This window comes from Panthera leo, chromosome C1 (genome assembly GCF_018350215.1).
Source record: "Panthera leo isolate Ple1 chromosome C1, P.leo_Ple1_pat1.1, whole genome shotgun sequence".
Lineage (NCBI taxonomy): Eukaryota > Metazoa > Chordata > Mammalia > Carnivora > Felidae > Panthera > Panthera leo.
The window spans coordinates 188,831,440-188,903,528 of NC_056686.1; the positions used below are offsets into that span (position 1 = coordinate 188,831,440).

At 41.4% G+C, this 72,089-nt stretch overlaps 1 long non-coding RNA gene across 1 annotated transcript; it reads right to left on the reverse strand.

Annotated features, from left to right (window-relative positions):
• Nucleotides 1-22,913: 22,913 nt before the first annotated feature.
• Nucleotides 22,914-45,847, reverse strand: LOC122228172. Its single transcript, XR_006206458.1, has 3 exons — nucleotides 45,763-45,847; nucleotides 26,165-26,407; nucleotides 22,914-23,104 (listed from the first exon to the last, which is right to left on the reverse strand). It is a non-coding gene; the product is annotated as an uncharacterized LOC122228172 (long non-coding RNA).
• Between the last annotated feature and the right edge of the window lie 26,242 nt (nucleotides 45,848-72,089).

Genomic DNA, 72,089 nt, shown 5'->3' on the forward strand with positions numbered 1-72,089 from the left:
TCTGTATATGAAAAAAATGCACTTTGATAAACTTCATTAAAACTTCAATATATTTCTGTTCTGTACTGGCTTTTCTGTGTCTTCTCTCTTTTGCCTCTCTATTTTACCTTTTCTCCAATTTCCTCAATAGAAGGGAAGTTTTCAATACTCAGAATCTGCCCTACACTCTTTATCTCCTGTATTTTCAAGCGGTTACCACACACACACACACACACACACACACACACACAACATATATATATATGCAATTAAATGGTGAATCCCCAGAAGACACAAGACTGTCACATCTTAGGATTCGGATGAAGCAATCACAGGAAAAATGGCATTTCCCGCAGTCATTCCTGCCTGTTTTGTCAGAGAGGGAGAGAGAGAGAGAGAGAGAGAGCAATTTTGCCAGCAGACAGGAGGAGGCATTGAGAGAAATGAGTGACAATGGCTCCACTCTTCACCTCAGTCTGGGCCCCTGAAAATGAGGCTGCAAGCAAATTGGCAGGGACTTCCAGAAAGATAGACACAAATTTACTTTCTCACAGCCCTCTCTTCTCTTCACTCACTCCCATGAAAAATAAAAAGTAATAACACTTCTAGTTTCCATGATAATCTCTTTATCTAGAAAATGATCCTATGTAAAGAAAACAGTATTTAGTGCCATTTTACATGTACTTTTCTGATTATATTCTTGATACACAAGTTAAAATATTAGGGAATGCAGGGAAAAATCACTTTAACCACAATATCTAATTTTTTCTAACATTTATTTATTTTTGAGAGACAGAGACAGAGTATGAGCAGGGGAGGGGCAGAGAGAGGGGGATACACAGAATCCGAAGCAGGCTCCAGGCTCTGAGTTGTCAGCACAGAGCCCAACGTGGGGCTCGAACTCACAAACCGGGAGATCATTACCTGAGCCGAAGTTGGACGCTTAAAAGACTGAGCCACCCAGGTGCCCCTAACCACAATATCTAGAATCAGTTGTTTACTTCAAAAAATTTTTTCATGCTTATTTTTGGGAGAGAAAGAGAGTGGAGGAGGGGCAGAGAGAGAGGGAAACACAGAATCTGAAGCAGGCTCCAGGGTCTGAGCTGTCAGCACAGAGCCCAACGTGGGGCTTGAACATATTAACCGCGAGATCATGACCTGAGCCAGTCAGATGCTTAACGGACTGAGCCACCCAGGCGCCCCAGTTGTTGTTTACTTTGATATATATCCTTATGTGTTGTGTGTGCATGTGTATACACACACGTGTGTATTTTGCATTAACTTGAATTTGTTTAAATTCTCACTTTAATATGAACAAATGAGGAAACAGCTTGAAATTACATTGCCATTTTCTCCCTAATACTCCTAACTGTGCTTAAGAGAAACATTTTTATAAACTGGATGCAAAGTGAGGTTTGAAGGCATATTTTCAGAGAATTAGTAATTTTGGAGTTTCTAACAGCCAGATTTTTTGAATGGTAAAAACCAAAAAAAAAGAAAAAAGAAAAAAGAAAAAAAAAGAACACACAGAAGGCAGCAAAGGGTAGAGAAAATGGTTGAATAATCAGCTGTGTTGTTGAAGTGGGTGGAGGGAAGAAAGAGTCAGCCTATCACATCTAAGCGCTATTCAAAGGAAAGTGTGCTCCACTTGATGGGCAGGATGCCAGGACGCAGTAATAAAGGAGCTATGTAGGACTGCAACATGGTACTCTAGAAATACATTTTCCAATTAGTCATAAGTGTTTATTCATCAAGGCATACCACAATGCTTTTGGTAACTGAGTTGTACAAGCAGCTGTAATTGGCAATTGAGAAGCATCATCGCAAATGTTTTGATGTCTAATCCCGAAATTGTTCACGCTCCACACTTCCACTGAATGGTCCCTCTGTCTGGGAGTGGTGGTGTCGATGGTGTGCCTGTGACTGCAGGTTTAGGTCCTTTATAATCATCCAGCATTACATTAGGTCCACCTCACCCGTATTGTCCATGTTTCCTTGAGGAAAAAGGAAGAGACATTGAAGCAGATTAAAAAAGTCTCCTTTTAGCAAGGTTGCTGGATATTTTCAGTGCAAAGGGAAGCTGATAGGATGGTCAACTTAAAAGTATTTTTCCAGAGCATCAGAGTACAAGCGTCCACACGTCAGAAGCCCTTACTTCCCACAAGTCCCAGCAGGATCAGCTGGATGGGGCTGCAGATCAGCGTGGAGAGCTGGAGAGCCCGGATGACATTCACATCATATCACATTTGCTTTCTGGCCATTAATCTAGAACAATTTTTAAGCTAGATTAAAAGCTCCAATGAAAAGAAGTCCACAGGATGTTGCCTGACCTTTAAAAAGAAAATCATCAGGACTGACAGGCTTTTGAATTTAAAAAAAAAAAAAGTTTTTTTTTCTTTCTTTTTTTTTTTTTTTTTTGCACTTATTAGTAGCACAGAGCTGCAAATATTACTTAAAAGAGTCTCCTCCCTTTACTCTCCAGTTTTCAGGTACTTAGTATGAGAAGCTTGTGACAATGAAATCAATTTCCACTGGAGTCCCCAGAGGTGGGGCTCACCCCAGCTTTCTCAAGGAGACTTCTTGCACTAATAAGGAGCCAGCAATTTACCGGGGAGGATGCAGCAAAGTAGAAAAATGAAATTTCAGGTCAAAGAAAAACTTTGTAGCAGAATTACCACTTCTTACAGACTGAAGATCAAGCTTCTACTAGAGTCTTATATATAATGGGAAGAAGAGGGTAGCCAGATTTAGGCCTTGAAAATAGCTTTCTGATAACACTGTTTGACTCACGCAACAAGAGCTGTTATTAAAACAATGTTTTACTTCCCCCTTGCTCCAAGTTTAAAATGTACTTTTCATTTCCAGAGGTGAAAAAGGAGCCCACTGATTTGGGTGCATATGGAGAGTTATAGATACAATAATAGCCTGAGCATTCATTTCACAATTATGGAAGCAAAAGCTAAATAAAACACCACCCCAATGCCCTTTGCCTGTGTTCAATCCTGGTAATTAGAATATGAAGCTGCTCTGAGACCACAGACCATCGTCCTCCTCTTCCTCTCTTTACTGTTCAAGCACAGCCGGACCAAGGACCCCCATGCCCAACCTCTTCATCACCAGGCATCCTAATCTGCAGGTACAGCCGTCCAATACCTTCTCACCAGCACTACCGGCCACCTTTGATGTGTTCAGCACATGCTGTAGAACCAACAGGCAAAGGATTAAGAGGTGGGGTGGACCTTCCTCCTGGGCCACCTGGCCTTGGAGCTTATCAGAAAGCGTCAGAGCCACCTGCCCAGCTTGCCAGGCTGCCTTCCCGTGAAGCAGCGGGGGCCCTGCACTGGACAGTATAAGCAGATGGTGAGAGAGAGCACGCATCAGAGGCGGTCTGAATATCTAAGGTAAAAGGGCAAGCCTGGGCTGTGGCGAGAAAGAGCTTGAGAAAGCTGAGGTCCTGGCAGCCAGGGAAGGTTCTCAGAGACTGTTACCCTGAGCACTCTTGGAAATCTCCCGAGGCCTCCAGAGTCAACACATTCTGGCCCAGTGACTAGGTTAGCACTGCTCTGTATCACTACCTCCGCTGGGTTAGGGCCCTCATCAGCTCAGGCCAGTCACTTGCAGAACGTCTGCTGTTAGGGTTACGTTTTTGTTTGTTTGCATGCACTGGGATACGAACCACCTGGAGACTCCAAGCAGGGCTGGCCGTGTGGGTATGCGACCTGTGCATTCTCATGGGGGCCCCATGCTCAGAGAGGCTTGCTCTTGCTCTAATGCTCTGCTGTTGCCATCTGGAAGTTCTTAATCATTTTCATACAAGGGGACTTACATTTTCACTTGGCACTGGGCCTGTAAATTAGGTAGCCAGTCCTAACTGTAAGCCTGTGTCCCAGGCTGCCACTTGATCTGCTCTACCTAGAGGTTGGCTACAACCTGCTCAGGAGAGGGAAACTGCTGGATTTAAAGCAGCACAGAAGCTCTCCTTGAAATAGAGTAGCCATCAAAAACTGGTGTAGAGTTTTCATGAGATGTGCCCAGGCCTCTCATGCAGAACAAGAGAAACAAAGAAAGGCTGCTCATCAAGATAATTGGGATCCATTGATTCAAAGGTCAAGACAGCCTTGCTAATTAATTGGGTAAATGTTGTTTTTCTTTACCCCTCCATATGGATTTAGATTTCACTCTCAGAGGAAAAATCAAGATTTGTCCTTGGGAGTTGAGATTGCTTTAATAGGTTGACTAAATAAGCGGCCAGTAGGCCTAGAGCTCAAGGGAATGTTAGAAAGGATTTGAGGGTGTACAGAGAGCTCGACCTCCAGAACAGGAGCCTTTTCCCATGGCCACAAGACTGGAATACAAGAGCAGCAAAGCCACAAGAATAACCCCAGGGCACCACTCAGGACAGAAATGGTCACAGACTTAGGACATTGTTCAGGGGGTAGGACCTAGTGGTTGAGAGCTTTTAAAAGGTGGCTTCCCTGAGGTTGGAAAGCAAGTGCAAGTTAGTTGAAATGTCATCCTTTATCATTTCTTCTAGAACCACCCTGGCTCTTCAGTAGAAGTTTGTCGAAGCATGCAGTGTCTGCTCTATAGTTACAGGGAGGCTGATGGGTCGTGCGCGCGGTAGGGAAGGGGTTGGGCTGACGGGGCGGTCTAACCTCATCTCTTTCTGACCTGCGAGACAGCGTGTTCACTCATCCAGGGACCTATGGCTCTAAGCTCCAAGAGATTGTGGTGGACTTGGAGATTCTGTTAGTGCTCCATGAGCTGGAGGTCAATTCCAAAGAGGACTTACACAAAAGAAACAGTAAAACAAATCATCACCACTCCTGTATATCAGCTGGAGAATACTGTTCCCCAAAAGGGGAAGAGGAATCCTGGTGAATGCCTGGATTATACAATCTATCTAGAAGGACTAAAGATCCCTCACCAAAGCTCTTCCTCATTTGTATAACTTGTAAGTCAAAAGCTTCACTATGTGTAAAGCACGAAATGCTATGTGCTATCGATATAACGTTTATAGCTATATAAGAGTCATAGGTGTTGGACATACCTTGGAATAATGGAGTGAACTCAATAAAACAAGGTGATGTTTTGCTATTTAATAACATTTATAATTGTTATCGTACTGAGTGTTGATTAGGGCCTGATAGCAAGTGGCTCACATATGACTGAAATTAATGTTTCTTTTACAAAGTCAAATCCAGTTTTCAGTTTTTCTTCTTCCACCCGGCTCATTAATATTATTAACAAAAGGCACTGGGTTTGCTCATTGGTCCCCAGATTTGCCCATCTCTGTCCTTCTCTTGACTCTGAGTCTGGCCCCTGTGGGCTCCATCTTTGGTGCTCCCTTGCAGGCCAGCTTCTGGTTGGATCTGGACAATGACGGGCACCAGTGAATCAGAGGGCAGGAAGAGAGAGGCTAGGGGTTCTCCGGCTTGTTCAACCCCATCTTCCTCATCCCCTTCTCTCTGTCAGAAGCTGGATCTTTTGGTGAGCACAGTGCCGACCAAGGCTCTGTTTTCAGGGGGCTCTGGTTGCCCGAATTCCTTCCTCTGTCCTTTCAACCCTGGGTCTTAATGTCCTTTTAGCCCCAGGTCAGCTGCTGGTAGCCTCCTCTTGGTGCACTCCCTTCACGTTACCTGCACCCCTGCAATTGTCCTTTCCTAAATCCTCTTCTTCTGAGCCCAGGTGCACTTTGCCCGACCCTAGGAAGGCACAGATGCATGAGTCACACAGGCTTATCCTCTTCTGTCTCACTCCCTTGGTTGAATGCACACAAAGTTCTCGAATCCACTCTGCGACACCTGGGATCCTATCTGACCAGTCCCACACCCTCCCTCACCACCATCTCACGTGCACAGACTGCTGAGGTTTCCCGAGAGTTTTCTCCCACCTCCGGATCTTTCCCCTTCCATCCTATCCCAGTTCTAACCTTCACACTTCACCATTATCTGTGCAGCAAATTCCCAGAGCCAATGATGGCACGCGGGACTGAGTGTGAAGTAAGGAGCTGTGTGCTCATGGGCTACGTCTGGCAGAGAGTAGCGATGCCATCGCTCCAGGGGTTCACACTCTCTCACCTCCTAGCGACAGGTCTCCAGAACCTACCCCTAGAACAACCTTGTAACCTCCTCCAGGGAGGAAGCCCGAAGGTGGGAAAAGAGGAGGGCAGAGCCTATGGTTTGCCTCGCCCCGGGTGCTCTGCACAGACTTATTTCTCCCATCTCCACCTTTGCAATTATTACAGCTTTTGTGGACCTTGGTCACTCCTGTCATCAAGGGACCTTCTTTGGCATATGTGTCCCGCATCCCGTCTCTGTATCCCCAGGATCCAGCAGCAGTACTTGGCTCACGACGCTTGCTGCGTTAACTGTTAAAACACGTATTCTGTCAAGGCTTTTAATGATTCATTTGGGAGAAGAGACGTTGCCATATTCCTCATAAAGGAGGAAGTCAACACTGAAGATGAACAACGAAAAGGGAGGAACCTGGGATCGTCAAACCCAACCCGCTTCATTGTTTTGTTTACTTACCTCTGACTCATCAAAGCAGAGAAGGGTAGCGAATTATTGTGGATTTTGAATAGGTCTACATTTGTGTGTCATGGAGGGAATACTGTAGACCATGTGTGCTTGAGCCTTTCGTAAAGCTGGAGATCTATGGGCAGTGCTATGGTGTCGCTGCAGGAGAAGTACAAAGACCAGGCAACAGGTCAGCAACCCTGGGTCCGGCGTCTGGTCCTGCCACCCCCCAGCCATCTGACTTGGAAAAACATCACCCAACTTTTATCTACCTTTCGCTTTGAAGCTGTACAATAGAGATTATAATATCTACTCTGCATCCTTCCTCCTACTATTGGGAGAGTCATGAGATAACGCAGGAGAGTTTCTCCGACTGAACAGCGTGAGACAAAGGTGAAGCCCCAGAATCCGTATCTACGCCCCGATTTGCTGAAGCCTGGAGAGGCTCAGGCCACGAGATGCACTATCCCCAGAAGTGTGTGTGCACCGAGGAGCAGGCAGGTGTGCTGATCTCATTCCAGCAGTTAATTGCACGCACTCTGGAGGCCCCTGACCGTTTCCAGCCTCACTTTGGAGGCAGTAGATTACTAGGGAATTGTGTTCCTGCCCTGCCCATGCAGATTCCTTCTTGCTCCCCAGAGCTGTTCTTCTCTGTTTTCCCCTCAGTGTGATTACTCACTAATCCCTTTCCCTTCTCACATTTACTTTTGACCAGACCCATGTGTTTGACTCCAGAATGACTCCTGTGGATGCAGGTTTGGACTCAAAACATTTGGTTGGAAAGTCACTCCAGGCTTCTGCCATGAGGGATTCTTGTAGTTTCCAAGAACATTCTCTTGTAACCATCAAAATGTCTTAGGTCAGAACGTTTTCATACTGTGGCTGTGTGTGTGTGTGTGTGTCCACATACTGGTTGTACTTAGTGGAAAGAAGGCTCATGGGCCAAAAACCTATTTGGGTTTGTTTGGATGAGTAAGAAATGATGGGAATTCAGAGTGTATAAGATTATAAATATTACAGAGGTTATTCAAAATCTCATTTACTTTAGTCTGACTGCCTCTTTACTCTACATATTTAAATTCCATTTGCAGCCACCGACCCTGATACTCTTAAAGAAAATAACAACAAACAAGCTACTGCTAAGGGAAATGGATATTGGTTTGTTTGCTTCTTCACACTCCTGGGCAGTGAAAACACAAGCAATTGTTATTCTGAGGGTCTCATTGAATATACAAAATCTTTGTCTTTCTTAGGAGTTGCTTTAAAGGTTAACCACTTTCTAAAGAGTTCTTTGTGTCTAGAAACCAATTTTGGGCTCCTTTTGTCCAGCTACAAAGTTCTTATAAACTTGTGAAAGTTTCCTACACAAACACATTTGCACTCATTTAGAAAATGGAGAAAACAGTTGGCCTTGGGAAAATCTGTTTGTTCCTCTTTGACATTTACAAAGTCTTCATAGGGTATTGGGAGCTGCTTCAGCTTCTAGAAGCCCACTGCCACTGGAGGTATGTTTGAGGGGACAGGGGGTCAGAATTCTGAGACATGGATACCCTGGTCCTGGCCTGGAACTTGTGCACACACAGCAGTGATCATGCCTGTGGGAATCTGTGCTCAAGATGTGAACTCTATGCTCATCCCACCGAATTTCCAGGTCCCAAGCCCCTTCCTTCCTGGATAATTCTTTTCTAGCAGTGCATTTCATGCGCTCAGAAATGTCTCTTCTCATGTGAATTCCTACTCAATTTCTATTCACTTTTTACTATAATGATGGTGTACAAGCCAAGACGGTATGCTTGGGCTGCCCTCAAAGAGAGATGTATAATGCCCACGGTCCCCGATCTAAGTTGGGGCCATAAATGAGCAATATCTTGGCAGTGTGGATGTCTTCCACCTTTCCCCTGGATGAGAAAATATCACGTCTAAAATCCAAAAGCTTAAACTACCAAAAAATTTAATATTTTCATACATATGATCCCTAGTTTCAAAAAAGTTTCTTTTAAATATGGGATCAGTCATTGGACATTTAAAATGTCCATTGAGGGGCACATGGGTGGCTCAGTCGGCAAGGTGTCCAATTCTTGATTTCAGCTCAGGTCCTGATCTCACAGTCGTGAGTTTGAGCCCTACATTGGGATCCACAATGGGCATGGAGCCTGCTTAGGATTGTTTCTCTCCCTTTCTTTCTGCCCCTCACCCATGTGCATGTGCATGTGTGCACACACACTCTTTCTCAAAAAAAAAAAAAGAAAAGAAAATGGGATTTGATGTATAGACATTTCATTCAACAATGTGTGAAGGGAGGAACACCTACACTGCGATATTTCAATTTAGAGACAAGGCTCATACTAAGTAGTTACCAACCACTTGCCAACCACCAACAATGGTCAATTGCTTGAAGTTGGATTTGCCTTTTTGTAAAATGTTTTCTCAACAATTCAAAAGGAATCCTCTTCTGCCCTGCCTCCCAATATGGAGACTCTTTCTATTTAGTCATAATACAGGCACTTTCTCTTGCCTGAATGATTCATCAAAAATTTTTTTAAAGGTCTAAAATGCAGGTATTTGGGCTTCCTGCCTATTTTTCTATTGTGTTTGTTCTTAATCTCTCACAACTCAATGATACAGACTGCAATTGTAAGTCTAGCCCATATAGGCTGTAATTGTTCAACAAAGGGGGACCTCGGTGAGGTCACAACAGTATTTGAAAACCATTACAGCAAAGCAGGTTGGGCTGGTGCAGCACTAGTCCTACACTGCCCTGCTAATTGGGAGGCACAGATGTGGGTACAGAACGAGAAGCTTCCTTGGACCGAGCGAAAAGCAAGCTGGTCTAATTAGCTGGGGGCTTGTGAAGAACAGACAGGGCTGGTGCTGGAGCACCCATGGTCCACGGCCGAAAAGATGGCCTGAGGTCAGCCGCTGGCTATGCCATGATCCTTGGTTCCATCTGGACTTAAAAGAAAAAAGTCCTAAGTGTGAAAACCCAGCTAAGGCTTGGAGCCTCGGCAACCTGAATTTGCTCTCTCAAAGAAAGGTAAGTATGCATGACGAATAGCACATCTCCAATGTAGCCGCCGAAAGATAAACTTGCAACTGCACAATTCATTAAAGTCAATATGCATAACCATGACACTATCCTAACTGTGTCAGAAATGATACACGTGGCTTCTTTCTAATTCTCTTAGAACCACAATTCTAAGCATCAAATCCTCATGTGATCGTGTTCAAAGGCAAGAAGAAAGGGGTGTGGGACACCAACTTCTCCCTACCCCCACCCCATCTCAGTGGCTAGAATTGCATCAGATTCCTACCCCTAAACCAACCACTGGGAAAGGGGAAGGACGCACAGGAGAGGCTGAGATCAGCCACTGTTCATGTGGGGAGGCAGGAGCAGGGCAGAGGGGATCCACTTTTCTGGAAAACATCGCCAATGCTATCTGACTGTAATTAGGGTTCTAAGTTTTATCCAGTCCCCACAGGATACAAAAGAACAATCACAAGCTACTGAAAACAGAGCCTCCTAAACTAAATGGAAGCAATATAGCTTGGGAGATAAATGCTAAATTGGAGAGCTGTTGCTTTGGGTTGCTTTGTCAAATGACTCACTCCCTGCTATGTGTCCTTGGGCAGCTCTCAATGGATCCAAGCCCCAGTATGTGCTTCTATCAAAGGAGAATAGTATCATTTACCACCTTCTAGTCTCACAGTTGGGTTGTATGATGATTAAAAGGAGCCTCATAAGGCCTATGAATTTCTCAGATTAAAGTATAAAGTGCCGAGTTTTCTAGGGATGACACAAATGTCAAGTCACTGAGCACAAAACCAACATCAGCTTGCCTCTCTAAGTGGCTTGGAAGCCATACCACCTAAAGATGGGCTCCCCTTTGACAACTCTGATCTGAATCCCTCTGGCTATTAGCCTCCTTTCTCAGCTCTTCTCTGGGACACTTGTGCTATCATTTTTGCCCCATATCCTACATCCCCCAAAGCTAGGAAACCAAGGGAATGAGTAATGGGTCAGGGTTAAGAGGAGGAGTGTGGTGGGTATTGTAAGAAGAGGGAAAAGAGGGGAGCTAAGCAGATATACTCTGGTTTCAATTCACAAATTTCAAACCCTACTCAAGTCCACTGTTTTACTATTTAAACTAGACACTTAAATGCTTTCATGAGGTCTAAGACTGACATGTTCTGGTCACTTGATGGTAGGGCCCCTTATATTGAGGGTTTCGAGCCAGTCTGCAGTGGTTTCCAAAGGGCTATGTCCAAATGGAGAAGACAGTGCACAGATAAGCTTGTCCTGTGCATCTTACACATATCAGTCCTCAGTGTTTTAAGACAGTCCTGTTAAAGATGCAAATAGAGAAAACACATTGTTGCTATATTTATTTTCACCTCTTCCCCAAAACAAATGGAAGTGGCTTACATTTTAAGATATAGGAAGTATTTTTTTTTTTTTAAACGAGAGCTTGGAAATGATTTAGAGCAAAGACCCATCAGATGGTGATTCTAAAATGAAGTAGATAAGTACAAAACTCCACAGCTTAAGACAAAGGAAAACCTGATGGGTTATAGAATTCTCTGTATCTAATTTGTTACTGTCTTTCATTTGGTCCCCTTTCTCTCACTCTGTTTCTGGGTGTTTCTGAAAAACAACCTTTTGCCTGGATAGTTAAACTGAGAGTTGTCATTCAATTCTAAAAGGATTGAATCCTGTATCTTAAATTATTCTTGGAATTAAGTATAGCACTTGTTGATTTATTAGCTAGTCAATTATGCTGTTGCTTACAGAAGGGATATCTTGGAATGACAAAGAAGACAATACATTTCACCCTGGCTTTGCAGAAGATGCAATGATGTTTTCCATGTTAGTGTTTCTTAAGAAAAACATGTTTTTGAAAAAGCAGATGGTATATCACTGAAGGAAAATATTTCCATGGGACGCTAAGAGAAAGAACCAACTATTAAATGTATAAATTACATTTCAGCTTGCATCTCTATGCCTAAAGCTTATTGTCCATCTGTAAAAGTTCCCAGTCTGCCTTTGGACATCGTGTTTTTCAGTTAGCCAAAGCTGGCACCTCTTCTCTCGTTGGTAAATAATGCTTCTCAGGCTGATTATGGTAGCGAGCCGTCTCTTCACTCACAGAGGTGATCTGGCTTATTGGAAAGAATGGAAGCTCTAGACCTAGGTGGGCATGGGTTCAAATCTTACCACTGAGGAGCAGGAACCTTAGGAGGTTACTTTGTTGTTCTTATCCTCAGTTCCGTCTTAGGTGAAACCGGGATAGTGTCACTTATTGGATATTTTGTGGCCTCCTCTCCCTCAGCCACCAAGCCAGGCCCTTTACTGGTGGTTCGTCAGTGGCCATACACCTGCCTTCCTCTTGCCACTCCTTCAGCCCCGCTTTGCCTCTCCCTCAACTGTACACAGCCTTCCCTCTGATCTCCCCGCTCCTAGTTTTATCCTCCTCCATTTCATCCTCCAAACGAACTTGCTCAAACGCAAACTGTCTCGTGTCACTACTAAATATGCTTTCCAATTTGACATTGTCCTGGGACAAACCCCTTTTCGTACACCGTAAGGCCCTTCTTAACCTAGCCCCGACTAGACTCTCTTGCCTCTCTCACCAATCCCAGTTGGTTCCACGTTTTGGCCACAGTGAACTGTCTCCTATTCAGGGAGCCCATCAGGCTCTGTCTCCTCTTTGAACCTTGGTGCTGATTTCTCGCTCAGCTTACAGCACCCCTCCTCCTTGGCCTCTGCTGGGCTCTCACTGTTCAGAGGCCCTGTTCAGACGTCCCCTCGGCTTCCCCTTCCCCAAGCCCAGCACTGCCTCTAAGTCCAATGAGAAAGTTTTTCTTCTGTGAGCTTCCTTAGCTCCCTGCCCTGTCATGAGTCTATCTGCTTCTTGTCTCTCCCACTGGCCATGCGTTCCGGGTGAGGAGGCCACATTTTCCCATCACGATATCTTCAGGGTACACGTCACTGCCTTGTAGAAGTTGCTTAATAAATAGAAGTGAAAATGTGAACTAATGAATATCTTTCAGGGTTTTTGTGTGGATTAAATGGGATACAATGGGAAAGGGCCTGGAAACATCTCAAGCACTCAGTAAACGGTAATCATATTGTTATTATTGCTACCAATACCACAACCACTTGGGGCTGTACTAATTTTAGAAATGATTGCAGGAGCGCCTGGGTGGCTCAGTCAGTTAAGTGTCTGACTTTGGCTCAGGTCACGATCTCGCGGTATGTGGGTTTGAGCCCCGCGTCGGGCTCTGTGCTGACAGCTCAAAGCCTGGAGTTTGCTTCGGATTCTGTGTCTCCGTCTCTCTCTGCCCCCCCCCCCCACTTGTGCTCTCTCTTTCTCAAAAATAAATATTAAAAAGAAGAGAAAGGACTGTGTCCTTTGCCTATGGAAGCCCATGTGCAAACGTCTCAAGGGCTTTTGACATTTGCAACTCCAGAAATATGATGAAAATCTACCACAGCAGTAGTTTTGTTGGGTCTTTGTAAAAATGTGCCCCTACCTGCACCTCCGTTATTTTCTGGTTCGAGTGCCTCTTGCAACCTTTCACAAATAAGTGGGTTTAGTCATTGGAACATGCACTTTTGCCAGGTGGCTCACTTCTCTGTAACCCCTTGTGTCCCTGCTCAACAGAGGCTAGTAATTACCATAGCAACTGCAGCATGTGGTGCCTACGCGCGCTCTCAGAAACAAAGCGTTTGCCTGAAAAAAATTGTGCACACACATTAATCTGTAACATGAAATTCCATTTCATGGTATTTATGAAGGGAAATCATGCCTGCAAATGAGCAGACTATCTTCCTCACTGGCCTGGGGACTCCCACCCCTGTCCTCCTGTTTGCCCCACCCCCATGGCACTCCCCAGGCACATATTGATTCATTTTAAAAGTGAAATTTTTGTGCAATGGGGGAAAAAAAAAGATGGGAAGGATTTGGTTTCAGTGGGAAGGTACAAAGGTCAGAGAGAGAGTGCAGAGCTCCATATAGCAGTTGTTCCTGTCTGAGTGATGATTAGACTACCAAGGGGATTTATTAAAATGGAGCCCATTGCTGCTATGCTGAATGAGGCTCTCCATAAATTCTGTGTGAGCCTGTCCGTGGCTAAGCCCGTATGTAATGCTTAAATACAGAGCCTGCATTTGCGTGCTGGTCTGTGCAGCCCGGCCGGTGTGCACCCCCCACCCCTCACAAGGCACTGGGTGCACTTACCTACATGCTCCAGCCCAATCTAGAACCCGGGCTTGGAAATGAAACGCTGTGCGTGCGTCCCCAGCAAATGGAGAATTCCCATTCTCATCCAGGGTGTGTGTGTGTGTGTGTGTGTGTGTGTGTGTGTGTGTGTTTCCAGCACATTATCAGTGTGGCGGAATCAGACGTGATAGAACCACGTGTTCTGGCTCTCCATCTTCTGGGGAATGGGAAGGGGAAGGACAGTTTGGCTAAAGCAATTTAGGCCTGTGTGGCTCCATGACCTCCGTCCCCTGTCCTTTTAAAAACCAGAAGGAGGGGAATATGGGCAAGGGCATGTTCAATGCACAGAGAGCTCTCAATGTCATTAGTCATAATCAAAGGGCAGGCAACAGAGGGTGATCTCTTTCCGGCCTGCCTCTTCAAGTCACCTGAAGAGAGAGGAAAACCTGGGGAGAGACTCCACTGCAACTAGACCTTTGGTCAGTTGTTTAAACCTAGTCAGTTGGAAGCCTCTTTATGAGTTCTCTGGTTGAAACTCTGACTTTTTTATTTTTTAAATTGCTTTGGTCTGAGGAAAAACTAATACATTCCAGGCAAAGGCTTGCCGGGGCCCAGAACAATCTAAACCCTTCACTGTGTTAGGCAGGAATTCGGTTAGACAGCCTTCTCTAATAACATGGGCACGTCCTCTCAGCAAATGGAGCCCCAGAAGAACCGAGGGCAGGGCCAGAGGGCAAGAGGGAGGGTGGGTGTTTGGGGGTGAGGGGTGGGCAGACATAGGCTCATCCGCTTTAAGCAAGTATTCGATGACATGCTCTAAATGTACTCTTTACATGGGAATTTACAAGTAGGTACTGACACAGGCACAAGATCACCGCCAGTCCTTTATCAACAAGTCGGAGAAGTCCGCGGAAGACAGGCAGCTGCCTGGGACGCCGCTGCCTTGGGCTTCCTGGCCCGAGGTGTCCGGAGACAGGCGAGGGATGAGACTCCCCTTTGTTCGGCGCCCGGAGCCGCTCGCCCCTCCCGAGGCCGCACCCGAGGCGCCACTAGAGGGCGCCTTCCTCCCAGCCGCAGCCGGCTCCGAGCGGCCAACCTGCCTCTGAAGGAGAGCGCCGGCCTCCGAAGTGAGAAGCGTGGGGGGGGGGGGGAATCAGTGACGTGGGGAATTATTATGCGCAGTTCATTTCCTTGTAATTTAACTCTCAGAGTAACAAAAGCATAATGTATAGCCTAGTTTTCGGGTCTGATTTACAACAACTTAAACTAAAAGATGATTTCTGCCTCGCCCCACCCCCTTTCTGGTCCCTTCTGCTGATATCAGCAGCTGAGAATTTTGTATTGCATCATGCCACCACATCCTCCCTACAGCACAGATCCAGGAAGGGAAAAATATGGAACAGGGTCCCCGCGAACAGACCCGGATGCAAATTGTCACTTTTTTGTTTCAAATCCCGTTGGAGCCTTATTGTCTGTTTTTAAAACTTCATGTTCTTATTACGATGGTTTGGTTAGCATCCTCCACTGCTTTTAAACATTGTGAAGTCTAAATGGGGCAAAGGGCTTCTGTCCCGAAAGGGTCGCAGTGTCAGGTTCAAACCCAGAGGTGAAAGGAGCGAGCTCCAGGTGCTGGGTTCCCGGCTGACTCACTCCTCCACCCTCCCTGAGACGCCAGGCTGCTTGATCTATCCTTCCTCAGGCTCCTTGAGCACTTACTGACTCTAGCAGCAATTTAGCGTTTTGTAGCTATTGTCTTGTTCTCTAATTGCTTCATATGTGCACTATTTTTCTCCCTAAGGAAGCGGAAATAACATTTTTTTGAGTGCCTACTTTGTCTAAAGCTCTTTGCTAAGGGTTTTCCATGTAATTTCCTTTAGTCCTTGTAATAACTCTGTGGCTTAGATGCAATTGATTTCTTTTTACAGATGACGAAACTGAGTCAGAGAGGTTGAGTAACTTACCCAAGGTACTGGAAATAAGAGGGGGGGATTCAGACACAGGTATATCTTTCTGTTATGTCATTCTCAGGCCACACTGATTGTAAACTGACTGTCTCACTCTTACACAATTGTAACACCAAGTGTAGTGGTGCTGTTCTCTCTCTCTCTCTCTCTCTCTCTCTCTCCTGTTTATTACAGTCCCATTTCTTTGAATATGTGCTATTGTTATTCCTTAGCTGGACCTTTTAGTCCAAGGGAAGGAGGGGACTACATGTTAGTCCAGAGACTGATTGTGAAATGTCAGCGCTGGAGATTATCTGATGGGGTCCAACCAGCTATCAAAGCAGAGAATAAGTGGAGTAATGTGAACCTGGGTCTCACTCCAGCTCGGTGTTTTCTCCATGCCATTGTCTTGTTTCCCCTTTGTGCTGCCTGATTTGGGTTAGTTTGGTTTTATCTTAGATTTGAGTGATTTCAGACTCCAACTCTACCCCCACCCCAAATATTGGAGGGAAGTTCAGTTAGGAGGAAGAAAAATAGACTTGGTTGTGGAAAAAGAATAGATTGACTAAGGATAGGGGGAAATCAATGGATCTTAAAGCCCTTAAGGCGTGTGCCACGTTCGATGTATTTGGGAACAGCAAGTAGTTGATGAAGGGGCCTGAGTCAAAGTGTGTGTGCTGATATAAAAGAAAAATTCTTTCCATCTGTTGATTGGGATCGGCAAGTGAGTAATAAACTGGCACCCATAAAGTAATAAGAGCTTTTTAATAACTATCTGGCACCTTCCAGAACTCTCAGAGCACTGGACCACTACAAAACAACCCAAGCAAGTTAATAAGATAAAGGCATCGAATAAAGTCATTGAGGAGGTGGTCTCTAAAGACCCAGTGGAACCTACAAACCAGGAGGCTCTGGTGGATTCCGGCCTTCAGGAAGGGAACTTGGGGGACAGAGGAATGCTGATTTCTAACCTCCGAGACCACATTAGTAAAACATATGGAACCAATCAGAGAATTATGGTCCCTATAGGGCGGTTTTAAGAACTCAGAATTTTACCACATTTTAGGGCTAAAGATACAAAAAAGGAAACCTCTTGCACGTCTTGGGGGTTTGAATGTTAAGTTCACCAAGAGGGAAATTCTGCCATGTGTGACATGGATGGATCTGGAGGGCATTATGCTAAGAGAAATAAGCCAGTCACAGAAAAACAAATACTGCCCAGCTCCGCTTACACGAGGTATCTAAAGTAGTTAAATGTATAGAATCCACAGTGGAACGTGTTCACCAGGGGCTGCTGGGAGGGGGAAATGGGGAGCTACTGGCCAATGGGCATGAAGTTTCCGTGAAATAAGATGGATAAGCTCTAAAGGTGTGATGTGCCACATTGTGCGTCTAGTTAATAATACTGTATTGTACACTTAAAGATTCACTAAGGGGGAGCCCCTGGGGGGCTCAGTTGGTTGAGTGTCCGACTCTTGATTTCGGCTCAGGTCTTGATCTCACATGTCGTGAGATTGAGCCCTGTGTTGGGCTCCCCGCTGACAGTGTGGAGCCTGCTTGGAATTCTTTCTCTCTCCGTCTTTCTCTGCCCCTCCCCTACTTATACTCTCTCTCCAAATAAATAAATAAACTTAAAAAATGTTGCTTCATGGGTAGGTCTCATGCTAAGTGTTCTTAGCACAATAAAATACTTTTTTTTTTTTTTAAAGAAAGAAGAGAAGGGTGCCTGGGTGGCTCAGTCGGTTAAGTGTCTGACTTCAGTTCAGGTCATGATCTCATGGTTCATGGGTTCAAGCCCCACATCAGGCTCTGTGCTGACAGCTTAGATTCTGTGTCTCCCTCTCTCTCTCTCTGCCCCTCCTCTGCTCACGCTTTGTCTCTGTCTCTCAAAAATGAATAAACGTTAAAAAAATTTTAAAAAGAATGAAGAGACAATTATATGTGAAGTTCATGAGCTACTGTGCATGTTCTCCTGACTTACTTGGTGTTTTAAGAACCTCTGAGGGGGAGGTAGCTCAAAAGGTTTCTGGGACCAGGATGCCAACCTATAGGAGCTTGTCTAGTTGACTGGGAGGTATGGCATAGGGATGAGAGGCTCACAGAAATCAAACTGTAAGCTGGGGATGGTGTGCAGGGTGTGGGCTCTGGGGGTTCCAGACAGAATTTATTTTAAGGGAAGAAAAGGTTGGAATCTGGAAGGGACCTGAAGGTTGGAGAGGTGTGCTGATTTCAAGAACAGCTTGAATGGATGCTCCTGAGCCTGCTCCGATCCACTCATTCTAAGGAAAAATGGACATCCTTAGGAGGATATTGTCCGGTGTCACCAGGCTCGTGAGATTTGAGCACAGCTCCAATCAGGCTCAAGCAGAAAGGCCTACCTCCCTTCATGCTGGACTGCTGATGCTGGGGACTGAGGACAGGCAGGCTGCCTCAGCCCCCATGCCCAGCAGCCAGTGAGCTGCAGCAGCAGCCAGACAAATGACTGGCAGGTGGCAGTGAGGGTGTAGGGGAGCGGTGAGGAGGGCATTCCGGCAGCAGAGGGCAGCTGTGGCTGCGCTGATGCCTGAGTGCATAAGGTGACACTCCCAGGGCCCCAGCAATACTTGCTTGGCAGGAGGAGGAGACCTTGGACGTGGGAGTCCTATGTATGCTGGTAGGGGCAAGGAAGCAGACAGCTGCGAGTGCTCGGGTCCGTGGGATCTGCTTCGTGTTCTCAAACTGCTGAAGGCTTGGGGGCCTCCAAGGAACCTTTTCAACATCTAGGGCAGACTTAATATGAAATGACTGTGAGATTTCTTCCATTTCTTTCTCGTCTCTAGAAGGCTTATGTATGGGGACCTTATCCTAATTCGTCGGTGAAGTATTAAGGCTCAATCTACCATCCTGTTTTAAAACAAGTTTCGCTAAAGCAAAAGTAGAGTCATTTACACGTTAAAAAAAAAATTCCCCGAGGGGTTGATTTAAAAAAAAAAATGCTTTCTTCCCAGAGCTATTTCCCTCACCTCCGCTCTAAGCCACTATGAATCCAACCTGATGAAGTTGTGGAAATTTTGCCCTCACTGTCCTACCGTAGGGCTCTTGCACCTGCTATGCCCTCATCCAGGGAGAGAACGATCCAGGTAGTCCGAATGTCTGGTTGTCTTGGGATCATTGCTCAAAGGTCACTTTCTTAGTGAGATCTTCCTAGCATTCATCACCCCAATACACGTTTTGCTTATAATTTGTTTATTGTCTGTCTCCGGTACTAGAAGGACAGAGACATTTTTCAGTCCTGTTCACTGGTATTATCTGCGGAGCCGTGGAGGATTGCCTGGCACAGAATAGGTCCTTACATATTTGTGTGAACATATATTAAAATGTCACACTTTTCATTAATATTTCTGCCACTCAACAGTGCTGGGCTTGAAAGAGGCATTTTATTTTCTCAGCCTCTGTCTTACTATATCTAAGAATTCTTTCTTGCTATATTTAACTCTGGGTAAAGAAAAAAAGGATGCCTAAAGGAATAAGAAACATGCCTTATCAAAAAGCAAATGAAGGCACACAAAGCCAGCGAGGCAACAAAAGCAAAGAAAGATAATTCGGTCCTGGGAAGCTAAAGTGATAATATAACAATAACAATAATAACAGTAATAGTGATAGCTGTTAGCGGGCACCACCTGCAGGCTTGGGCTTCATTTCCCAGACATGTAATTAGTATCACAGAATTGTCTTTCAGGAGCTTAGAATTCCTGTGACCTTATTGGGGCAGGGGGTGGGGAACCATGAAGAAACTGACAGGGTGATACAGAATAACAGGAAGTAGGAGTAGCAACAGGGAAGGAGGTGGGGAAAGAGGAGGCAAGTAGAAGGAGCCGGGCCAACATCCGGGCTGCTCCCCACCCCAGCCCAGGCAGCCGCCCCCGAAACATTCCCTTTGCAACCACCGCAGCTTCTGCCCTCTGTTCCAGGATCAATCAGGGCTCAGGTAGGTTTCTCTTCCCTCCCCGTGTCAAGCGTTTATACAATCACCTGCTACCCCTCCCTGGGAAATTAATGACGAATAAGGCATTTTTGAAAATTGCTCCAGACACCATGTTATAATGCTTTAAAATTGCGAGGATCCCGGGTTAAGCACAGTTTGCAAAGCTTCTGAACGCCACAGCATCAGGGAGATACTGGAATCCTCCACGCTTGGAGGAAAGGATGCATCAACAGGTTAGGAAATTTGGCTGTAAGCTTCCTGCGGGAAGGTGAGTGGGGATTTGGAGGGAGAGTGAATCCGTAACTCTACCTCGGCAGTTGGTGACACACGTGAGCTCAGAGAGGCATCCCAACGTTCTTTTGGCACATTGTGCAAAACTAAAACCATCTAGTTGGAGAAATATACCAGGACTCTAGGCACAACTAAAATACAGCCCTGCTCATTTTCAATCCAAATGAAACAATGGCCAGGATTCGAAGCTGAGAAACCACAGTGATAAATCCAAGTGAGGAAGGGGAGAGTCACAGCTTCCATTTGTGAAGGGTTTCTCCCCAGCAGGAGCGGAGTGGCATAGACGAGTGCCATCGGTCCCCTTTCAGATAGAGAAATTATGCCAGAGGTGAGGTTGCTGTGATAGGCTTCATATCGCACAGGTGGAGCAGAGTCTTAATAATTACTGGCTGACAGCAGCTGTGGTTTTGATGCCATGGCAACAATCAACTTCTGGTTTATTCTGAGTGGATAAAATTATCCAGGCCACAAAGACATTATTAAAAACAAAATAAACCCCAAATATCTGTTCCACAGCTTAAAGGCGGTGCTTCTCAAAATTTATTGTGCTTTGGTATCGATGCTGCCCGATAAAAGACCAGGTTCCTCAATTTCTCCTCTGATATTGCTCATTATAGTTTTTGAGGGTGAGGTCCCAAGAATCTTTCTTGCTAATAAGCTTCCCTAAGTGAGCTGGACACAGGCATTTCCTGAACCCCACTTTGACAGACGCCGCATTAGATGATGCCTACCAGTTGTTAGTTCAAGCCCCAGCTCGAGAGTTCTCTCGAAGCAGCACTCTAGCCCCTTTACTGTCTAATGCGAAAGCCACCAGCCGCGTGTGTCCACTTGAACACGAAAAATGTCGCTAGTCCAAACTGAGATGTGCTCTAAGTGTAAAACTTAGATTTCAGAACTGGATTTCAGGAACAGTATATATAGTAAAGACAAGAGAAGACATCTCATTGAAAATTTCTATCTTGGAGCGCCTGGGTGGCTCAGTCGGTTGAAAGTCTGACTTTGGCTCAGTTCATGATCTCGCAATTCACGAGTCTGAGCTCCGTGTGGGGCTCTGTGCTGACTGCTTGGAGCCCGGAGCCTGCTTCAGATTCTGTCTCTCCCTCTCTCTCTCTCTGCCCCACCCCTGCTTGTGTGCTATCTCTCTCTCTCTGTCTCTTTCAAGAATAAGCGTTTAAAAAAGAAAAATTTTATATTGATTATATGTTGAAAAGATGTGCTTAATAAAATATATTCTTTTCTTGATTTCAAGTTTTTATTTAAATTAGAGTCATTTAGCATATATGGTAAAATTGGTTTCCAGTGCAGAATTTAGTGATTCATCACTTACATTTAATACCCAGTGCTCATGACAGGTCCCTCCTTAATGCCCATCACCCCTTTAGCCCATCAATAAAATCTATTCTTAAAGTTAACTTTACCTGTACCTTTTTACTTTTTTTGATGTAACTACCAGAAGGTTTGAAGTTATATATGCGACTCACATTGTATTTTTAGAGCCACGCTGGACACAGGAGTTCCAGATCACAGAACAAATCGTAGAAACTTTCCAGAAAAGGAGGAAGTATTTCCAGTTTTCTTCTCCTTCATTTTCTCTACACCCTTACAAAGAAATGGAAGCAACTGAAGCTGGTCTAGCTTGTATAGCAGAGGTTAAAAGCAGGTAGCATTGCACCCCAAACCCAAGTGAAACCCATCTAGGTATCCTGGTTCACCCGGCAAATGTTGGCCCACCCCATGTTTTCCAAAAAATATAATGTCACTGACATAAAAATAGTTTAATATGTATTTTTATTTTTGTACGTATTATAAAATCTGAAGATCCAGAAACACTGAGCTCACCATCCCAAATGAAAACAATCCTGCTGGCCCCATACAGGACCTGTTTCATGGGGAGCAGGGCTCATGCTTTTCCATTTGCCTGACATTCCTTATTTCCTCCCGACACTGAAACCAGAGGGTCATTGCCATTTTCATTTTCCTTGTGTTGTTGTTTTTCTCATAGGAAATGTTTATCTTTCCTCTTTATTTTATCCATATTTCTATTGAAAGTGGGAACGTAAAAGTTAGACCACATCTGCCACAAATAATGAGGAAAACACGTAGCCCACTTTACAGATTTACATTACCGGCTCAGTTTCACGTAGGCATTTGAGTTTGTAACCCTTGCTCAAGAATCATCCTAAAACAAGAGCTCAATGCCTGCCTGCCCTTTCTTTAACTTTTGGCTTATCATTGTGATTTCTCAGCCCCTTCTGGAGCAGCCCTTGTGCTACAGGGATCGCTGATCTGCCTTCTTCAGACCAGAGAATGTCCCGATGCCATCTATGTTTCTCTCTCAGTGACAGCTGAGTATTCACTGGTAGGAATTCTGTAAGGTCTTACCCTTAAAGAGACTCCTCTCCAGCCTGGGGCTGGCCAGTTTGGGTCTTAGTGGTGCGAAGATGGCAAGATTCTGGATGTGTCACAGAGCTACCGATCTCCGCAGCAGTGACCGCGCTTCCTTGGTTCCATCAACTGCAAGATTATCTCAGGATAAATCAACCCAGGTGCCGTTGTCATAATTTCTATTCTGCTTTTCAGATTTTACTGGGGCTCGATTTCTAAGATCTTCATCATTTAACAGGCAAGAGAAGGCAAAGAACAAGATAAGTAACTCTTATCAAGATTGGGGTCTGAGGGCTTCATCTAACCCTGATGGCTGTGTCTTCCACCCACCTTGCCCTTAGAATAATTCTTCATAACTCAGAACTGGGGAGACAAAAAGATTCAAAATAGCAGAACTGAAGTAGATGAAGTACTAGTTTACGTAATTAGAGAAAGCCTCTTATTTCCTATCTAATGATTTTTGACGATGTATTAGCCAGAGCAGGTAATACTAGCTACTGTAGCAAACAACCTTGGGACATTGGCATAATACAAGTTTGTTTCTTGCCAGTATCCCAGTTAACTGCAGGTTGGAGTAAGGGCTCTGTTCCACACAGTCTTTTGGGAATCCAGGTTTTTTCCATGATGTGGTTCCACCGTCTTCTAGGAACTTGGAGTCTTCCACTGGCTCCTGTGAATCTGACTGGCAGACAAGACAAGGAGACCAAGTATAGAAGTTTACGTGAGTGGTTTTAGCACCGGCAGGAAAACACTTTCCTTAAATTTCCATTGGCCAGAACTCAGTCATAAGGACCCATCGAACTGCAAGAGAAACAAAGATACGAAGTTTAGCTGTGTAGCCAGTGAGAAAAGAAAATGGGTTTTGTGCACCCATGTCAGCATTTTTACCTGATCAGGGTTTAGAAGGGAATGGAATGTGTAGAAAGAAACACAGAGATAACTGAGAAGACAAGGAAACAGCCAGGATCAGATCATTCTGGCTAGGTGTTGGGTCCTCCACAGCCTTGCTTCCTTCATTCTAACCTTGGATGCATAGGGCTGACAAATTGTTTTTCATACCTCTACAGGCAGCCAAATGGATTACTCTGCTTTTCCCAAATAAATTTAATAAAGAACACAAGGACCTTTCTGTTACCAGAGTCCAGTGTTCAGTTCCAGCCCAGTGCGACCTGTGACTTAACACATCTGTTCTAGTGATTAATATTGTTTAGGATACAGAGAAATATTTCTCCAAATCTCTTGCCCTGCCTCCTTCAATCAAAAGACAATGGCACTCATCATAATGCTGTGAAGTTTTGTGGCTTATTCTGCTGACAACAAAGATGGACCTTGCTTTAAACTATGAGGAGGGTTTGGTCCGTACAAACATTTAGGTTAGAGTAAAAAAAAAAAACTGTCAATTTTTCCCTTTTAGTATCTTTGAAATAGATTCTCACATCATGAAGTATTCTTTTTCTTTTTTTTTTTTTAAATTTTTTTTTAATGTTTATTTATTTTTGGGACAGAGAGAGACAGAGCATGAACGGGAGAGGGGCAGAGAGAGAGGGAGACACAGAATCAGAAGCAGGCTCCAGGCTCTGAGCCATCAGCCCAGAGCCCGACGCGGGGCTCGAACTCACGGGCCGTGAGATCCTGACCTGAGCTGAAGTTGGACGCTCAACCGACTGAGCCACCCAGGCGCCCCGAAGTATTCTTTTTCAATAGTGTAGAGCACTATCTTCCTCTCACGTCCCGATTTGTGGTTTCAGAGGTACCCACGGCTGTGTGTATGTGATGGCTAAGCAACAGTTTGCAATGTTAAGTAACTCATATTCCTTTTAATTTTCATATATGTAAGCCTAAATATATCATTCATGAGACATGATACCAATTCTTTACCTGGGTAACTGGATGGACACCAAATGCTAGAATTGTAAATATTCCTAGTTTTGTAAGAATAGTTAATATTTTAATGTATTTGTGAGATATGATTCACATACCACATGATTCACTCATTTTATGTGTATAGTTCAGTGGTTTTAGGATATTCACAGAATTGTGCATTTGTTACCTCAATCTTATAACATTTGCATCACCCCAAAAGAAACCCTGCTTCCCTTACCTGTCGTGCCCCATCTCCTCATCCCTGCCCCTGAGCCCTTGGCAACTACAAATCTGCTTTCTGTCTTTACGGATTTGCCGGTTTTTGACATTTCCTGTAGATGGAATCAACCTCGTGGGGCCTTTTGTGACTTGGTTTCTTTCGCTTAGTATAATGGTTTCAAGGTTCATCCATGTTGTAGCACGTATCGGTACTTCACTGCTTTTTGCTGCCTAATCATATTCTGTTGTACGGATACACCACATCTTGTGTATCCGTTCATCAGTTGGTAGATATTTAGATTGTTCCTACTATTTTTTTTAGCTATTATGAATAACGCTGCTATGAGCATTCATGTTGATGGTTTTTTCTGGATGTACGTTTTTATTTTTCTTGAGTACATACCTAGGAATAAAATTGTTAGCAAGATTTAATTAAATTTGTGAACACTTTTAAAGTTTCGGCTCTATTTAAATACATTGACTTAAAATTTTGATATTCATTAATTGCAATTTGAATTCATCTTTTATTCTTAATAGATAATTTAAAATATCTTGAAAAAGTAAAATTTTGGAATTGTGAAGAATAAGTGTATACTTTTTATTTTAATTTGCTTTTTAATAAAAATACATTTAAATTGTTGGCTTAGAATCCAATATTCCTTTTTTTAATCCTTTAGGCTATTATTGTTAGTACTATAAGTTATATGTAAATCTCGATTATTATCAACCTAGTGATTTTGATGGAAAAAAGGCAAGAAAAAGAAATCATGTAAAATAAATGTATAACTGTTTGTGAATCATATATGTATCTTATTACTCACCCCAAATTGTGAGCCTATCAACAGCACACAGAAGCATGAGCAAAATATTTAAATCTTGTCATTTAAAATTCAACCATATAAAAACCATAGATGTCTATGCATCTTTCCATTTTGTTGTCATTTTTCTATGTTTTTATGAAAGTATATTTGTCAAGGTAGGAGGATAGAACATATGTTATTTTGTGGTATGTTAGCTTGACTTTTAACTTTTCAATATTTAGATATATGATATGAGGATCTCTATTTCTACTCTGAACACAGCCCCTGTAGGGTTTAGGGGCAGACCTAGTACAGGGTAGTTAAATGAAGATCAGTCAACACTTGTTGATTGATTGGTCTAGAACTGGAACAAGGGCAAGATTTCTTCTTAATGTTGTTTAACAATTTTTAATTTTCTTATACCCCGTGCTTTAGTCTCAGTGAGAGACATTTGGACTTGATTACCTTGACTAGGATGAACAGATATAGCTGGCTGGTTATGGGACCACACGTAAAGTCTAATTCACACTAACAAAGGCATGTAACTAAATTCTCCACACCAAACTTCTCTACTTACGGTATCATTGCCAACTCGATGGAATTCTGCCTGCCAATCTAAGAAGTAAATTGCTTATTTGAGCATTACTAATTATTTTACATTCCATATTCATGAACGTGGGAAGCCCTGGGCCTTGTTGACCCAAAAGAATGTCAAAATCGGCTTTCTACTTTTTATAAATTGCAATCAGAAACTCTGTATTATCATTAGATAGATAACAAAGACATACTGAGTGAATATTTTGTGTTGGGTGCTATCTGGTCCCTATGCAAGGAATTGGGAAGTAGAGAATACAATAGAGTAAGATGCAGTATAGCAAACATTGGACATTTGGGAGGAGTGTGTCATTCTTTCTATTTGGGAGAAGTTTGTCAAACCACTCAGAGGCATGTAGCCATATGCATTTATAATCATCCTCACCATTCTGTGGTTTAGCTTGGGCATCTCTGTCTTGACTATGGGACTGAGTCATCTGGGGTGGCTCTGCTCCACAGATGATCAATCTGGGTTCAGGCTGATGGGCAGCCACCGCTCGTTGCATGTTCTTCTCGTGACAATAGCAGTGGCACAGAAGGAAGACCCATTATGCAGACTTATGTCAAGTCTTTGCTCGTGTCACTCCTGTTGATATCCCATTGGCCAAAGCAAATTGTATGGTCAAGCCTGTGATGAGAAAGAAAGAAAAGTGAATATTTTTGGCACTGTCCAAACTATTACAACCCCTCTAAAGTGGGTCTTGGTGGATTCAGAGCTCTCCACCTCCCACTTCAGATGCTAAAAGAGGTAAGACCTCTCTTTTTCTGGCTTCTGCCTTGGCTTGGCCACTAGACAATCCAGAGGGGATGGCTCTGGAACACTCCTTCTCAAAGAAGGAGCAGTGAGAGAGATCACTCCCTCAGCAATGGTGCTATCAAATGAGGGACAGTCATGTCATCAGTAGCTTTCTTGCCAGATTTTTCCTGGGGCAATGACCTTGGCTATGTTCTCCTTTGCCTAGCCTTCCTTTGGTCTTTCTGGTTTTCTGAGCCTGGTTCTATAGTCTTCAAGATGATTTCTGATATTGACCCAGTTAATTGCTTTCTCCTAGATAGCTAGAGATAGTTTTGATTGCTTGCTACCAAGAAAGCTAACTGGTACTCATAGACCCAATATTTTCCCTTGAAAAATATTATGTAGTCTGAGGAAGCAACATTCTCAAAGAAGACTCTTGAACACAACCTTGAATGTATCATATGATATTCCAGGAAACAAGGGTATGAAATTTAGGGGCTACATCTCATTCTTGCTGTGAGACTTTGTGTATGATTTAACTTCTCAGAGCATTGGTTTTCTCATCTGTGAGTAGGAACAGTACTATCTACCTCACCAGATCTTTGCAATGGCATGTGTAAATCTCCTAGTACAGTATTAGCATGCAGTAGATATTTAGAACTAGTAATTACTACTTTTACTGTGAAAAGGTATTATTCAGAATAGGGGAAGCTTCCTGAAGGAAGGAAGCTTTAAGTAAAGTCTTAAAGAAAATAGGAGTCATAGACTGATGAAGGAAAAGAGAGGAGTATTTCAGAAAAAGATATCTGTAATAAAGTACAGGGGCAAGATTGACAAGTTAAATGTGAGAGATATGGAGAAGACTGGCATAGCTACTTATATGGGGTACATCTCCATGACAAGGAGAGGAAACTTATAGAGCAGGAGAAGATCTGATGCTTAATATAGGCCTCCCCTCATAGACAAGATTTAAATGTGATAATTTGGTAATAGGGAGGCCTCACAGATTTTCAGTCCGTTGGAGAATACCTGTATAGAAGAACAAATGACATATATTTTAAAAATATTGGGGGGGTTATGTGTGGGATGGTTCATGGTGGAAATAGAGTCTAGTTAGAAACTAGTTGATGTAAATCTAGTATAGCATGATGAAAATCTGGGCTGGGGTGATGGCTGTGGAGGTAGAATCATTGGGAAGCCCATCTGACAAATACAGGTTGCTCAGTGACTCTTTAGATGCAAGGATAGGGAGAGGCATAAGGTCACTGCTGCATTTGGAAAGGGACTGAATTTATACGGTCAGAATAAATAATTGCTTCTAGGGTTGCCTGGGTGGCTTAGTTGGTTGAGTGTCCGACTTCAGCTCAGGTCATGATCTCGAAGTCCATGAGCTCAGGCCTCACATCGGGCCCTGTGCTGACAGCTCAGAGCCTGGAGCCTGCTTCGGATTCTGTGTCTCCCTCTCTCTGCTCTTCCGCTGCTCATGCTCTGTCTCTCTCTCTCTCTCTCCCTCAAAAAATAAATAAACATTAAAAAAATTTTAAAAAGATAATTGCTTCTTTTTATTGATCTATAATTCACGTATTGCATTAGAGTGCTCTCCAGAGAAACAGAACCAATAGAATTGATTAATTTATTGATTATGAGGAATTGGCTCAGGTGGATATGGAGGACGAGAAGTTCTACCATCTGTCATCTGCCAGCTGGAGACTCAGAAAAGCTGATGGTATAATTCCAGCCTGAGTCCAAAGGTTTAAGTACCAGGGGAGGCGATAGTATATTTCCCATCAACTGATGTTCCAGCAGAAGCAGGCAGGCAGGAAAAGAATGAATTTTCCACTTTTTCTTCTCTACAGGCTCTCAGAGAGAATTGGATGATGCTGACCCACAATGGGGAGGCCTATCTACTTGACTGAGTTCACCGATTCACATGCTAATCTCATCTGGAAACATCTTCACACACCCAGAAATAAGGTTTAATCTGGTTCCCCATGGCTCCAGTCAAGTTGATATAAAAGTTAACTGTCACACATACATTTTGCGGTACAATTAGAGTATACAATTCAGTTGTTTCAGTAGATTCACAAAGTTGTGAAACAATCCCCCTTATTTAATTCCAGAACATTTTTCATCAAGCCAAAAAGAAACCCAATGCCTGTTAGTAGTCACTCCCTTACCCCTGCCCCTGTAGATCCTGGCAACTACTAATCTACTTTCTATCTGTAGATTTGCCTATTCTGGCATTTCATATAAATGGAATCATGCAATGTGTGGCCTTTTGTGTCTGGCTTCTTTCACTCAACATAATGTTTTCAAGGTTTATCTGTGTTGTAGCATGTGTCAACACATGCTGGGTTCATTCCTTTTTAGGTTAAATAATATTTCATCATATCGGTATACCAATTTTATCCATTCATCAGTTAATTTGGGTTGTTCCCATTTTTTTTTGGCAATTAGGAATAATGCTGCTGTAAAGTTTTGTGTGTAAGGTTTTTGTATATGTACAAGTTTTATTCATATGGTTTTAATTCTCTTGGGTGTATACCTGCAAGTGAATTGCTGGGCCATATGCTGACTATGTTTAACTACCTGAGTTGTCAGACCGTTCTCCATAGCAGCTACACCATTTTACATTTCTACCAGCAATGGATAAAGGTTCCAGTTCATCCACATTCTTTTTTTTTTTTTTTTTAACGTTTATTTATTTTGAGACAGAGAGAGACAGAGCATGAACAGGGGAGGGGCAGAGAGAGGGAGACACAGAATCGGAAGCAGGCTCCAGGCTCTGAGCAATCAGCCCAGAGCCCGACGCGGGGCTCGAACTCACAGACAGTGAGATCATGACCTGACCCGAAGTTGGATGCTCAACTGACTGAGCCACCCAGGCGCCCCCAGTTCATCCACATTCTTATCACACTTGCTTTTTGTTTGTTCCTTTTTGTCTTTATAACCAAAGTGGGTGTGAAGTAGCATCTTGTTGTGGTCTGAGTTGCATATCCTCAGTAAATTAATGTTGTTGAGCATCTTTCTATGTGTTTATTGTCCATTTGTATGTTTTCTTTACAGAAATGTCTGTTCAAATCCTTTGCATAGTAATGAGATTTTTGCCATATCTTATGACCTAATCTAAGAACATCTCCACAAAGTGCCATATTTTATAGCTCCTTCAGGTATAATCTGCACTATCAGAAAATTCTGAGGTTTCCAAAGTTTTTGAGGAATGAGGGTGATGCCTCTTTCATTTTATTTGGTCTGCAGGTATGATCAAGAATTTAAGCTGCACTAGGGAGCTATTTTTCCACTCGTTCCCTCTTTCTCATTTTTTGTTCACATTCCTTGAAGATAATTGATATTAACACTTTGGATTTATTTTTTTAATCTTCTTTCATCTGATACCAAGGACAAATGAAATGAAATTCTTTTCAAAAGTTAATTAATTTAACTTTATTTGAACTGTCTCTCAAATGGAGCTTAGTACTTCTAAATTAGTGGTAGAGAAGTAAACTACACAAGGACTTTTTTTAAGTAGCTATAAAACAAAAGAGTTGGACTAAATTATCTCAAATTTTTCTTTCACCTTTTAATATTCTGGATTCTGACATGGTTGGTTTTTAACTGAGATGGGATGTGAACCCAGGAATTCTAACTTAAGCCCCCTTCCCTGGTCAAGATGTCATTTTTCTCTGATGAAGTAACATTTGCAAAGTAAGTCTTAACTGGTCCCTTGGAGGCTGAAAACTCTGGAAACATAAAAAATAGGTCATAGAAGGAAAGGTTCAGAAACTAATGTATGTACTTAAGAGAGTGGTCATAGTAATTATCTGGTGGGTGAACTGTGCTTCTAGATAAAAGTCATGGGTAAAAAATGCAAAACAGATGGTGGTTAGGCAGTGGGGTGAAATTATTCCTTGGAAACCAATGAAATTTGGACTGAGACATTTTGAGAAGTCCAAAATGTTAACGGAAACCTTGACAGTAGATTAAAAAATATGTGGAAAATATTATCCATTTGCAATCTGCTTCCATCTAGCTATTAAGATGGGATCAAATAAACCTGAAAATAGAATCAGGAGGAAATGGAAGCTAGTCTGGTGCTACAAGTTGGAGGTAAAATGGGTTTCAGAGCCACGGAAAAGTTTGTGTGCGCTAAATGCTGGGTTTCCTCTGTTCTCAGCATATTTCCAGTCTTCTCCTGGAACTATTTGAGAGAGGAAGGCTAAAGAGAAAAAAGAATTTGAATTTGAATTGGTTGGGTATGTTTTGTGCTTAGCACTTTTCTGGGATCCTCCTTAGGTTATTTGAGCCCTGGACTAGAGGAGCTTAAAATCTTATTCCTACACAGAACACTTTAGCTAGGGGTTTAAGGCAGTGTATGACTGAATGTTGAAACATTTATTATATGAGTTACGAATTCTATGCTATAAAAAGAGTGCCATGATTGATCCAGGTCAGAGAAATTGGGCTCAGGAAGGGCATCTAAGGTACAGTGGCCTGGACTATGGACTTGAACAATGAGTGGAATTCAGTCAAGAGAAGTAGAAGGAAGAGGGCATTTTATTGGAAGGACCTGTAATGACTGAAGATTCGGTATTGGGGATAAGCATGGTGTGTTCTGGGAGTAGAAAGCGGTCTTGTTTGATTAGGGTGGAATATCTTATTAGAAGTCAGAAAGCTATAGAGCTAACTACAGCAAATGGGCCTTGAATGTGAGATATGAAAGCTCTTGTTACTAGAGACTGAAAGAACAGAGAACTCTTTGCTGGATGCCACCCTAAAAAGACAAAGGCTGTATAAGAAGAAAAAATGTTATATACAAAGAATCAGCATTAGGATTATTTTTTAAATGGAGTTGCAAACCTTGACTTGATCTAATTCCTTGGTAGAGTCATACTATCAGATAGAATCATACAGCAGAATGTAAAAATTGAAACAAAACCTAAAATCATCTAATTATTTCTTCTCATTATATGTAAGAGAACTCGGGATTCTGAGGAAATAAGTAACTTGCTCAAGGTCATATAGTTGGGAAGAAGTCCTCTCTCTCTGACCCTGGTCTCTCTACCACAAAAAACACGTTGTTTAAGCTTCAATCCTGATTTGCTGAGATCTTGATCTTGCAGCTCACGTTCAAACTAGCCAGAAATTTGTTCCACTTCTTTCTAGTATCTTTGTGGGTAAAAGATCATTGTATATAAAATAGCTTAGGGCTATGTCCCTCAAGGTGTGGTTTGTGAATCAATTGCATTAGAATATTCCTAAATTTCACCTCAGAATTATTGCTAAAACGTTTGTGATTAGAGCCTCAGAATTTTAATCAGGAATCTGGGTGATTTTATACACTAAGATTTGAGAATCATTGCCCTAAAGCAAAACAAAATTCATCCAAACTGTTTTATTTTGTTTTTGAGCCTCAAGTGGATTATGCGCAAAAACAACTTAAATAATTATTACTTTGTTATTTGAATGGATTGAAGAGCTAGAGATTTTGCATTTTAGTGTTCATACATAATATTCATCTATTCAATTCTTGGAACCCTATGGGGGGAAAACATAAAAATGTGAATTATTTTGTAGTCACATAGCTGCAAGCTGAAAGAAGACTTGTATCTGATATTTGTATGTGCAAGTGTGCATTATATATATTGTGTATATAATTTTGTAAAAATATATATATTTACATATATATTTACATTATAACATAGAGCATACCCAATGAAGAAACTGAATTGTAAATCCATTATCTGTGTTTGTTGCCCAAAGTCCCTGATCCAGATGATTTTTACAGATTAGAGTTATCAACATTTCAGGAAATAGATCATCTTTGGCTTATATGTGTTGTTTCAGAAGGAAAAAAAATATTGTCACCGTAATCTTATGGGTCTAACATAATTATGGTTCAAAAATTAGATAAGAACAGTACAGGAAAAGAAAAAATCGGGATCATTTCGCTTAGAAAATAGATGCAAAAATCTTAAATCAAATATCAACCAAATTGAATCAAATCCCCAAACTATATTATTATCAAGAAGTGTTTATTCCAAGAATGAAAGAATAACTTAACATCAGAAATTCACCTCATTAAAGGACTACAGAAGAAAAATCATTGATTATCTCAATATATGTGGAGAAAGCATCTTATATAGTTATAAGGATAACTTCAGATCACAGTGACCAATCCTGGTCAGAGAAATCAGGCTGGATTATAACGTTATATATAGCATATATGTTCATCAGAGTTATTTATAATAAAACCTGTTAGTAAATGAGGAATAAAAGGAAACACTCTTAATTTGATAAAGTCTACATGCCTAAAACCTATAGTAAACATTATATTAACAGAAAAACTCTAGATTTATCCTAGTTAATATCAGGTAAAAGATATATTTATCATCGCTACCGATAACATAATGCTAGATGTCCTGACCAATTATATAAGACCAGAAAAAAAGGAAGTTCTAGAAAAGTAGTGCTAAAACTATAATGTTTTGCTGATGATTGTTGCCACTGAAAATGCAATAGAATTAAATCAACGAATCATTAGAAGCATCAAGAGTTCAATAAAGTTGATGGATACAAAATTATCTAATAAAATCTATAGTGTTCTCTATCAGCAAAACAAACCAGAAAATATCACAAAAATAAAATACCATTCACAACAGTTATAAGAGCTGGCAAACTATGGCCCATGAGACATACTCATGGCTTACTGTCTATTTGTTGTGAGGATTTATTGGAACACAGCCATGTCGATCTGTTTACATATTGCCTATGGCTGATTCAACTGCAGAGTTTAATGGTTGCAAGAGAGAGAGAGTATGGCCCATGAATCCTAAAATGTTTATTATCATATCCTTTACATAAAAAATTTGCCAACTTATATAAGATATTCAAAAGTAAACATAAGGTATCCATAATACCTTATGAAGGAGCTTGTTAAATGCCATTTAAAAAAGCATTTGAGAGGCACCTGGGTGGCTCAGTCAGCCTAGTGTCCAACTTTTGATTTTGGCTCAGGTCATGATCCCAGTGTTGTGGGATCAAACCCAGCCTCCCTGCTTAGCGTGGAGCCTGCTTGAGATTCTCTCTCTCTCTGCCCTTCTCCCCCACTCATGCATTCTCTCTCTCTCCCTCTCAAAAAAAAAAAAAAGCATTTGAATAAAAGAGATATCATGTGTAGGATGGGATGATTTATCATAGCAGTCCATTCTCCCCTAATCTAATTCTCCCCATCTAAAAAATCTATAAATTCAACGCAATTCTTATCAAATTATTGTCTGGATTTTGAGGAACTTGACAAATTCACTTTAGAAATTATGATAAAGGAGGAGAGTGCCTGGGTGGCACAGTTGGTTAAGCGTCCAACTCCTGATCTCAGCTCAGGTCATGATCTGATGGCTCCTGAGATCGATTCCTGCATCAGGTTCTGCACTGACAGCATGGAGCCTGCTTAAGATTCTCTCTCTGTCTCTCTGTCTCTCTGTCTCTCCCCCCCACTCTGGTGCACACACACCAGATAGAATAATAAATAAATACAATAGAATAAATAAATAGAAAGTATGATAAAGGAATAAATGAGTATAAATACCCAAGTAAAACAAAGAAACAAAGAAGGGAGATGCATGTTAGCAGATATTATTAAGACACAGTAAAAGCCATAGTATCAAAAATAGTATGTAATAGATGCAGACACAGAAAGACCAGTGGGATGTACTAGACGGCTCAGAAACATACACATGCATGTACTTATATATGTGTGTGTGTGTGTATGTGTATAAACTTGTAATTACGGCACCAAAAGCAATAGGAAAAGGAAATGTTGTTCAGAATATGGCCTTGGGGGGTGTCTAGGTGGTTTAATCCGTTAAGTGTCTGACTCTTGGTTTTGGCTCAGGTCATGATCTCACAGTTGTGAGATGGAGCCCCATGTTGGACTCTGTGTTGGAGCCCTTCTGTATTGGGCTCAATGTGGAGCCTGTTTGGGATTCTCTCTGGCCCTTTACCTCTGCCCCTCCCCCCGCTCAAAATAAACATTAAATAAAGGATATGGTATTGGAACAACTAGTTTAGTATATGTGGAAAAATGAAGTTGGATTTCTACCTTATACCATATATAAAGGTGAATTTCAGATGGATTTAAAGTATAAATGTAAAAGGTAAAACTGAAAACCTAGTGCTGAAAATTGTGAGAAAATAGCTTTATGATCGTTGCATAGAGAAAATTCTCTTGAAACAGACCCCAAAGGCACAAACTACAGAGTAAAAATTTGATGGGTTTGATTACATCAAATAGCATATTTTTGTTCTATTAAAGATGCCATTTAAAAATTTAACGGATACATATTAGACCAGAAAAAGTTATTTGCAACATCAAAACAACAAGGAATACATATCTAAATTTACAAATAACTCTTGTTAGTCAAGCAAGCAAGTAAACCAATCAAATGGATAAATGAACAAAGAAGACAGGATAAATAGGAAGTTCATAGAAGGGGAGGCCCTCAAAGAAAGAATAACTGATATGTGAAGAGATGCTCACATTAGCTTAGTGATCAGAGAATTTGGAATAATATAAAAATACCACTTCACAACAGCAGTCATGGCAAAGTTAAAAATGTGGATAATAGCAAGTGCTGGTGAGAATGTAGGAACAGAGTGCCCTGCTGTGTAAATAAAATGGTACTTGGGACAGCAACCTGGGGGGGATCCGTGTATATCCATATATATCCTACAATCTGGTGCTTCCAATCTAGTCGTTATCTCGAAGTCTTCTTGCGAAGTCCATAAAAAAACAGGTGCAGGGATGTCCATAGATGAATCATTTGCCCTGGGGAGAAGTTGGAGGTAACCTATGGGTCCTTCGGTAGGAGAATGTACAGATCAAATGTGGATGTTCTGGAGCTTGTTGCAAAAAGGGCAAGGAAAAACTCAAAATGCACACAGAAACGTGTGTTGATATCTAAACACAGTGTTGAGCAAGAAATATTTGGAACAGAATATGATTTATAACATAATACCAGTTTTATAAATTAAAAATACATATACATGGGAAAAACATTAAATTTTTATAAGAATAAATACATATATAAAGACATATATCAGATAAATCTGACTGGGTCCTTGTAGGGTGAGGAAAATAAAAGTATGGAAATGCAGGAGGGGGAGAGGGAAAAAATAATAAAGTAAAATTTGATAAAGAGCCTGTCACCAACTGATGGTGCCAATATTCTGTGAACTGAAGAGTGGAATAAACTTATCTTTACACCTCCTGTTTTTTAAAACAAAAAAGCATAATGAACTTTCAGTCAAATTTTAAAATAATGAAACCAGCAATGTTCATAAAATGCATATCTGTTATTTAAAATTCATCGTGTTTTGTATCTACTTACAGAATGTCTCTTCTCTTGTGGATATTTCCCAGCTCAGCCAGAAAGCTGTGTTTATGGGCATTTTGGAGGAATTGAAGGTTGAGAGGGTTTTGCTCTGCTGTTGCTCAGAATGTAATATCAGACTAGGCTATCTGTGCAGCTATCAGCAACATTAGTCCTCCGGTGAATCAGAATTCTACAGGATGTGGATTAGCATTTAAATGTAATAGGATGATACCGAATACTGCTGTAGAGGAGATGCTGAAGCTATTTATTCCCTTAGTAACCGGCTCAGACTTGTATCCTACCAACTGAGAATTTCTTCTTGTTCCTAATGATTGCAGTGTAGTGCCAGGCACACAGTAGTATTTTTTTAATTGTTGAAAGAATACTAGTTGGATGAATAAGTAAAAACACAACAAAACAAATTAGCCCCCTGTTTTAAGACAAACAAGACTTAAAAATACGTACTCACAAAATTCCACCACTAAAACATGCAAGAATTGCAAACCTTGGAAAACCTGAAAAAGTATTTAATGAATAAACCTTTCCTTTCTTAGATAAAGAAAACTAAACTATATAATAATAGTAATAATAATAATACTAGAATATTAATTGTAATTATATTAATTATAAATATAATTAATAATTATAGTAATATTATTATTATTATTTGGTAGAAGTCTTCTTGCCTTATGGGGTCCATCTGTCCCCTTGTCCAGTGACTGGTAAGACACCTGATGATGGCTTGACCCTAAATGCAAAGACTGAAATCATTAGGCTGAGTGAGTGAGCTCTGCTAATTCAAAGACAAAATGACTAGGGAATAGGGGAAGCATCATGAGCAGACAAGGGTAGGAAGAGTTCTGTGAAAGTTCTGGAATAATTGGGGAGCTGGCCTGGGCATTGGACCTCAGCTAGGAGAAGGCATCTGCTCCCTCCCAGAAGAGAAAGTCAAATGGAACTTAGGCCAATGGAACTAGCACTTTCCAGCCAATCTATGAGCTAAGTAAGTGCTTTTTAAGCTGTTATCTCCTTTAATCCTTACAACCGTATGAAGTAGCTAAGGCAGGAGTTTCTGTCTTCATCTCAGATGTAAGGCTCAGAGATCTAAAGAATCTTGCTAAGTAAGGTCAGGTCAATGAGAGTAAAATATGAACCCACATTTTTTTGTTTTTTTGCAATCTAAAACATTGGCTATTTGCATAACACCACAGTCTCCTCTTTAGCTTATGCCGAGAGTAAAGGCAGACTAAAGAGAAAATATCCAGAGAAAGACTGGGGTTAAAATGGGCTGGCCTCAGGTGTTGGGAGCCTGAAAATATTCCGATGTGATGATGCCCTCAGTAATACTTGTTTCCTAAATTAGATTAACACTGACATTGTGTCTATGTACCCAGAGCTGTCCACCTGTGCATAATATTTAACATTTGCAAATCACCAAAATCTTTTATAGTGTCTATTATGTGTAAAATATCTAGAAGCTACTGGGCCAGGGGTGGGGCAAGGATTCAAAGAAACATTCCTCACTCTCAAGAAGTCTGGAAAGTAACTAGAGAGACGGCAGAGGTAAAAAGTGGACAATACGACCCCTAAGGGTGAAGCAGACCAGGGTTTTTGGAATACAGATGCAAGGGTGATGGCTGCAGAATGGTTTAGTAAGGGGAGATTTTAAGGAGACAGATTTCAAAAAGGACATATAAATGAGAAAAGCTTGGATCAGTGGTCCTCCAAGTATGGTCAGAAAATTCTTGGAACGTCTTAGAGATCCTTTCAAGAAGTCTGCATGGTCAAAACTATTTTTATAATGATGCAAGGCTTTGCCTTTTTTCACTCTGTTGACCTTTGTATTGATAGTGGAAAAAACTGGGTGAAACTGCAAGGGTACTAAACCGTACGGGCGGCCACGGGGGCATATGAGTTTTCTTCACTGTTAAACACTCGCAGTTTAACCAAATTGCCAATTTCAGCTTAAGAATGTTCTTGATGAAACAAGAAAATGATTTGATTAACTCTCAGCTCTAGAGCACAAATCTTTTTAATATGCTGTGTGATAAAGTGGGAAGTATACCAAAAACACTTCTGCTGTGTATTGAAGGATGATCATCTGGGAGAAAAGCACTTGTGTGATTGAGCTGTAACCTGAAATAGAAATAGCTGCTTTTCCTTCACAGAACATTTTTTTTTTCTTGAAAAAATGACAAACAGACAAACTATGGCTGTTCGGGCCTAGATATTTGGCAGACATTTTCTTGAAAATGAAGGAAGTGAGCGTGTCACTTCAAGGAAAACAACTGGCAATGTCTGTTGCCAAAAGTAAAATGAGAGATTTCAAGTCAAAATGAGAATTTTGGCAAACCATCTCTGCTACCATAAGCTTGACAGCTTCCCAATACTTGAAGAGTTTTCTGATGAGATAGGTGATGATATTAATGAATGTAATATATATATATATACACACATCATATATGTAATATATTATATGTAAATAAAATAATGAAATGGGCCAAAATGTGGCAGATTTGCCTAACTCAGTCAGTATTTTCCAAGTGACTAATGCCTGATGGTACCAAACTATGAATGGGTTCATTCAACGTGTAAGATAGACCAAGGGATTTTAATGTAACAGAGTATGAAAAGTTTCACGGTATGATTTTAGTCTTCCTGTAACCATCTTTAGAAAAAAAACCACTGCTTGGAGAATTTTGTTATAGCATCAAAAAAAAAAAAAAAAGAATAGTTATAATTATCTGAGAAATATCAAAATGTGCTTTCCTATTCCAACTACATTTTTGCATGAAGTAGAATTTTCTTCATATACTTCAACCAAAACAATATATAGCAACAGATTGAATGAAAAAGCAGATATGAGAATCCTGTGTCCTCTATTAAGCCATACGTCAGAGATATTTGCAAAAATGCTATTCTTCTCAGTACTTTTTTTTTTGTTTTTGAAAATAGAGTGACTTTTCATTAAAAAAAAATCGGTTAGGTTAACATGAAATGAGGTTATTATCTACTATTTTAACTGAGTTTGCAAATAAGTCTTTAAAATGGTTTTCTGGGTATCAGTTTCTAATACAATACATATCAATTGATATAAATTAAATAAAAAAGAACTCTTTGGGTTCACCGATCATTTTAACAAGTGTATGGGAGTCCTGAAACCAAACACTTTGAGAACCACAGGCTTATATGTGTGTGTATGTGTATTTCATGTTGTCTTCTCTTTTTTTTTTAAGTCAAGTTTAATGAGATACAACTTACATACAGTAAAATGCACCCAGTTTTTTGCATACAGTTATGAGTCTTCACAAATGCAGCAGAGTCATGTGTCAACCGCCACATTCGAGTTGTAGAACATTTCCATCATCTCGGAAAGTTCCCTTGTGCCCCCTTGTACTCAATCTCTTCCAACACTCCAGCCCCTGGCAGTCACTAAATTGTTTTTTGTTTCTATAGTTGTATCTTTCTCAGAATGTCTTATTTTTTTTTTCTTTTCAAATTTTTATTTGAATTCTAGTTAGCTAATATACAGTGCAATATTGGTTTCAGGAGTAGGATTCAGTGATTCATCACTTACATAAAATACCCAGTGCTCATCACAAGTGCCCTCCTTAATACCCATCACTCATCCAGCCCATCTCCCACCCCCTTCCCCTCCAGCCACCCTTAGTTTGTTCTCTAGAATGTCTTATGAATGGATCCATACATTATGTGATCTTTTGAGTCAGGTTTCTTTCGCTTGACATAATGCATTTGAAATTCCTTTACATTGTGGATTTTGCGGGTTGTTCCTTTTTATTGCTGAGTAGTTCATCGTATGGACATACCACAATTTATCCATTCACCAGTTAAGAATATTAGGGTTATTTCCATCTTTGGGAAATTAGGAATAAATATTCAGATGTAATTTTTTTTGTGAGTATAAGTTTTCATTTCTTTTGGGTGAATACCTAGGAGTTCAAATTCATAAGATAGTTTAGATATTTGAATATGCTATGGGGAATATTCAAAGAGAGAAAACATAGACAAGCTACCCTGCATTTTTGCCTCAATTTATTCCTTTTTGTGAACACTTCACAGCTAAAATATCATCTCTACCTTATTCTTCTCTTTAAGGACCCACTATCTATTAAGTAAACATGTAGGGGATGCCCCAGCTACATTTCTGCTGTGCTCATACACGCAGGATTCTACCTGGTACTTCTTGGATCTGGCAAATAGACCAGCTTAACTGTTGCAAATGACTTGTGGGGTGGAGGAGTGGGAGATGATTCTGCAAAGATACTTGGGGTCTAGCTTGTAGAGGGCCCTGAGTGCTAAACTAAGGAAACAACTTTTTCTAGCAATGGGTGAAACTTAAAGAGCCTCAGGAGAGAATATATCTCTTACTCCTATAAAACAAGCTGTTTTCCAAAGACAGATTAGGATCATAGACCTTATGGAAATGACTGGGTGATGGGTAAGAAATCTGCTCTTGAAGGACATATCAGGCACATGTTATGTCCCTCCTCTGTGGACCTCAGACAAATGCTTGCTTCTCCTCAGCTGTTACCTCCAGCCAACAGACAACACCTGGATCTAAGTTGTCATTGCTGCTTAGAATTGAACAGTCCCTTGCCCAGGAATCAAAAAGAATGCTTGGAAGAATTAGCACAAGTTTGTTTTTATTTTTTTTAATGAAATTAACTTTTTAAAATACAAAAGCAATTCATAGTTATTATAGAATTTTTGGAAATTTAGAGCTAAAAAATTCTTTATCCAAATAAGTCACTGTTCACATTTGGGTTGTTTTCATCAGATCTTTTCTATTCTTATTTCTGTGTAATGGAGATCACATGCTGTGTCATTTTGTACCTCATTTTTTCACTATATTCTACCATAATCATCTTCTCTTTATAAAACTCTTTATAAATTATATTTTAATGACTGTGCGATATGTCATCATATAGCTATAACATAATTTAGTCATTTATTACTGAGAGGTTGCTTTGTGTCCATTTATTGCCAGTATAAGTAAAGGTTTGCTAAACATCTTCTTTTATAAACTTAAAAAAAAATTTTTTTTTAACATTTATTTTTGAGAGACAGAGACAGAGACAGAGCGTGAACAGGGGAGGAGCAGAGAGAGAGAGGGAGACACAGATCTGAAACAGGCTCCAGGCTCTGAGCTGTCAGCACAGAGCCCGATGCGGGGCTTGAACCCACAAACTGTGAGATCATGACCTGAGCTGAAGTCGGACGCTCAACCGACTGAGCCACCCAGGCACCCCATAAACATTTTTATTAAATAAAATTTTTCTTTCTTTATATTCCCAATAACAAAATCACATGAACATTTAAAAAATTTTTTTTAATGTTTATTTATTTTTGAGAGACAGAGAGAGACAGAGCATGAACAGGGGAGGGCAGAGAGAGGGAGACACAGAATCTGAAGCAGACTCCAGGCTCCGAGCTGTCAGCACAGAGCCTGATGCGAGGCTCAAACTCACAAACCATGAGATCATGACCTGAAGTTGGACGCTTAATGGACTGAGTCCCCCAGGAGCCCCTGAACACTTTTGAAGCTTAAAAAAATTATAAAGAGAAACATCTTGAATAACCGTAGGAAGAGTGTATTTAATTTTCTCTCTTTCTTCCCCCTGCATTCCGGCAACATTGGACACTTAACATCCGCTGATTCCTTACTAGGCATGGCCAGGAAAATTCTGAAAGAAATGTCGCTGGAGGTTTAGATTTCTAGTATCCAATTTGGTTACATAAACATCGGTTGCTTATTGCACTCATGTTATGCATCATGATAGCAACTGGCTTCTGATGAGGAGCAGGCCTTCCTGAAGCTGTCAGAGAAGGTCTGACTGCACCCTTACACCAACCTCTAATGGTCGCTATATTGTTGACCTCACTTTACAGACGAGGAAATAGAAGAGCAGAGAGATGAATTGACTCGTCCAAGGCCATGTAGCTGATGAGAGGCAGGGCTGGGATTTGAACCTATGTAGTTCACAGCCCCTCCTTACTTTTTACAATGACATCGTTCTTCCCTCAAGAGCACTTGTGGTTAGGAAGTAAAGGTCCACAACATCTTGCATTTTTATCTCTTCCCTGCCCATGTTTATGTTCTCAGAGCAGTTCTATGCAGGAAGAAGGTACAACTGGCTCCAGGATTTAAGCTGCTTGTCGTGGGAGGTCAGCACCCACCACACCATCGGGGTCCTTCTACAATAAAGCAAATCACAAGTCCTGGTCGCTAGAATGTTTTGCTGCTACTATTTATCTGCAATGCTTTGAGACATACTTCCATTTTTTAAAAACACATACGCATACAGCAACAAAATTGGAAGTCCAGACCAGAGAGTCAAGAAAACCTGAATTCTTAAAAAAAAAAATCCAGACTGGACTAGACTACCATTTCCCAAATGATATTTTACATAAAAGAGGGTAAAAGAAAGAAAACTGGGCTGTGGGTCAGCCCAGTTTAGGACATACTGCTTTCCTTAGCTTCCTTTTAGAGACTAAGCACATTAAGGAATTCAAGGCCCTGAGAAGTCTTGCAGTGAAGCGACCTGTTTAAATTTCGTTGATCCAGAACTTCCAAGAGTTTTTTTCCCAGGACCCTTTTTTTCAGGTGACCCCTATTTGCATCTCACACACATGCGACGAAATGGCGCAGTTGACTTGCGCTCATTGGACAGTAATCCTCACTTTGCTTCTGCAGCACCATTACTTGGTACTTCTAAGTGGCTGAGGAGCCTGGTCAGGCTCGGGTGGCTGTGTTTTTTTCTCCTTTATCATGTCTCACCAATGGGAGAAGACAGAGCAGTGAAACATGACAGTTCCCACCAAACAGGCTAATTCTCACCTTCGGATTCATTTCCCTTACACTTGTGAAGGCTCTGGAGGAGAAAGGGAAAAGCAGAGGAAGGCCCCTGCTCCACATTTCGTGTGACGCCTGGTTCAAGCGTGTCGCCGTTACTGGGAACACCTGCTGCTGGTTCTGCAGCCCAGCATCTCAGCCAACTGGCCCAGCTGGTCCTCCCTCCCAGCGCATGAGCCATTTCAGAGAAGTGTGATGAAGTTTTGACTCAGCCCCAGAACTGCCTCCTACCCTCCTCCCAGCCGCCTTTGGCTATTGTTTGGATGGAGGTGGTGATTGAATTAACAAAGCTGTTAAAAGCAGAAATGGAACACATGGAAAAGGACTCAAAGCCCTAAACGGCGGCTTTATTTGCTCTCTGCTCTCCGGTCTGCAGCAAAAGTGTCAGCCGCACTTTAGCGGTACCTGGTGATTACGGTATTAGGGGAGCTTTGCTCATGGATGCCTGTCACTCACTGCTGCTTAAAAGAGGTCTCAACCAGGGAGCCATCCGAGTGGCTGGGGACTACGTGCAGCCCTGTAATTATGATGCTAATTCCCAAAAGGTCAGAACTCCTTAATCAAACATTAATCAAACCGTTTTGTAAATGATAATGATTTTATCCGGGGTGGGAGGTAAAACAGTCAGGGACAGAGCCCTGAGTACCCTTGAACCAAAGTGGATTTTGAGGATAAGTGTTGGTGGAAGCAAATAGCTTTACTCAGGAAGATAAAAGTCAGTAGAGGGTTTTTTGTTTGTTTTTTAAGTTCAAAATAACACCATTTTCTGTGACTGTCTTATTACCTTGAACATCCATGTTAGAGGACCAGGGATGATAGTCCAAATGTGCAGGCACTTCTCCCTCCTTACCCTCTCTAAGCACATTCCTTTGTAATAATGGTTAAATTTGCAGAGCTCCCTTCAGTTTATGAAACACTTCCATTTGCACTGTCTTGCCTGCTCTTAGCAACTTCCAAAGACAGGTTAATCCATTACAGAGATGAAAAAGCTGAGACTCAGGGAGAGATTCAGTTGCTTTCCATTAGCTGGTCAGTAGCAGAGGGAAGACTCAAACTTAAGTTTATCCAAAATGCAAGGTACTTTGCACATACAATAGCTTCTACTAGAGTAGATCTCGGATTCTTGCATTTCTGAGCCTCTTATTCAATAATCAAGATCTCTCTCTCTAACCAAGTCCTGCCCTAGCCCTGCCCCAAATAAGCACTCAGGAGCTGACTTTTAATGGCTAGGGTTCCTAATTTGCAAACCTCCCAGTTACAAATAAATACGTAAGCTATACAAATAAACAAAAAAACCCTGCACCCTCTCCAATTTCTGAGTCTTTAAAAATACACTTAAAAGACACACACAGGGTTCTTTTTCACATTGAAAAGTATGCATATTTGGAGATTGGTTGCATGAAAAAGCATAACCTTATTCACTAGCTCACTTAGGTCTCATTATACTGTTTTTTTAAAGGCTTTGAGCCGTCTTTAACCCATATATTTTTTTAAAGCACTGCTGATCAGCTGAGATCAAGCTAATGGTAGATTTCCAGAAGCTCTCATTATACAACTGGTCTTGGTCAGTGGGCACTTGTGGGCAAAGTGGTTTTCTTTGTGGTCCTGCATTGTATGCTCCCGTCTGTAAGCTCCAGGCAGAACACGTTGGCAAACAGCCTCCTTTTCCAATTCTCATTTTCTCTCCTTCCCGGGGTGTGAGCTCCCCAAAGTGTGATTAATCCATCTATTGATCGCCTCCTGCCATAGAGGGTGAGATATGGCTAGCAATTGGTGCCAGGCCGCGTATGTGACCAGACTGCTAAGGCAGGGTGAGAACAGACCAGTGCTGGCTGGGGCTTTCCAACCCCGCGGTCAGAAGGGGCAACAATAGCTGTGCTTCCCACAAGTCTTGTGAAATCATCTTTGTCATCAAAATGCAGCTGATTCCTCTTCAAATGAATTATCATGTATATTCCCTGCTATCATAATTGGTTTCACAAAGGTCTAATAAAAGTTTATAGGTAAGAGGAAAGAAGAAGATGGAGGGGGGCGGGGGGCGGGGGGAGTAACAAGGTAGAAGCCCCCTAGAAATACAGCCAAACAAGAATGTGCTGCTTTGATTGAAACATTGCAGGCAGATAGAATGGATGACCAAAAGCATGCCAACCAAAGGGATTAGAAGAAGGCATTTACCTAATATTTGGAGGTACTACAGTGGGGGAGGAGGTAAGGTGAAGATAAGCCAAAGGGATAGGCAAAGCTCTAGAGAGAAAAAAAAAAAAAACCTACCTGGAAATAAACAGAGTAAAATGAAAAATACAGGCACTTCTCAAGGCTAGTTTTGGCTGGCAAAATGAGGTAAGAAAATTTGGCCAAATAGGAATCAGAAAACCTTTTTTATTTTTCCCCTCCCCCTCCTCTCCTGCTCAAGAGAAAGTCAAGTATGCCTATCCTTGGCCACAGAAGCCATATTTTTTTTTTTCATTCTGCTTCTTATGTTTAGAAGAACACTTTATCCACAAAACCACACCACTCTTCATTTTGGCAACTCCTATCATAAGCAGAAAGTCACCTGGAATTATACAGCAACTTCCATTTCCTGTGGAATTGATTTCCAATGCACCCAAGCAGGAAATACAACAACAAAAACAAAAACAAAAAAAAACAATTGAAAAATTGATCAGTGGTTTAAAACCTGGTGGCCCTTCTGCATTAGAGAGAGGGGCAGTGTAAATTATAAGACAGCTAGACCCCCTCATAATAACTCTGTGTCTCTATCTCATGTTAGCTTTCCTGCTTGTCTGTTCCAAAGGAACATCTGCAGACATCTGGGAGAAACAGGAAGACCTGACCAAGGACAAAAGAAATGCCCACGGTGTAAAAACTGTCAAAGTAAAAAAAAAAAAAAAAAAAAAAAAAAATCAGTTGGATATAAAAATTTTAGTAAAATCAAGTTAGTTCTCATGTAGCATTTCTATGTAAGTTACATACAAAGAATCTAATATATGTTAAGCACCTACCTAAATGTCAGTTTCTTGTTCGGGGCTGGGTGTTCACAGTGAACAATGCAACAGATCTCGTCCTCCAAGAATTTGTAGTTTACCAGGCCATTGGAACAGACCATTAGAATTAGAATACAGAGCCAACATTCTATAGAAAGGTTTTTAGCTCGGTATGAGAGGGGAGTCTAACCCAGTCACTGAATCCAGTCTTGGTGACTCTTACTTAAGGTTCCTGGAGGAAATGTCACATGAATTGAAACCTGAAGAGGGGACAGGAGTTTGCCATACTGAAGAAGAAGAAGACAAAGAGAGGTTAGAGAGTGGGGGTGGGGGAAGCATAAGATTATTTTAGGCTGGAGAACCATCATCACACAGGTCTAGAGTGAGAGAGATCAGACACATTCAGGTAACCACAAACTATTTAGCAGGACCAAAGTTAGTGTGTGAGCAAGCGAGTGACAAGCCATGAGGCTAGGGAATCAAACAAGGACCTATAGGAGTTGTTAAAATGTTTGGACTTAATTCTGAGAGCAACTGTAGAGCCACAGATGGATTTAAGTAGCACACTGATATGATCAGGGTTGATAGTGTGGGGAATGGAGTGGAGAGGAGCAATGCTGGAAGCAGGGACCAGTTGGGAGAGGATGGCCCTAATCAGATCAGTGGCCTGACCTGAGCTGTTGGCAATGGTGATGGGATGAAGGAAAGGGAGGAACCACATCCACTGAGAATTTATCTAGATAACATATATCTAATTATAAATGGGTTCCTGGAAGGCCCAAACACTTCTTAGATGCCTAATAAATTGTTAGCAAAAATGTATTCAATGAACACTAGCTCTTTCCAGTGGGTTCCAGGAGGTGGAGAACTCCAGGAGACAAGAGAACAATAGATTTACTAGGGTCATGTTCTACTTAAATAATAGGCCAGAATATAAAAGGGAAAGTTCCATCAAATTCAAGAGGAAAATGGAGTCACAAGCTACATGTGAAAAACTGGCCATACCAGACGGTCCCAAAGTCACTTTCACAGTGTGGTTCTCCCAACCACCAGCCGATGAAGGCAAAGTTGCATGTGCTTGGAGATGAACAGATCATTTCCCACAAAACCAGTGTTTCAATGTTTTGCTTGGCACTAAAATCAAATTGGACTGGAGAAGATTGTGGTTTGGAAATAGGCTGGGATTTAATAAGTGAAACAGTCTGTGAGAAATGCCAGTGTTTTCAAATATGGAGCATAGTCTTTGATAGAAATATTATTTCTCAGTGTCTTTATTAATAAATTGAAAAGAGGGATTCTCTTATTGATGCAAATCACAGATGCTTCTAAATTAGGCAGCATTGTCAACACCCAGCAGATCACAATGTCCCCAAAGAGGTTAGAAATGAGGGGCAGGAAATAATAAAACAAGGTTAAATTTGGCTGGATGGAAACTACATCTGGGGAAAGATAATTCAAAAAGCAGATATTCATTGGGCCAAAGAAATCTGGACCACACTGGTGCCAAAAGAGACCCAGGTGCTATACCGGATGGCAGATGAGGTGGGAGTTTAAAATATGCTAGGGCAGCGCAAAGCCCATTTGGTCCTGGCCTGCCTCATCTGATAAAATTGATAAAGATCTGGTTGGCCTCAGCCTTCCATGTTCTCAGGCCATTCACAAAGGAAATTCAATCCATTCACTGCCTTCGTTTTAGTAGTAGAGATAAAACAAAAATCATCTACTAGAACTGTAAGACCTCAACCATTATCTCAAGTTCACGGCCAATGCTTTTTAGTTAAAGAAATAAAGCCATGGTGATATGCATACAGAAGCTCATTCACAGTAACTCAAGATAGGTTGCAAGTATTCTTTCATTATTCTCCCAGTAGTGTCTCTTTTCAACAGTGTTTTCAGGGAAGTGGCTAGCCAGTCATATGGTCTATCTTCTTTTACATATTAAGCAGCTGAGGCATGGTTGCCAAGGGCATTCAAGATTGCCAGTCATTGGTCTCTCTGTCTGGTGCTTTGTCCATTACAAGGACATGTTTTTTTCTAAATAATTTATGATTTTGAGAGATTTTTAAATGGAAATGGAGAATTGTCATCAGTGTACCACAGGTCTAAGGGGGCATTATTGGATGACTCAATGGGCAGATGAAGTGTGTGGCTTAAGAGACCTAAATTTTAAATTTAATGGATACATAAATACCAAGTAGTCTTCATGATAAAATTCAGAACTTTCCTTGACACTCCTTAGTTTAAGCTTCATTATTAATCTACTTTGAATTACAAAAGGAAACATGGATAGGACATGACCATAATAATTTCATTACTAGAGATTGAAGGTTTATATCAAGTCTAGTTTGAAACCTTGACATAAAGGGAAGCAGGAAATGGAAGTAAACAGTATGATTGCAAAGAAAATTATTTCATTATTTCCTCAATTTGCTTTTATTACTTATCAATCACATTCAGAGAATGTAAATGCTCCTAGAGCGAAAATATATGATTCCACGCAACTGTTACAGCTCAGTGTTTAACAAACCCATTGGTCGCGTACATGTTTGGGCAGAGTTACAGGGCCATTAATGACGTGCAAGCTCAGGAGCTCTCCCCAGAACTAAAATTGCATTTTGACCCCAACTGGAATCTGGGCACTGTGGTTTTGGAGCTTTGTTTGTAGTCAGACTCATTTCAGTCATATTATCTGAGTGACAACTCATTACTGCAATTCAAGTAAGGGATAGTTTGTGGCTTGGGTTTTAGTGAAGGATAGTAAATTTTATAGTTTATATAATTTGGAACATGTCTGTGTTTAGCCCATATGTGGAAATCTGCCCGCGTGCTTATTATTATGCTTATCTGCAAATGACCAGATGGCCTTGCCCAAATGTAGAGAACCATTTAGTGCCATTTTAAACCATTAAGGCTATTAGCTCTGACTTGAGATAATCCTTTGCCCAAAGGGAACTAGTTTTGCTGTCCTTCAAAGTCATCAAATGTAATTAAATGCCATATTGTGGAGTAGGCATTAATGGATTAAGGAGACAGCACAGTCAACCAGTCCTGGGTCAACCAAAGCAGAAGGAATATAGGAATGGATGAGAAAGATGATGTATTAAGTAAGGTACTGGCTAAGCTGCTGTAACAAAGAATCCCCAAAATTCAATGATTCAGAAAAGATCATTCATTTTCCCTTTCAGACCAAAAACAGAGGTAAGTAGGTCCAAGATAAACAGGTATCAATTGGCTACAACTGCACCAACTAACACATGACATTTTACTCTTTACCCTTCACATGGATGAAGTCAGTTCAGTGTGACTCAGACTGTTCAGAAAGGGGTCATCAGAATCAGCACTTACTCAAGGAGCTACCGGTGAAGGTGACAGGGCAAAACAAAAAGGCCTACCATTTTGTTGTTGTTGTCGTTTCCCCTCGGAACCAAGACCTCTTCTACATTATTTCCACAAGGTTCTTGGCTCAGCTCTGCCCCAATCTGCTTGGCTCAGAGATGCTGGTCTCCTTCAATATTCCCTATTCTCCCAGCTTCCATCTTCACAGACAATGTCCTCAATGGGAGCAGATTCTCCAAGCCCTCCTCCTGGATGATATGACAATAGACCTTGATGATTTAATCATGCATTTGCCAGGCTTCCTAGGAGACAGCCAGTTAGGGGTAGGATGCAATCTGTGACTATGGAACTGGGCCAAGTAAACTGGGGTTGAACCTATGACCTTAGCCTCCTGGGAATGAAATGTAAGTCAATTGCACTAACTGGCCACATGTATGGCAAGACTGTTATATACGATAAGAATAAGAATAAGAATAAGAATAAGAATAAGAATAAGAATAAGAATAAGAATACACATTTGCATTTACAGAGCACTTACTATGTGTCAGGCTCTTGTTGAGTGCCTTTAAGGGGATTATCCCCTAGGAGTCTCTCAATTCCTCGTGAAATAAGGACTCCTAATCCATTCCCATTTTTCGTGTGAGAGAATAGAAACTCAGAGAGTATAAGTAACTTTCCTAGGGCACATTAGCTAATGTAGGGAAAACAGTATATAAACCCAGGCAATTTGATTCCGGAGTTCATACCAGTCCTATGAGATTCCACATATTGGAGACAGAACACAGATACGAAGAAGTTGTATCATATGAACAAACTAGTTAGCCAGCATGAGCCTCCTGATTTTCAATTTAAGACTATATTCATTAGACTTAGAGGTTTTGAACTTGTACGTTACAGCATCATTGTTTTTAATGTACCAGAATCCCACCTTTGGTGCTAGATAATGATAGCCCCAGAAGGAAGAGGATTATACTAAAGATGCCTACACCAACCACATTCTCAAGAAATATATTATCAAAATTAGTAGAATTATAAATTGGTACCACTTTCCTAGAATGTGGCTTGGAAATAATGTATCAAAAGCCTTAACTGGGGGTACAGAGTTGACTCGGGCATTCACTTTGGCAAATTTATCCTGAGGAAGTGATTTAGGGGAAAATTAATAATGATGGGATCAACCAAGAATTTTAGTCACACTATTGTTTGTGAAAATGAAAAGTTGAAAATACCCTAACAATCCACCAATATGGGATTGATTAAATTTCATTAAATTCTTCACTATAGAATTCCACTTAGCTATTTTAAACGGAAATGCTATTCACATGTATGTTTGTGATTTGCTGGTAAATTAAAGATGCTTGAGGGCGCCTGGGTGGCTCAGTCGGTTAAGCATCCGACTCTTGGTTTCGGCTCAGGTCATGATCTCACGGTTTCGTGAGTTCACGTGCCAAGCCTTCTTGGGATCTCTCTCTTTCCCTCTCTTTCTGCCCCTCCCCCACTCACACTGTATCTCTCAAAATACATAGTTAAACTTAAAAAGAAAAAATAAAGATCCTTGTGATGTGTTGATAAATAAAAAAAGCAATCATCAAATAATCTGGATAATACAGTCTATTAGTTTCCCAGGGCAGCCATTATAAATTGCCTCACACTGGAAGACTTAAAACTACTTTATTATCTCACAGTTCTCGAGGCTACAAGTCTAAAATCAGGGTGCGGGCAAGGTTAGTTCCTTCTAGAGACTCAGAGTGAGAACCTGTTCCATGCCTCCCTCCTTGCTTCTGGTGATCCCCAGCCATCCTTGGCATTCTTTGGCTTAAAGACATGCTATTCCCTCGTCTGCTTCCATCTTCACGCGGCTTTCTCCCCTGTGTGTTTCCATGTCTTCTTTCTGTCATTGGATGTAGGGCCCACTCTAATACAGGAGGGTCTCTTCTTGAAACCCTGGCTTTATTATTATTTTTTAAATTGAGGTATAGTTACCATGCAATCATCTATGAGTTTAAGGTGTGCAACACACTGATTTGACAATTCTATACATTACTCAATGCTCATCATGATAAATTATTACATTATTGCTGTGTTTCCTCTGCTGTAGTTTTTATCTCCTTGACTTATTTATTTTAGAACTGGAAATTTATACCTCTTATTCCTCTCTATCTATTTTGCTCACACCCATCCCCACCTTGTCTCTGGCAACCACCAGTTTGTTCTCTGTACTTAAGAGTCTCTTTGTTCATTTGTTTTGTTTTTTAGATTCCACATGTATGTGAAATCACATACATTTTGATTTGTCCTCATTTCACTTAACATAATACCCTCTATGTCCAGCCATGTTGTCACAAATGGCAAGATCTCATTTATTTATTTTTGGCTGAGTAATATTCCATTGTGTATGTGTACCATATCTTCTCTATCCATTTGTCTATCAACAGACATTTGGGTTGCTTCCATATCTTGGCTATTGTGAATAATGCTGCAATAAACATAGGGATGCATGTATCTTTTTGAATTAGCGTTTTTGTTTTCTTTGGGTAGATACCCACTGGTGGAATTACTGGGTCACACGGTATTTCTAATTTTTTTTTGAGGAATATCCATACTGTTTTCCACAGTGGCTGCACCAGTTTATGGTCCCACAAAGAGTGCACAAGGTTCTTTTTCCTCCACATTGTTGCCAACATTTGTTACTTCTTGTGTTTTTGATACTAGATGACTTGTGTGAAGTGATCTTTCACTGTGGTTTTGATTTGCATTTCCCTGATAATGAGTGATGTTGGGTATCTTTTCGTGTGTCTGTTGGCCATCTGGATGTCTTCTTTGGGAAACTGTCTATTCAGGTCCTGTGCCCATTTTTTAATAAATTCTCTCTTTTGGTATTGAGTTGTGTAAATTCTTTACATATTTTGAATATTAACTTCTTATTGTATATATCATTTGCAAATATCTTCTCCCATTCACTAGGTTGCCTTTTTGTTTTATTGATAGTTTCTTTTGATTTTTGGTGCAGTCCTGATAGTTTGTTTTTGCTTTTGTTTCCGCTGCCTGAGGAGACCTATCCATAAATATGTTGCTAAGGGTGACGTCCAAGAGATTACTGCCTATTTTTTCTTTGGGGAGTTTTATGGTTTTAGGTCTCACATTTGGTATTTAATCCATTTTGAATTTCAATATCCTCACTTTAATTGCATCTGCAAGACTATTATTTCATGTAGGTCACATTCTGAGGTTCCAGGTAGACATAGTTTGGGATCCACAGTTCAATCCATTACATATGGTTTTATTTTTATTTTATTAAAATATGTATTTATACAAATATATATGTAAAAGAGAGTTTATTGTAGCTATATTGGACAGTCAGACAAATGGTATTTTGATCCTGGTTCCGCCTCTGGCTGATTGTAGACCACAGGCAAGTTATCTTAATTCTTGGTGCCTCAGTTTTCTTATGGGGGATAGTTCTTATTAATACCTTAGGTGAGGAATAATACTTCACAGGGTTCTTATAGGAGTTTAAGAGATAACATAAAAAAAGTGTTTAGCAAAGTGCCTAACTTGCAGTGAGCACTCAATAAATACTAGTTATAATTAAAAAAAAAAAGTTTTGGAAGGATTGACACCCCTTCTCCCCCCACCCCCTCTTACTGGCCAAACACTAATAGTAGTCATTTACTATAGGGGTTAACTGTTTGAGATGATTTTTACTTTCTTTAAAATTTAGGCCTCTATTTCATAACCTTTTTAAACATATATTACTTTTTTAATTCTTTAAAGAAACAAGCCATTTCTATTTAAGGAAAGAACAAGACTTATTAGATTCTGCATCCTTTTGTTACATATATGCACACATGAATAAGCCAGACATTTTAGATTAAATTAGCCACACAACTATTTTTTAAAAATATTCTCTCCTAGCCTTGGGAACTCTTCCTTTCTCTCATTCCATATTTTTCCACGTGCAAAATTTGTGTTGGCTTCCCTGATATCTTTCAGTGCCAGAGCCACAATATGCTGACACACATTTGAGAATCACAGCGTTTCTTAAATGTCCACAGTGTAAAGGGTGGTGCCATAGCATGTTTGGAAAGACGGGCTCCTTCTGTGGGAATATCTTCTGTCTCAATTCACGAACGAAGGAGTTCTGTCAAAGGTAGGATTTGGGGGAAGGAGGGCAATAGCAAAGTTGAGACCAAAAGGTTAGGTCAGATGTGAAATTGTCTAATGGATTTGCATCATATTTGAAGATACATTTTTAAGGTCAGCTGCCCTCTGAGAAAGAAAACCCCTTCCCTGAAAATATGCATTAAAATTTTTTTTCATGTTAAAAGTAGTAGGTGATAAATCGAGAACACATAAAGCACACACACACACCAATGCACACGTGTTCCTGTCAGCACATACAGCACCTGTAGATGAAATAGAAAAAAGTATCTCTCTTTGGGGATCACGTTAGAAAAAGATGACCCCACCGAGCAGATGTAGCCCCTTTAGCTGCATGTTGGCAGGTGGGGAGTACTTTCATGCAAATTAGAAAAAGAGCACCTTTCCCTCTGACCTGAAATACTCTCTTACCAGCGTGTCTTCTGTGCCCCCGTCAGAGGATAGCTGGTGTGACCGCATGTGGTGGCCCTGAAAATGAGGATAATTGCACCTATTGTAATATTGGATATATACAAAACAGTACTTATGATAAAAATGCAAGTTTTTTGCCCCATAAGGCAAAAACTTTAAAAGTGAACCTATCAACCAACTGAAGAGCAGAATCATTACCAGTGTCATTGCATCAATTCCTTTGGCCAGGGGAGAGAATCACTATGTTGAATTTTGTCTTTATTATTTCCTTGACATATTACATAATCTCTATATCTGTCTGCCTATCTGTCTATCCATCTGTCATCTCTCCATTTATGTCACATCACGTTGAATGTGGCCGGTCTTCTGTGACGTGCTTTTTTAACTCACGCTACAGTGTGGCTTGGTTGATCACGTAATTTAACAAACATCTTTTATGCCATAGAATTTGAATTCTACAATATTGTACAAACTATAAGGTATTCCATTGTATGTTTGGACTACAACTTAACTAATTCTGTTATTAGTTAAATACTAATTATGCTCAGATTTTTACATTATTTCCCATGTTGCTACGGAACTCTTCATGATGGTTTTTAATTTCATCCAAAGGGAATCCTGAATCTAAAGGAAATCTTGGATGACATCTGTGATTATTTTCTTAGAATAAATGCCTAAACATAGAATTTGTGTGTCCATGGTATGCTGAGTATAGGGCTTTTGATGTGTATTAATACAAGTGATGTTGTTAAGGTGATGAAGAAGCTGCCCAGTGAACAAATGATACCTCAACCAAGGAAGTTGAGGGTTAACAGAATGATGTAAACATGTTTCAGATCTCCTGACCTCAGAGAACTCCATTGTGTGGCAAACCCCACAGGGTTGTCCTTTCTGCTCTGACTCTAGGAGCTCAATGTTTACTATTATAATTCCAATAACGGTGTCAGTGTGGGGGTGGTCATTTGATGGGGGGTAGTTCACAGGTAAGAACCAAGGAGACTGAAGAATCACAAAACCAATCCAGGGAAACTACATTGGATCCAAGGGAATCACAGGAGAGGGCAGAGGCGTCTCTCTGTGTTGTAGTCAAAATGCAGACCAGCCCAAGAAGGGAGATTTATAAGGAGATTAGAATATGTTAAAAGTGGAAAGTGGGGGATGTGCAGACAGCCTACGGTCACAGCCCACGGCTGTCCCAAAGAGAGCCTTCCCCTCACTGAAGGAAGAGGAAGAGACTTTACAAGGGGCAGGAGCCGCCAACCTCAGCTGTGGCCTTGGAAGGAAGACAAATGAGTCCTTTCTGAGAGCAGAAAGAACATGATTAGAAAAGCAGGGAAAGTCCACGTGAAGAACCCTTCTCCCCCAGCGGAGGCAGTGAACTCAGTCATTGCCTAGTTTGGGCTTGACAGATATTCAACAAACAGAAATATTGTTTCTGTGTTAGTATATTAGTTGCTTTAAAAAACAATTTAGAAAAGCTCTTTCTTTTTTTCAGGAAGCACTTCTATTTTTCTAACTGATTAAATTACTTGAATACTATGCTTCAAATCTTTACAATTGAAATGAGCATGGTTTCCTTTCTATCATGTCTGGAGATCAGAAATTAAATTTGTGTGTTAAGTAGATTGTCAATGCATTTCAAAAGGTCATAATGTCTGAACTTAAGTAAAAGTATGTTTTTATATAAGGAAATGTTCTCTCTTCTTCTCCGAAGAAAAGCCAATAGTTTCTTTTTGCTTCTGTTTGCAGCACTGGCCCGTTTTGCCATGTGATGAGACAGTGTCTTCTCAGAACAACCAAACAATAATAGCAGTTACCATTGATTGAGCATTTATTACATCTCAGGCACAGGTTAAATACAAAACACTTTAATCTTTTTAACAGCCCACTGAGGAAGCTGTTGACATTTAACAGGGAAGCAAGCTGAGGTTTAGTGAGGTCATCTCATGGGCAAGGGGATACCACCAGAACCTGTGACCCAGTTGCAGCCTACCTACCTTCTACCTATAACCCCCACCAACTTGAGGGCAAGTGGAGGGAGCATCAGCCACATCCTCACACGGAATGGGGGCAAGAACAAAGGGATGTGGAATGAGGGATGTGGAAGGATTACTGGGGTGAGGAGAAACCATGTTAAAAAGGGTCCACTTGTACGTTGCTTCTCTATATGTCTTTGGATATTGCTTCCCACTGTTTTCACGAAAGCTTTTTTTCTTTAATTGTAGTCTTAAAACTGTCATGTCGGGGCGCCTGGGTGGCTCAGTCGGTTAGGCGGCCGACTTCGGCTCGGGTCATGATCTCGCAGTCCGTGAGTTCGAGCCCCGCGTCGGGCTCTGTGCTGACAGCTCAGAGCCTGGAGCCTGTTTCGGATTCTGTGTCTCCCTCTCTCTCTGCCCCTCCTCCACTCATGCTCTGTCTCTCTCTGTCTCAAAAATAAATAAACGTTAAAAAAAAAACTGTCATGTGAACAGACTAGCTTTTACATCTTTTGAAAAAATAACACCCTTCTTTAGAGCACATACCTAAGAGAAACGATCGCTCGCCTTGCTACTACTTCAGCTTTCAGTTACAATTATGACCTGGCTTAGAAATAAAATCAAGCACTTCTATGCCTGGGCTCTGGATTGGAAACTGGAAGGATATGTCTATGAAAAGTTTTGAGCTATAGGATTCACTGTAAATTGAATCTAGGAACTTTCTAAGCTCCGTCAAGGTAGCTTTGCCATCATGAGTATTTCATTTTCAATTTACAAAGAATGCTTGAATACCGACTATATGCCAAGAACCATCCCAGTTTCCGGGAAGACAGAGATAGATGAGGCATTGTCCCTGCCTGCCTGTGAGAAGAGAGGAGGAGACCACAAACAGAAATTAAAAAAAAAAAAAAAAAAAAAAAGATTACAACTGGCTGTCCATTAGAATCAGCTGGGAAATTTTTTAAAAATATCATGACTAGATCTCACCTTTGGGGATTCTGATTTAATTGTTCTTGGGTGGGGCCCAGTCATTTGTTTAAGCTCTCCAAATGATTCTAACGTACAGCCGCAAGATTCGCAGTCACTGCAATTGAGGCATGCATAAGAACGTCCAGGGGAGTCAATCTAGAAGCTTCTGAGGAGGTAATATTTGAGTTAGATGTGGAAGGACTGATGGATGGGAATGTGCCAGACATCCCAGGGTGAAGCTGAGGAGGGGCATCGTAGGAAAGTGGGAAAGCACGGGCCAGACTCCCAACACACAGCTGGGAAGGTGACTTCTGTGGAGTGGCTTGAGCACTGAGTGGGCCGGGACTCAGTGGGAGGTGAGGCGAAAAAGGTGAAGTGGGCAGGTTGAGGGGAGGGTGCAGGGAGGGATCAGGTGAAAACGATGGAGAGCCAGACTGAGAAGATCAGACTCTATCCTAGAAGTGACAAGTAGCCACCAACAGTTTCACACAGATCCCAGTCGCGGTGGTGTGTGTGCGTGCGTGTGTGTGTGTGTGTGTGTGTGTGTGTGTGTAGTATTTTGGGGAGGGAAGGGAGCGTTGGGAAAGAAGGTGCCTACAGTGAGTGAGTCTGGCAATATACCGAAAGAAACCTGTGAGTAGGTTCTTGCTGTGCTTCTGGTGAGATCTCATACAAGTAAAAGATAAAAGGAAATAACTCACACATTTCTTTTGTTTGTTTGTTTCTTTGGGATGAGTGGTCAGTACCAACAATCTATTAAAAACAACAAGTGTTTTTTGTTTGTTTGTTTGTTTGTTGGGTTTTGTTGTTGTTGTTATTGTTTTTATTGTTTTGAGAACCTGTGGAGCTAGGTCCTAGAGAAACAAAGGTGAATGTGAATACAGCTGGAGACCTTGCTGTCCTGTTGTTTACAGTACAGCCATTAGGGTGTGGGTGGTGAATCTTACAAAGGTGTAAAGACATCTTTGAAGGAGCAATTTCAAGAAGTAAAGCAGGTTGAAAATCTATACAAATTCAAGAGGATGTGGATTAAGTGTAATGTGAGGATATCTGGGGGTTGTTAAAGAACAGTTAGAGACATTTGTTAACACTGAACAAACTTTTTAAAAGTTGTTTTTAATGTTTATTTATTTTTGAGACAGAGAGAGACAGAGCATGAATGGGGGAGGGGCAGAGAGCGAGGGAGACACAGAATCGGAAGCAGGCTCCAGGCTCTGAGCCATCAGCCCAGAGCCCGACGCGGGGCTCGAACTCACGGACCGCGAGATCGTGACCTGAGCCGAAGTCGGACGCTTCACCGACTGAGCCACCCAGGCGCCCCTGAACAAACTTTTGAATTGGTATCAGGCATGTTCATCGTGGTCTCCCAGAAGATGTTGCTTGTGTCTGTATCAAAGATAGGATTCTTGGTTGAAGGGACCATTAGATGTATCTTAGCATGGAATTTCTTATGTTCAGATTATTTATTATTATAAATGTGATATATACCATATAAGAAACTTGAGTTAACTGGAATTGTCCCAAATAACCATAATTATAAAATGTTTTTTAATTTAGCCTAATGACCATTGCAAATGTCCACATGAAGGCACTTGGATACTGTACCAACTAATTCTAGCATCCTGTGGCCTAATAGAACGATTATCTCCCAAGTGAACTCAAATATTCATGAGACCTCTTACCCTTAAGTATTATGGAACTGATCTTGAGTAATAAGGATGAGGATGATAGGCTTATTATGATTTACTAACAAATACAAATTAAAAATCCACTTACAAATATCCATTTGTATGCAAAATCATTATTCATTATAGTAAATAATTTTTGACATTAAATTAAATTAGTGGAAGATTGGGGGGAATATGGATTCAATCAGCAATTCCTTGCCTTTTTTTTTTAAACTCAAGCTCTAAAAGCTGATGAGGTGTTTTAATTATTTCGTTTCACATGTGGAAAGAATAAATCTGAAGGAAATAGCTTAGGATTCTTTCCAAGTTTGAATTACAAATTATCCCAGGACCCTGGAGAGAAGCAACAGCAAACAAGATTTTAGGCGGTTCTTTGTCAGGTCAGCCTTTCGATCAATATTGAAAGGTACCTCAAGGACCTAATTTTTCTCCTGTGCTGTTTCCCAGAGTTGAGGGAAATTTAATCTTCCTCTTGATAGGGCTATGATATGTGTTATTCATGTTTATGTGGCTGGTGTCCCAGGCCCAAATCCTATGAAATTTGCTTCATATGGCCATCCCCACCTCAACAGAGCCCTATAGAATCAGTGTCCCATTGCCCCTTTAACTCGAGGCCTGCACCAGATACAGGTGACACTGACTGTCCCTGTGTCTTGTCCGTTGGCCATCGGGATCTTCACACTCAGGAAGGAGGAAGCAGGCGTTCTGGCAGTGCTTAGAGTAGAGCTGGCTTCTATGCCACACTTTGCACGACTCCTACATCAGAGACAGTATTCTCTGATAACCCCTTTTCCCTAAACTCTGCTCTGGACCAGCTCCGTTTTAAAGGAGAGAAGACCCATGTGGTGAGAATATACCACATGGAACAGAAGTGCTCTAGGAGAAAAGTCTGTTGTCTGGTTCTTATTGGCAACCCCTTTAATTCTCTCCCAAAGCTCCCACTCCCCATCTTACAGTGGCTAATCTTATTGCCTGAAGAATCCTCCTTATCTTGGATTCATATCCTTCAATGTAGATGTGAAGGGCAACCTTGAACATCCTATATGAATAAAACTGTGCTGCTAACCATAACTGAAACCTGGATCTAAAAATCATGCAACTTATTCTAGATGTTATTAAAACATTAACATGAAAGATAAAATATTATTAACAAATTGCCTAGATCACATTAGCCCCCCGTAACAGGCAGTAGAAGACACAGATCATTTCACGGGCAAACTTAGCAAACCCTTAGGAATTTTGCGGCATGAGAAAAACAACCCCAAACGAGGTAAAGATTCAGTGTTTGACTGAAGCTTGATCTGATATCCATTCTCTCCACAGGCCAGCGGGAGAGGTATTATTTTGGTGCCGGTTTTCTAAAAGTCTTCCACTCAAAGGATGTTTTTTCCCACTTGCAGTGATTTCTCTCGACTCTAAACTTCCAGCTTGGCATCTGGAAAGCCTCCTCAGGCACTTAAACCGTGAAGGGAAAAGTCTCCAGCATCTCAGAACATTGTGTAGTTACAGGGTGATATGCCTGGAGCTGCTGTGCCTCCCAGAGCACCTGTGAACTGCTCTCCCTCTCTCTCTCTGCCTGAAGGACACCTCCTTTTGGCATCGACATAGACAATTTCTTCCTCTGGTGCAATGAGTTTCCACATCAACTGGTGCCGGGAGCATTCTGCTGAGAAACAGGAGTAAAAGGAAAATCAGCAGCCAAGTGACTGTTATCATTTTTTTAAATACTAATTGACCTTGTCAGGATAATTACTGCAGATTGGGAGACACTGACTGTCTCGGGCAGGTTAGATGGAAAACTTACTGATTCTGGGGAGAATATACTAGGAAAAAAAGTTTGCTGTGTTGAATGAGAAGCCTCAGGCTATTGTGAAGGCAAATACTTCTTATTCGGAGATCATGAAGCTGAGGGACGTAAGCTTGCTTTGAATCTGGAAGAAGAATGTGTACTCGTGAGGTTGTGTTTTGTGTCAGAACCTCAAAGTACTACACAGTCATAAATCCCTCTTTGAAGCCTTCTTTAAAATGGTATTATTGTCTATATCAGCTCAGTGATTCAGTCATTCAACACCCATTTATTGAGCATCTAGTTACTATATTAGATTCTACATGTGATGCAAAGACGAGTCACATGCAGTGACTCCTTTGAGGAGCTTATACCGTCATAAGGGAGGTGATACATACATAGATAAATATAACGCAAAATAGAAAATTCTATGATATCCAGAAATCAGAATTGGTAGGCTACAATTTGGAAGAGGTCTTACCTGGCAGTAACTTTGGAATCATTGGGACCAGCCATTTTTTGGAAATCTTGGGCAAATTCACCCAAGGAGAACATTTTTTAAGGAGACCTAACCCATAAAAAAAAAAGTCTGATACAAACTGGTTGAGGTATAATTTACCACAAACCAGGTTGCCAAAATAAATCAGTTGCACTGGTTTTTAATTGTCATATTATTTTGTCATCAAGTCAACACTGATTGATGTGTTCAGTGCTCAGTCTAGAACTGGACAGGGTCCAGAATGGAGAAGGGGCTTCAGGTTGTTTTCACTGATGGTCTGGTTTTCTCATAAAGGAGTCTCTCTTGAACTCTTGTCCTATTCAACAGTTGTCATAAGTTGCCCAAGGATGTAGATGACATGCTGGTCATGGCAGATCAGCAGGTGAAGCTAGGAGCCATACATATCGTGTTTGATGACAAAACAGACTCCCAAAGAATCTCAGCCAGGTATAACAATGTGTTTGCTCTAACAGGATGAAATTTAACAGTGGAAAGAACCTGTGTTTGAGTGCAGAAAGTAAGTGAATGTGTACAGATGGCAAAGATATGGGCGAAGGGCAGCAGGCATGCTCACTACCAACCTGGGAACCGTGATTTCTTATAAGCTTAGTGTGAGCCAACCAGGTAAGCAGCCATACAAAAAGTGTAAAACACACTTAATCTGTATTAATGAAGAAGGAATATTCCGAACGAGGGGACTGAGCCCCACTAATGTCTAAGCTGGCCAGAAAGTGTGCTTGGAATATTTTTTGCCATATTTTCAGAAGACAGTTGGGTAAACTGTAAATCACCAAGGTTGGCAAAGGAAGCTGAAAACCATGATGTAGAAAGAATGCTTGCGTAAATGTGGCATGTTAAGTCCAGAGAAGAGACTCAATGGTGAGAAATACATGAGGATATCTTCCAATAAAGAAACAGTTTCCATGAGGGAGAAGATTAAACAATCTGAATAGTGCTGGTGGACAAAAAGGGGACCCGGTGAAGGGAGTCATAGAGAACTTCTAGCTCAACATAAGGAAGAATTCTGTAACAATCAGAGTTGCCATAAAGATTGTAGTCTTGACGGATAGTAAGTTCTTTGCCACTGGAAGCATCCATGGAACATATTTAATGGAGTGATAGTGTGAAATCATGTATCAGGAAAACAGGACAAATGACTATTGATGTCCTTGATAAATCAGGGATTCTATGAGTTTGTGTACAGAGTCCTAGAGAATTATTCTCTGTGTTGTCTAAACATCTGCATTCGTTCATAGTATTGCTCTTACCAAATAAAGTCACTGAGAAAAAGACTTATTTATTTGTCAAAAAGTGCATAATACAAGACCTACCTTGTCACCATGGTTTGTACATAGACATTCAACAAGTATTTGTCGAATGAATGAACTCGGCTTGTAATACTAAACAAATGAAAACAAAACACAAAGCTGTATGAATAATGCAGTATGGGAGTATGTGAGTTAAATGCTACTAGCCACAGTTTCTCTATGTCTGCTTTCTGGACAAGGAGCACAAATGACAAAATCTTAGTATCCTTGATATATCTTTCCTCACCTTTTCTTTTTCTCACTCCACATCACCTCTCATCCGTGCTTGAGGAATTCAGTTAGAAACCCTGGAGCTCCAAACAACCCTTCCCCAACTGAAAGGAATTTTCTCTCAGTCACTTACCCTTGTTGACTGACAGACTGATCAAAGTGAAAGACTTTCAGTCACTGTGTCACTTAACCAGGACTGTGTGTTTAACAACTTTGTCTATGATTGTGGCACAAAGCTCTGAAAGTATACTCAGATCGCAGCCAGGAGGGGGATGAGGCAAACGCTTACGGAGGCCATTGGGGGTGAATCAGATGTGAACCTTCCCCCACTGCATTTCCCAGTGCAGTAGAACGCTTTTAAATAATGGAATCTACAGTTACTTATGTACATTGAAAAGTAACTGAAGTCAGCTAGGGAAATAAGAAACCAAAACTAAAATTCTACTTGTTTTACTACAGTAAAAAATAAAAAAATAAAAATGAATCACATAGTTTTTTTTTTTTCAGGAGGGAAAATAAAAACTAAGAAAACCCGTAAGAACCATCTCTTTACAAAGACCTACTACTGTTACACATTCCAGTAAACCGCTTGCCCCTCCCCCAAAGTGGCTCTTTTTATTTTTTGAGGGGAGCATTGGTATTGTGTGTAAGTACGTGTGTGTGCACATGTGCATGTGTTTGTCATTTAAACCTTCAAAATGAGGAATAAGAATAGCAGAGGAAGAGGGAGTCCTGTCAGCAAAGCCAGCCCTGAAGGTCTAGCTAATTCTGTCTTTTGCCCTGGGTTCAGAATGTGTTTTCCCAGCTCTTCCCACTTCCAGGTGTAAGACGGGTCAGTGTTTGGGCAAGGTGTGGCTTCTGGAGCTTCTTCCCAGATGCTGATGTCTTAGGCATGTTTTTTTTCAAGTTTATTTATTTGTTTTGAGAGAAGGAGGGAGAACAAACAGAAGGAGAGAGAGAGAGAATCCCAAGCAGCCCCTGCACTGTCAATGAGGAGCGTGATGTGAGGCTCGAACTCACAAATCACGAGATCATGACATGAGCTGAAAGCAGGAGTCTGAGGCTTAACCCACTGAGCCACCCAGGTGCCCCGTAGACTATTAGATGCCAGCTGACACATCCAGCTTTCTCTCTGTCCTGAAGCTTTTTCTCCCCTTCGGAGAGATCTCTCTGCTCTCCAAACACTCCAGCCATTTCCCTTTTTCTTTTCTTTCTTCCTTTCTTTTTTTGTGCTGTACCCCCCTGCCTCCACCAGACTTGAAACAATCTCCTTTCCTTCCCTACCTTTGACCCAAGAGATTCAGATGCATGTTTTACATTTCCAGCTCATTTGTTGCTAGCTTAACTAATTTATTTTTATAACTCCCTCTTTCTGACGTCCTAAATGCCTCCATGTGTCTCTATATTACTTCTCCTTCTGCTAACGTAGTTTCTGTGTCACAGACGGTATTGCGGTACATGCTCTGCAATTAGTTGAGGTTTCACTCTATTAATACCAGCCCAATCCTTGGACCTTCCAGGATTTCATGCATCCAGGGGAGAGAAATAAAGCTGCAGGGCATTTCACAAACAGCCTTTGTAAATTCAGAGTATTAAGGCCACAGCACATCTGATCTCAGCAGCAACTGCCCCTTGCCACTGGGGAACAACTGCTTTAAAGCAGGAGTCTTCCTTTCCAGGCACACAGAAGCCCAGAGGTAGACAAGGTCGTGCCAGGCCTGGTGAGCATGGAGATTTAGTCTCTGGTTTCGTGATCAACCCTGCTTCATGTTCTCAGCTGCCTTACCCTAATGATCCTTAATGCCACTGCCCTTGGAAGGAGGAAGCCATGAGCTGAAATGAAAACATCAAGTATAAAAGAGACTCAGCAACGGTCCTCCCAGATGTGAGGTGGGCTGGCGATGTATGCTGTTGACCTGGCTACTTAAATCTAATAACACAGACTGATGCCTGGAGCTTGCATCAGAGGGAAGAATCGAAAATCATGTGAATCTTTGGTCACTGGGAATGGAAGGGGGAGGATGCGCACTGAGGCATTTTCTAGGCAGGTGGTCCATACTCTGTGTTAAGGGTTCTCTTTGATCATGGTCTTTGATGACCAGCTTTTGGAGTCAAGGCCACCTGTGAAGTTGCTGACAGAGAGCAAACAGCCGAAGAAGCAGAGAGGAAAATTTGTTACAGTGAAAATGGACCCACATCTGACAATCCCACCGGGCCCCATTTCCCCAGGGACATGGCTCCTGTCTGGCCATATGGCCTTGGCCGAGACACTACTAATGCCATGACACAAAGCTCATTGCTGCTTGGAGCTGAGGCAGCTGCCGTCCAAGGACAATACTGGGGCACAGAAGTAAGCTCTCCAAAACTGGGGTGACTTCATTAGACCCCTGAGAACTCCCTTCTATGACTTAAACTGTCAACCTCTTGGTGTCCAACCTGAATTTTTCTCAAACTTAATTAAGCTGTTGTGAGGTTTTACATAATTATATATTTTTAAAATGGCTTTTGACTGTGTGCCCCTGTCAGAGTCCTTTGCTTCCACGTGAACCCTGGAGAGGAAGCTCTGGTCTCAAATTCTTACCTCAAGGGGACTTAGGAGCCCACGTAAAGAGTTTTAGCGATGGATACGCCTTTCCTGGGAAGGAGTAGAGATAAGTAAGATGGGGAGGATAGATGGGCAAGAGCCATCATCTCCATTTCTTACTGCTTTTCCCACGTTGTGAGGGAATCTGAGCTACTATGCCTGAATCCGGTTTATTCTTGCTGCAGTGTGGAGAACTGGTCACAAAAATGTAAGCTGTCGGCCTGCTACCTTTCCTTTTCCCTTACAACTAAAATCCCTTCAGAATCATGTCAGCTTATGAGCTAGTGTACCAAAAGGACAGACTGAAAAGCCACTGGAGCTATGTAATATTACCAGGAGGATCGTTCCAGGCCTGGTTCTCGCATAGGTAAAGAGATGGAGAGATCTTTCCTCTTTATCTCCATTTGTGAGAAAGTGAGTCTTGCAATGACATTCTCCCAAATTCCATGAACGTGGAGAAACGGGCTACACACAGGCCATTTGATAATGAAAGAGTCATAGTCAAAAAATAAAATAGCAACAATGGTGTTTAAAGCATTGGCAATTATGCTTTATCATTTCTAAGTTTCTTCTGGGCTTTATTTCTACAGCTCTCCTGCCCTTACGTTAAAACAACAACAACAACAACAAAAAGCCTCCTTCTCAGAGAAGTTGAAGGGTTAAATCCCAAACCTGAACCACTAACCGGGATTTTCTGTCAATCTTCCTGGAAATGGGCCAGAGTGCCTCCTTCTAAGGCAAGTGCAGGCACCCTGGAAATGGTCCACAAATGACTGTCATATTAGTTCAATTTTCCCGGTAGCCATAAAGAGGATCAGTGCCCCAGTACCAGAAACAGGGCTGTTCAGAGCCAAAACAGTCATTTCTCCCTTTCTCTCTCCTGGACACCCTCAACCCATCTGAGCCTTTGAGTTATAAAGCTTGGGATCCATCTGTAATGAGACCAGTCAGCTGTTTGCAAGAAATCTGTGGCCAATTCAGCCAATAATAATGATGCCACTACTACTAGTGAAAGTAATAATAATAATAATAATCAACAATAATTGAGCTTTTACTATGCACCAGGCAGCGTTCAAACCATTTCCACTTATTAACTCATGTAATCCTCTTAATGACTTATAGATATGCACACATCTATAGATACACATCCTTCTCCTGGTGATATTTTTGTCATATGGCATGTAGGTTTGGACAGAAAGAGTACGTGCTAACTAACAGTGAATCTTTTGGAGAGCAAGTTTCCTTATGAAACATATTATGTGTGATTAACTTTATGTCTCTGTGTTTAAATTCAGGACTTGAAGAACACCGCTATTTATGGTGGAAGGAGAAGGAGCTGACATCAGGCTCTTACTATCCACCAGGCGTGGGGCTAAATACCACATATATTATCTCATTAAATTCTCATAACAATTTTACAAAATAGATATTCTTATATTCATTGTACAGATTAGGAAATGGACGTATGATACCATTTCAATGTCTTCTCTCCATTTCTGACCCTAGAGAGGGTATGGTGGCCACGCCATGGTTTCAGCAGGTTACAGAGGCACTAGGGACAAGAACCAAAGCACCAGGGGGCACATATTTCCAAAACCAGCCCTGGCCTAGGATTGTAGCTAAATTTCAGACTTTTCAGATTCATCTATACTCGTCTCACCTTCAACGCCTTTTATTCATGTATTCTCTCGTGTTAACCATTTCTTTCCAACCTCGGTACCTGCTAGAGGCTGGAAGTCATAAAAAAGGAATGACGCACAGCTTAGGATCTGCAAGCTTGTTACAGCTTGCTAGGGAGGTAAGATACATGGGTAACCCCCCCTCCCCACCCCAGACCATATGCATCTTGAGGGCAGGAGCACTTTGTACACATCCTCATATTCTCTGTTAGGCCCGGCTGAGAATGTGACCTCTGCCCGAAGTCAGACAGACTCCTATAGTGACAATAACTCTCCTCTGGATTATTCTAGCCATTTAGCTCACTTTAATCTTATTAGGACCCCTAGGTCCACTATCCAGAGTGGTCCAGTTTGCCCTAAGACCCAGCCCAACCTGAAGACTATCCAAATCTCTGGGTTAGCTCTAACCACCCCCAATCTGCCCAGTTTTCCAGTTTCCTCTTGGTTAATGATGACTAAGAGAGAAGACAGACATTACTGTGGTAAACTTTAGGCAAGCACATAACCACTGTGTTTTACAAGATTGTTTTCATGTCCACCTCCCACATTTCATACACATGTTGGACACATGGTCATGCACACAGACTGGGCTGTAATGGGCTCTACATACTTGTGGGTAGGGACCTTGTCACTCATGTTGGTGTCTTCAGCACCTAGCACCGTGCAAGGAACAAAATAGATAGCAGATAAAATATATTTTAAATAAGGGGCGCCTGGGTGGCGCAGTCGGTTAAGCGTCCGACTTCAGCCAGGTCACAATCTCGCGGTCCGTGAGTTCGAGCCCCGCGTCAGGCTCTGGGCTGATGGCTCGGAGCCTGGAGCCTGTTTCTGATTCTGTGTCTCCCTCTCTCTCTGCCCCTCCCCCATTCATGCTCTGTCTCTCTCTGTCCCAAAAATAAATAAAAAACGTTAAAAAAAATTTAAAATATATTTTAAATAAATAATGTGTATATTGCAGAATGTTCTTTTAAAATCTCTGTCCTTCTGTACTCTATCCTCCTAAAAAAAAGGTGCATTCTCTCTGTGTTTGTTATTTTGGCTCTGGGCTGGAAACTGAATGCTGCTCTAGGGTAGGGTCATGGTCATTTGGGAAAATCACAGTAAGCATTTGCCTTGCCGTGGGACTTCCTGTCTTTTCTAGTCATCTTTGTGTATAGTTGGCTCACCCTTGCCTCTGAAATTTTCAGTTTTGTTTTGCACCCCTGTGTGATTACTACCCTGTGTCACCATCAAAATTTATCCTGTTTATTTCCAATCACTCCCCTGATTTGCCAAGTAGAGTTATAATTTTGATCCTAGATACCATCATTTATGCCAGTTTGCAAGCACTTGCAAATTTAAGGAGCATTTGTGAAATGGGTAGAGAGCCCTGACCAGACCGTCTGTGCCCTGCCCCTCCTGGGCGTGTTAACACAGGAGGTGGCTTGTCACTCACGCCCTCAGTTTGGCTGATGTCATATGGTAGCAGTGAGTACACAGAAAGATGGGAAGGCTAGTCCTTATTTACCTGTTGTAGAAATACACAACAGGTGACATGGCTCACAAAACTACATGAAGGACCCAGACTGCCTTTTCATGTGACATAGCTAGCAATAGAAGAGGCTTGCTAAGGCCTCACTTTGGAACATCCTGTGTCCTGGCAGTTCCTTCTCCTGAATAGGCAGAATCCACCAACTCTAACACATCTTCTGTTAAAGATTGAGAAAACTCAAGAAGCTGTGTTCACTGATCAGACCTTCTATCAGGATATTCCAATCTGTATCTGCTTGGCTATTAGTTGCATGCTTAGTTAGCTGGAAATCCAGACTTTGAGATTATGTTCAAGAACTGTAACATTTATATACAATTAAATATTATGCAGCCATACAAAAGGATGAGGCAGTGCCATTTGTGATAATACGGATGGACCTAGAGGGTATAACGCTAAGGGAAATAAGTCTGAGAAGGACATCATGCCACATGATTTCACTTATATGCAGAATCTCAAAAACAAAACTGATGAATAAAAAAACAAAATGCAAAATCATACCTGTAAATATACAGAACAAACTGATGGTTGCCAGAGGGAAGGTGGTGAGGGTATAGGCAAAATGGTTGGAGGGGAGTAGGAGATACAGGCTTCTAGTTATAGAATGAATAAGTCACTGGAATAAAAGGCACAGCATAGGAAATATAGTCAATGATATCATAATAGCATTGTATGGTGACAGATGGTAATGTGGTGAGCATAGCATAACGTATAGAGAAGAGGAATCACTGTTATACACCTAAAACTAATGTAACCTTTTGTGTCAAATATACTCAAATAAAATAAAATTTAAAAAAAGAACTATAGGGGCGCCTGGGTGGCTCAGTCGGTTGAGCGTCCGACTTCAGCTCAGGTCACGATCTCGCAGTCCGTGAGTTCGAGCCCCATGTCGGGCTCTGGGCTGATGGCTCAGAGCTTGGAGCCTGCTTCCGATTCTGTGTCTCCCTCTCTCTCTGCCCCTCCCCCATTCATGCTCTGTCTCTCTCTGTCTCAAAAATAAATAAACGTTAAAAAAAATTTTTTTAAATAAAAAAAATAAAAAAAGAACTATAGGGGCACCTGGGTGGCTCAGTCAGTTGAATGCCCAACTCTTGGTTTTGGTTCAGATCATGAACCCAGGTTTGTGGGATCGAGCCCTACTTCAGGCTCCATGCTGAGTGTGGAGCCTGCTTAAGATTCTCTCTCTCTCTCTCTCTCTCTCTCAAAAAAAATGTAGAAGTATGTGCCTGAGTGCTTTGTTCTCTACAAAGCTCCAAATCTCATCTTTTGTTAGACAAGTCCCAACTGTTAACCAACCAAGGCTAAAGTAATCATCATTGTTGTCTCAACATCCAAATGTTATCTTACAGTTTTCAGAACAATTCCATGCACTGTGATATATTATAATATTTGTTCAAAATTCTTTCTTCCTTTCCACCCAGGCCACGGTTTTTCTATGGGCTGAGGATACTTTACTGCCTGACTGACGTTGGGCCTGGACATGTAACTTGCTTTGATCAGTGGAATGTGTGTTGAAGTGAGTGTGTCACCGTCAAGTTCAGACTAACAGTCTTAGTAAAGTTCTGCTTGTTCTCTTGCATCACAGCCCATGGCCACGAGAAGAGCATGACTTAAGTGGCCATTACACCTTCAACCTGGCTCATGGAATGAGAGGTTAACCCATGCTCAGCCAAGTTCAGCTGAGTCACAGCTGATTCCAAAAACCCACAAGGTAGTGTCCTAGAGTCTGGGCAGCAGGCAACAGGGGCAAATGGAAGTTACAGGGGAGAACAAAATATGTGCAAAAGGCATGATGGGAAACAAGAACGATGTAAATAAATATTATTGGAAATTGTAACCATGGTTTCCCAAACCCCAAACCCATAAAATCATGGGGATATTTGTTATGCAGTACTATTAGAGAAAGACCTGAGTATCCATTTCTGTATGTCTGTATTATCTCTCATTTTTCTCAAAATAGGTGTGGGAGGAATCGTTTTACAGAGGAAGCAAATGAAGCTCAGAAAGCTTTTGAGACCCATTGAATATTACGAAACGAGTAATTTTGGAAGGCTATGGTTAAACCCTGATGTCCTGATGCCAACAAGTTCCCTTCCCATGTCATACACTGACTCAGTACCACCCCTCTCTATGGGAAGGCTCTAACCCATCAATAATCATTTTTCCTTCCGGTCTTCCAGCTAACTAAGCACATACCTAATAGCCATGTGGTTATGTGGTAGGAAGATTCTCTGATATAAAAATGAAGATTCAATTTAGTTAAATTTTATAGGAAAACATGCTGTAGAAAAGTGCTATAAATTATTGAATATTTCCCATCTCAATTGATTCTCACAGTATACTGCATTTTTCTTCATTTTCTTTTGTAGTTGTTGTTAGAAAGGGAAGGATTAGCTTTTCAACTGCTGCCTGGGAAACTCTATTCCTAGCCCTTTTCTTAAATCTTTTCACTGGACAATTGCATCTCCCTGCTGGGCACTGGGCAGCATTACAAGGGTTTCATGGGCTGTAGCAGCTGCAGTCATTTCTTAGCAAAGATCAACCGGGTACCAACTGGCCTGAGTCCAGATGTCCAACTGACCATGTTAAATAGCTATCCAGGCAGAGAGGGTATAAACACAATGCCACATCCTCAAGATGTGCCTTACTATTATAACTAGTGACATATATAAGCATTTAGCATGCCCAAGTGCTTAATGCATGTTAATAACAGACTACCCACATACATGTGATTCAATTTGGCATGTACTCCTTTTCTCCTTCCTTGCCATTTTATCCACATGAGTTTTCTGAGTCTGCTGAAACTGACTTAAGCTCCAAAGGGGGTGAGAAAGAAGGATGAGCCAACAGACTCTACTTTGGAGTAAAGGATGAGACACCCAACTCTTTGCACCTGTAGGTAACAGTGAACTGGAGAGAATGGGTTCACCCATACTTTGGGAAACAGAATCAGAAATCTGTTAAGTGAGTTGAAGTGATTGGACCCAAATGAAAGGCAGGAAAAGGCAGTGTCCTAGAGTCTGCAGCAAGCAACAGGGGGCAAATGGAAGGTACAGGGGAGGACAAAATACGTGCAATAGTCATGATGGGAAACAAGGAAAACAGAGTCAGCAATACTGGCCTGCAGATCAAGAAGAGTAAGACCCTAAGAATTCTGTCCTCCTGACAACCTCTGATCAGAACACCATACCACAGCCAAATAATCCCTTTTTTTAAATTTAATAATTACTTGTTGAGCTCCTTGTCCATTCCAGCTCCAGTGTTGAACAATGTTTGCATATGATGGTAATGAAATGGTCAAGACATCTGCATAATTGTTTGATCGGATATTAACGTGTTGGGAGGAGATTCTCACAAGAGTACCAATACAATTAAGTACTAAAAATACCTTTAAAGAAATATTAATATGAACTATCTGATTCCCCAAGAGATATAAACACCAAATTTAGACGTGCTGGGTTCAGAACAACAACAACAAAAATGGACTTCAGGAAGAGCAGGAGGGAGCTAGGTCCCTTGTGACAATCCCTGGAAAGAGTTACTGAAGAGGCAGTTATGTCCTTTTGTAAATTAGAACTAATCTCATCTGTTTCAGATGGTATTTGAGGATGCCCTTCCTGAATTTTAGGGTGCATCAGAATCACCTAGAGGGCTTGTTAAAGCACACGCCCTCATCTTCATATAGAACAGGTCTGGGTTGGGCCTGAAAATTTGCATTACTAACAAGTTCCTAAGTGATGCTGATGGTTTTGGGATCACACTTTAAGAGTCACTGTTTTGAATCGTGTTTCCTTAATGTTCCTATTGGTGAGAATCATCTACAAATGTAGATTTGGGTCTCTCTTCCTTTATCTCTGCTGTAAAGTGGATTCCTTTGGGTTCACAGATTTCATTTCCCCTCTTTGGAGTTGAAGCCAGCCCCAGCAGCCCCAGAGGAGTGATGTGGACAGAATGATGGAGTGGGAAAAGCTGTTTAAACATCCAATTTTCTAGGCCCTTCCTCTGAATATTCATATACAGTAGAACTTGGGAGGGGTCCAGAAACGGGCATTATTCTCATATGCTTCAAGGGACACTTGTGACCAGGTAAACCCAGGAAACAGTAGTAGAGAAACTCTAAGTTTCTCTCCCATGATTTTATGAAGACTGTTAGTAACATAATGTGATGGAGAGAAATTCAGATTTTGCTG